This window comes from Nicotiana tabacum, chromosome 16, assembly GCF_000715075.1.
Source record: "Nicotiana tabacum cultivar K326 chromosome 16, ASM71507v2, whole genome shotgun sequence".
NCBI lineage: Eukaryota > Viridiplantae > Streptophyta > Magnoliopsida > Solanales > Solanaceae > Nicotiana > Nicotiana tabacum.
Window position 1 is genome coordinate 131,560,035 of NC_134095.1, and position 72,089 is coordinate 131,632,123.

Consider the following 72,089-nt stretch of genomic DNA (forward strand, 5'->3'; position numbering starts at 1 on the left):
CATCGGCCACCACATTGGCCTTTCCCAGATGGTACAATATAGTGATATCATAATCCTTAAGCAACTCCAACCATCTCCACTGCCTCAAATTAAGATCCTTTTGCTTGAATAAATGCTGAAGACTACGATGATCTGCGAACACCTCACAAGATACGCTATACAAGTAATGCCTCCAAATCTTCAATGCGTGAACTATGGGAGCCAAATCCAAATCATGAACAGGGTAGTTCTTCTCATGAGGCTTCAACTGACGAGAAACATAAGCAATAACTCTACCCGCCTGCATCAACACACAACCAATCCCAACTTCGAAGCATCACAATACACGATATATGAACCTGAAGTTGATGGCAAAACCAACACTGGAGCTATGGTCAAAACTGTCTTGAGCTTCTAATAGCTCTCCTCACACTCATTCGATCATACAAATGAAGCACCCTTCTGAGTCAACTTGGTCAAGGGCGATGCGATAGATGAGAATCCCTGAACAAACCAGCGATAATATCCTGCCAAACCAAGAAAGCTACGAATCTCTATAGCTGAGGATGGTCTGGGCCAACTCTGAACCGCCTCTATCTTCTTCGGATCAACCTGAATACCCTCATTAGACACTACGTGCCCTAAGAAAGCCATAGAACCAAGCCAAAACTCACACTTGGAGAATTTTGCATAAAACCCTCAATATCTGCAATACAACTCTCAACTACTTCGCGTGCTCCTCCTGACTACATGAATACACCAGAATATTATCAATGAAGACTATGACGAATGAATCGAGATAAGGCCGGAATACGCTGTTCATCAAATGCATGAACGTTGTTGGGGAATTGGTCAGCCCAAAAGACATCACCAAGAACTCATAGTGATCGTATCGGGTCCTGAAAGTCGTCTTAAGAATATATGAATCCCTGATCTTCAACTGGTGTTAACCCGAACGAAGATCAATCTTGGAGAACACTCTCACTCCCTGAAGTTGATCAAATAATCCTCAATGCGATACAAAGGATACTTGTTCTTTATTGTTACCTTGTTCAATTACATATAATCAATGCACATTCTTATTGTGCCATCTTTCTTCTTCACAAACAGAACCGGTGCACTCCAAGGTAATACACTAGGCCGAATGAACCTTTTATCGAGGAGTTCCTGAAGTTGTTCTTTTAATTCCTTCAACTCCGCTAGTGCCATACGATACGACAGAATAGAAATGGGCTGAGTGCCCGGCACCAGGTCAATACCAAAATCAATATCCCTGACTGGTGGCATGCCGGGCAGGTCTGCAAGAAACACATCGGGAAAATCCCTCACAACTGGAACAAAATAAATACTAGGAGCCTCAGCTCCGACATCCCTCACAAACACTAGATATGAAAGGCAACCCTTCCCAACCATATGCTGGGCCTTCAAGAAAGAGATCACTCTACTAGGAACATAATCAGTCACACCTCACCACTCGATCCGTGGCACCCCCGGCATAGCCAATATGACTGTCTTAGCATGATAGTCCAGAATATCACGACACGGAGATAACCAATCCATGCCCAAAATGACATCAAAATCCACCATGCTCAATAGCAATAGATCCACTCGGGTCTCCAGACCCCCAATAGTCACCACACACGACTGGTACACATGGTCTACAACAACAGTATCGCCCATCGGGGTAGATACATGAACAGGTAAAGCAAGAAACTCATGGGCGTACCCAAATAATAAGCAAAGTATGATGACATATAAGAAAAGGTGGAACCGGGATCAAATAATACAGAAGCATCTCTGTGGCAAACTGAAACAATACCTGTAATGACAGCATCTAAAGCAATAGCATCGGGTCTGCCTCGGAGTGCATAGAAATGGGCCTGATCGCCCCCTGATCGACCTCCCCCTCTAGGGCGACCCCTGGCTGACAGACCTTTACCCCTAGCTGGCTGAGCGGGTGGTGGTGAAGAAATTGGCGCTGAAGCCGAAGACTGACCCCTCTGCTGGGACGAACTAGCAATACGACGAAGACACTGCCTCCACATGTGGCCCATCTCGCCACACTCATAACAACTTCCAAATGCCGAAGAAGGGGACTGAAGGGAACCCCTCACACCGGAGTGACTAGCTGATGTACTCGGCATAGAAGAACCCTGAACCGATGGGGCACGAGATGAACTCTGAGCTGGAAGGGCGCTGAGTGATGACTGTCCCTGCTGAGATCCATGATAGCCATTGTGAGCACGTGATTTTTGCCTTACGAAAAACTACTCCAAAATAAATCAAAAAATAAAATAAAATAAATTTCTTTTACTGTGTAATTTTTGAATTTGCGTGGTGTTAAATACTTGTGTTATGTCCGTAAGTGTTTACATTATCATAATAAAATGAAAAAATAAAATAAAATACATATTGCATGCATATAGGATTTAATTATGCATTTAAGAGATAATTTAAATAAAATCACAAAAATATGCAATAGTTCTATTTTTAAATATTCTACTGTGTGATTGATGCCTTGTCTATGCGTTAAATAATTGTTACAGAATAATTAATATATTTAGTGAATTTTAAAATTTGTTTTATAATTAAAATTAGAATTTAAATTAGAAATAAATAAAAAAAATAAAAATAAAAAATGTATGCAAAATCGGACCTGGATTAAAATCCAGGCCCAAATGAATTAATTCCCCACAGCCTAATCCTTCAGCCCAGGTCCGGTCCAAACCAGACGAACCAAAACGACAGCGTTTGGTCGTGGCTTCTCAGAAACCGTTGGATCAAATCCAACCCAACGGTCAAGATCCCCTGCCCTTACCCGCAACCCGTAACCCGACCCATTGACCCGATTCAGTCCGACCACAACTTTAAACCAAACGACGTCGTTTGGTTTAATGAATTAATCCTGGCCCTTCATCTTACTTGATCGGACGGACGATATCAATCCACCTCACCCCTATATAAGTCCCAAGGCCTTACCCCGGCCCCTAACTGAACACCCCCCCTCCTACACTGTTCATCATCGTCCCCCAAACCCCCACTCCTAACCCTAGCCGCCCTAGGATTCCACCGCCTGAAACCCGGCGGCATCAACGCCGCCGGTCACCAAAATAACACCCTAGAACCCCCTGAACCTCCTCTATCCAAATATGTTATCTGTTGGGCTCGAATCTTCCTGAAGGTTCTCGAATCTTCATTTGAAGATTCGAGCCGAGTTTAGATCCAAACCAAACAACCCCTAGTTAACACCATAGTACCCCCTAGCATGCCTTGTTATGGATCTGAAGTTAGTTTGGCTCGAATCAGTTCTGAACTTCTCGAATCTTCTTTTGAAGATTCGGATCAAACAAGAACAAACTCAGATCCGTTTCAAAGTGACACCAAATAACCCCTAGGCTTCCCTCACCCTTGTGTCGTACTTGGTTTCCCTCGAATCTAACCAGAAATGATTAGGTCCCAAATCGAACCTTCAGGAAACCTAGAAATACCAAACTTCTGGATTTTTGTCCAAATTGATTAAAAGATTGAGGTTTAATCGACCTTAGTCGAAGTATTTTTAGTGGAAAATACTTCGACTAAGGTCTGTTTGATTTCAAACAAAGTCCGAATCCAAGTTGAGTCCAAGTCGGAATACATTTGAAAGGTCAGAGGTATTTTTTCTATGTCTCATATGTATTCTACGTGTATTGTATGTTTGTTTTCATTAGTCTGTTTAATTTTTCATGATTTTTTTAGTCAATTTTGTTATATTATCCCCTACCCGTCTATTTGATTCCTAAAGTGAAATGTTCTGTTGGTTATGTTTGTTTACAATGTGTGTAATCGACTCGATTAAGTTCGTCGATTAGTTACATTATGAATCCCCGTTTATGATAATACATTGTAATAAGCTGCTCACCTGTTTTGATTGACTATTATCATGTTGTTGTAATCAGTTAGTTAGTCCTTGCTAATTAGTTGGTTCTTGTTTAATAAGTCAGAAAGTTTATCAAACATTTGAGTATTAATTTCTGGGCAGTTGGTTTCAGGCAGTGTCAGTATACTGACCATGCCCCTGCATTCATACATGTTTCAAATTCAGTTTGAATTGTTCTGTTGAATTCTGATATTAGGTAAAATCAATTTCACAATTGTTGGGTAGATACAACTGTGTTAGGAACTTAAGAGAATTGGTATTAGCTGTTTTAAATCAGATTGATAATTAGGTTTGAACAGATTTTAAATCTGTTTCATAATAGATTTTGATCTTGTATTAATGAGCAGTAATAACAGTAGGATTTCAGGGCATTTCTGGGAATGAAACAGTAAAAAACAGTGTTAGTGATAGTGTGCTGATAATGGAGTATTAATGGCTATTAGTTAATGATACTAATGGGGAACAAGGGATAATGGGCTGCTGAAAAACAGGATAAATAGCACTTAGTTTTAAAATATTCAAAAGTAGTTTTAATGGAAAAACTTTCTGAATTTTAAAGGAGAAGAGGGTCCATCCAACACTAATTTGTATAAGACCAGCCCTGTATAAATACAGGGAGCTGGACAGACTTTAGAAGGCAGATTTTAAAGGAGTTTTTCAGACACAGAGAAAATATACAGAGGGAAAAGAAAAATTTTGATAGAGGAAAATCAAGCAGAAACAGAAATCTGAAAAAGGAAGATAGAAAGAAAGAAAAAACAGATTTTAAGATCAGATTTTGAAGAAGGAATTTGGAGAGAAAGAGAAATCAATTTTCAGATAGAGATGTTAGGACTGAATATCAGTTTTCAGTGATAGTTTTTTTTTAAAAAAGAGAGAAAAAAGAAACAGAAGAGAAACAAAAGAGAACAGTCACACACACACACCCACAGATACAGCAGCAGAAACAAAAAGTCAGGAAAATGGGAATTTGAAACTGAAAAGAAAACTGAAATCTGATATTATTTTTCAGTAAATCTGTTCGGGTTTGTTCAATATCATTGTTCAGTTAAAAAATTCTGAAATTTCCTAAAGAGTGTTGTCACTGTGCATCTGGGTTCTTTGGGTCTTATTATTGTTTAAATCTGTGGGAATACTGGTATTTTGCTGAACTTGTTACTGCTGCTACTGCTGAAATTTACTCCTCCTACCTTCATTTTCAGGTACATGTCTTTTAAATTTTATGTTGGAAAGAGATTCAACATGACAAATAAATAGAGTTTGAATTGTAATACTGTCTTCTACTCATTAGAGTTCTTTAGTTGAAAATTTCAGCTTTAGTTTCATGTTGGTTAACCAGTAGTGAGTTCGACTCGATGGCTACAAGTTAATTGTCTTATTTTGAAATTCATATAAAACTTTGTAATAATGTTATCCATGTCAAATTTCATTAGTTTAGTTATCTATGAGTTGTGTAAATAGGAAGCATAGCAGAAAGTTGGCTTTTATTTACACTTTATGGTATTGTTGGATAGGTATAACATAATATGGCATTATCAAAGAAAATATGCTATTAGTTTATTTTGTTAGTTAATTAGTTGTTGTTTAAAGCTAGATGATGATTGGTTGCAATTTGCTATCTTTTGGCATAACATTGGTTGTGTTCATAATTTATAGTTGAAAGATGCGTTAGTATAATCCGTATGTTCAAAATGTCAAATATGGCAAGTAATATTGTATGCAATATCATTTTATTAAGTCAACAAGACTTGTTCTCTTTCTTAATAATAAAGGGCTTAGGAACTTATACAATGTGAAAATTAATAGTTAGTAATAATTCACATAGATTGAGAATCAAATTGGTTTGATTATATCTATATCTATCCTAACTCAATCATAGGCATAATTAATTAAATTAATTTCGTCTATTAAGATTAAAACGAGTATATGAGAATAAGTTGAGATGTATATGCACAAATTGCAACACTTTAAATCAATGGTAATTAGAAATAGAATTTGCATTAAGTAAATAATGAAAATTCTTGGAAAATATTTCCTTCCTTTATGAATCATTCATTTTCAGTTTCATATGCAATTTATTCTTTGGCATATATATATATATATATATATATATATATGTGTCATATTTGTTTTAAAGATAGTATTAATCATATTTTTATTCTGTCCTTTGAATCTGAATAATTGGAATGAATATAATTTATATTCAGAAATTATAATCAATGGGCAACATTCAATAAATTGTGAATTCTTTTTTTTTTAAGAATTAAGAGGTATTTTAAATGAAGATTTCTCATAATATAATAAACAATTGGTGGAAAAATCCCTGATATCATTATAAATATTTTGCGCAATTAGGGATACGTTCGCGTACCCTGATTATATTTTTAAAAGCAAAAAATTCGGATTATGCGTACGCGCAATTTCGAGCGAATATTTAATAAAGGGATTTTTCCAAAGGCGTTAAATCAATTTCATAAAAAACCCGAGATGTACGGTTCATTATTCAAGAAAAACAAATATTCTTGATTCGACACAATTTCGAAAAATAATTGTTTAATAAATATATTACCAAAAGTATTCGTGTACACGTACGCGTGACACAATTCCGCATTTTTTTTAAAAAAAAAATTTTAAACACGAATATACGTACGCGTAATTCGATTCAAAGAAGGGTCCTCAATCACAGTAAGTATAAGCGGTAGCAAAAATCATGTAACATCAATATATTTAATAAAATCAAGATAATTAAGCCAGTAATAAAAACAGTTAAGCGACCGTGCTAGAACCACGGAATTCGGGAGTGCCTAACACCTTCTTCCGGATTAACAGAATTCCTTACTCAGGATTTCTGGTTCGCAGAATAATAAACAGAGTCATATTCTCCTCGATCTAGGGATTGAAATTGGTGACTTGGGACGCCTTGAAATTCCCAGGTGGCGACTCTTAAATAATTAAATAAATCCCGTTTCGACTGTCCTTCAATTGGAGAAAACTCCCCACGCGCCCCGCGGGTGCGGTGAAAAGGAGGTGCGACAGCTCTGGCGACTCTGCTGGGGAGAAAAGTGTTGTTGTAACCCAGAACCATTGGTTCAGGGTTTAATGAATTCGAGCTTAAATATCTGTGTTAATTGGCTTTATTTACTATATGATTTTCAACTGTTTATATGCTAATATGCTAAATGTTTTTTTTACCGCTTTAATATTATTTGAATTGTGAATATATACAATTGCTACGAAACCTCATTCTTCCTGAGTCTTCTGAATTTATGGTGTACACGTGCGCGTGACCCACCTTTCTGTTAAAGTCATACCAAATAAGACGGAGTTGGGACAAGTAACTAGGCCGGGCAGACTTTCGTGCTCCCGGTACGTTGCCCCCGCTTCGGCTCAAACTGTCTGTTTGGGTAATCCAGGTTTAGAACAATCAACCTAAGGTTTTACACTTAGAATAACTCAGCCATATACCGGATCCCTAGTAGGAACGTCTATTTGCATCATACACATTTGGCCTTGGAGACTCAACACAAGGGTTGGGTCTATCTAAGACAGGTGAACCCAAAAATTAAAAGACCATCATGATGCATCCTACTTGTTACTTGTGCATTCATTTGCCTCGAACATGCTTGTTGACCAGCTTAAATAAAATCATGGTAAGAAGAAAGGAATAAAATGGGTTGTTTTAAAAATTTCGAAAAAAAATATAGTTTTAAATTTTGAAATAAAGATATTTAATAAAAAAAAATTCGAAAATGATTTTTAGTATAAATTTCCCAAAATGAATTTTGACTTTATTAAAATTAAATTTCAGATATAAAATGAGCACCACACAAAGCCCCTCATCCACAAGTACAGAGGAATTTCTATGTCAGCTTCAAATGTGGTGGTATGATTTAGGCGAAGACGGTCAAAAGTGGGTCGTCAAACATTTGGGAAATCTCACGGACATTATGAAAGTTGAACCTCGTGATGATCTGATTACGGCGTTGGTAACTTTCTGGGATCCTGTTCACAATGTTTTTCGTTTCTCTGACTTTGAGCTTACTCCTACATTAGAGGAGATAGCTGGCTATGTTGGTTTTGACGGAAGTTTAAGAAATCAAAGCTTGATATTCACAAAGGCTCCTTCAGTACATCGATTCTTCGGTCTTCTGAACATCAGCAGTCAAATCAGGAAAAGCAATGTCATCAATGGATGTTGTTCCTTCAACTTTTTGTATTCCAGGTTTGGAAAGTCAGATGGGTTCGAAATTCATGAGAAAGGCCTTACTAATAAACAAAACAAAGACACTTGGCAGATGCACCGTCAATTTGCTTTCATGGTGGCTTTTCTAGGAGTCATGGTCTTCCCAAATAAAGAGCGAACAATTGATATTCGCACCGCAAAAGTTGTGCAAATCCTCACCACTAAAGAAAATCACACCCTTGTCCCCATCATTCTATCAGATATTTATCGAGCTTTGACTTTATGCAAATCAGGAGCAAAAGTCTTCGAAGGATGCAAAATTTTGTTGCAAATGTGGGTGATTGAACATCTCCAACAACAGCCCAAGATCATACAGTATGGGTCAAACAATGATAATTGCATCGAAAGCTATAAGGAAAGAACAAAAAATTATCAGGTTCTAGAAGGGATAGAAGCATGGGTATCTCATCTAAAGGCTTTAACGGCAAATCAAATTGAATGGACCCTGGGATGGCTCCCGATGAGGGAAGCAATACATATGTCAACCTCAAATAGTTATCTACTACTATTGGGATTGAGAAGCATTCAGCCGTATGCACCACTAAGAGTCCTAAGGCAACTAGGGAGATATCAAATAGTTCCTGATGATGAAGATTTGAGTATGCAAGTAATCGAATTACACCCAGAAGCCACTATTCCCGAAGCTCTACTTCAGCAGATGTGGAATGGGTGCCGATACTTGAAAAGCGATACTCAAGTCCTAGACGCTACAAAGGGTGAGATAAATCCTGGATATGCAAGGTGGTTCGAAAAACGGTCTCGCGTGGATGATGTACCAGAACCTGAGCTAAAAAGGCCAACAAAAAGACCCCATGTTCAAAACTTCAATGATAAAATCCAAGAGCGGTTGATCTGGGGAGAAAAAGAAAAAGGGTACAAAGCAACTATCCATGCCCTAAAAGAAAATCTAAGAAGCCTCAGTTTGGAGAAAGATTTGCAAGCACAAGAAGCCGAAGGCGAGAAAAAGAGTCTAGCTTGTGAGAATGAAAATCTTCATGCTCGATTCCAAAAAATGAAAAGAATTTCTGAAACGCCAAAGAGGAGCTGGAAGGATCAAAAAACCATCGCCAATCTCTTTGAAAGAATGCAAGATTATGATTCCATTCTTGCGGAAAACGAAAGGGCATTGAGCAAAGCAAAAGAAAGGATCCAACAATTAAACGAAGAAGCCAGATCTAACAAGGAACGCCAAGATAGGCAATCCGAAAAAGACAAGGCACAATTCAAGAAGGAAAAAGACTATTGGATGCGATCAGAAGACCAGCTTCGTGCACAATTAGAAGAGGCAAGAAGATGCAACAGAGAACATCAACAAGCAGACCTCGACAGGGAAAGATCGCAAGCAAGATTAGAGCAGGCCAAACTCCGAGCTCTGTTAGAATCAGCTCTGGATCGTGAAAACCGTGTCAGAGATATAGCCACCACTCGTCAGCAGCAATTGCAAGACCAAGACCAACGTCTCCAAGGTTTCAGGGCACAAATCCACGACCTGGCAGTCTTCACATCTCAAAGTTATGTAAACTGCCAAGGAATGGATTATGAAAGGTTTACAGAGCATGCACCCACTTTTGCTCGTCATCTAGCAATGGAGTTGGAAAGGATGTATCGAACGCTGGGAGGCCATCCGGGTCAAGCCCCACATTGAGCAAATAACCCAATATTTGACAACAAAAATGGAAAGTGGGGCACGTTGTGAGATGTTAAGAATTGTATCTTTTATTTTGATTTAAGTGTGTGTGTTTTCAAGCCATTTTCTTAAAGTTTTCAAATGTAATTCCGTCTTTATGTAATGAATAAAAGTGATTGTCTTTGGTCCGAACTACGGAAGGTCTGATTCATGTAAGAGCATGATACGTAGGCAATCTCTCAGATTCGACCACCACGATAAAAGATATATATAATAAATAAAAATGAATAACAATAAAAATTTCAAGAAAGCTGGGACGACACAAGCAGCCGAGCAAATGCATAATAGAAAGGGATTATTTGTCTAGGAGCATTGCATCTCAACGTGTGATTATATATGTGTTAAACTCTCAAAACTAACAAATTTGTTCATTTTCAGAATTCAAGCAGTTAGTTTCTCTAAAGAGTATACTGGCATATTATCACTATCACACAAGATCAAAAGGACCAATACCCGAAAGTATGTCTATCCCAGATGTTAACACAGGCATGGAGATAGAAGAGATGGATGTCGGGAAAATGAAAGAAGAGATGTTTAAGCTCAAGCAGCAAATGGCTGAGATGTACCAAGCTTGGTCTACAGGACAGTTACCCCCATCTTACCCAAATAACCCTGCTCCATCAATGACCCAAACTCAGGATAATATCACCACTGAATTATCCCCAAGTTTCCCCATTTATCAGCACTACCGAGGCACCACCTCTCAGACACCACAGTCTCCACCTCCAAAACCAGTTTCGTACTTTCCTCCACCTATGACTCCTGTTTTCGTAGCACCTCCCCCCTGCTACATTTCACAAATCTCCTAGTGAGCCTACATTCCAGGCCCAAGACAACCAATATTACCCCCCGGAGCCCACCTTCAAAGCCTCCGAAATCAATTCAACTGCCCTCGGTTTGATCTCCCAACCGAAATTGACAAGCCAGCCAAAAATGCTGAACAAGAAGAGATGTTCAGGAAAGTCAAAAGTCTAGAACAATCGTTCCGAGACATGCGGGGATTAGGTGGGCAAGTCAGTGTAGCATACAAAGATTTATGCTTATTCCCTAATGTACAATTGCCAGTTGGCTTCAAGATGCCCAAATTTGACCTATACAGCGGGCACGGCGACCCAGTAGCCCACTTAAGGGGTTTCTGTAGCAAGATGCGAGGAGCTGGAGGAAAGGATGAATTATTGATGGCTTACTTCAGTCAAAGTCTAAGCGGATCAGCTTTGGAGTGGTATACACGCCAGGACCATGGAAGATGGTACACCTGGGATGACCTGGCACAGACATTCGCATACCATTTCTAATACAATCTGGAAATCATCCCAGATCGATTATCTTTGACCAAATTTGAGAAGAAACACAATGAAAGTTTCAGAGAGTATGGTTTTCGGTGGAGAGAACATGCAGCAAGAGTGGATCCTCCTATGAAGGAGAGCGAAATGGTAGACTACTTCCTCCAAGCCTTGGAACCAACTTATTATGCCCACTTGGTTTCAGCGGTTGGAAAATCATTCAACGAGGTAGTGAAGATGGGAGGTATGGTGGAAGAAGGCCTCAAGACAAATAAAATCATGAGCTATTCAACAATTAAGGCAACTACTCAAGCTATTCAAGGCGGGGTAGGAGGAATCGGAAGAAAGAAGAGGGAGGAAGCAGCCGTAGTTGATTCAGGAATTTGGCCGGGACCCAGAGGTTCACCGCTTTACTATAATAAACAACAACCTCGCCAATCAGCTTACCACCATGATTCATCCCAACAACTATCACCCTTTAGAGCCTCATTTTGCCATTAACCATGCTCAAGCATACAATCAGCCACCTGTTCACACCAATTGGCGTGCTCCTGTCACACCAAATACTTACCCACGAGCCTATCCCGGACCAGGTTTCAGACCTAGGCTAGCATTCAGGGGAGAAAGGGAACAGAAAAAGAAAACTTACACTCCATTGGGAGAGTCTTACACTAGTTTGTTCCACAGGCTGAGACAGCTAGACATGCTGAGACCAATACAATCCAAACTACACAATCCTCCTCCAAAGAATCTAGATTACACCATTAGCTGTGCATATTGCTCTGGTGCACCAGGCCATGATACGGAGAAATGTTGGCATTTGAAAAATGCAATACAAGAGCTGATTGATACTAATAAAATCGAGGTTCAAACCCCCGAAGCTCCAAATATCAATAGAAATCCAATGCCAGCCCATCAAGAGGCTAACATGATAGAAATCATACAAGCTGATGGAGAGACAAAGAAGCCGTCACAAACTGTCATGATGATCAAGACTCATGAAACCAAGCCAGATAAACAGTTAATGGAGGAGAAGCCGGTGTCTAAACAGAACAAAAATGGTGATGAACCGTCTATGATAATCGAGGAGGGATCATCGAGCAAAGTTGCCGCAAAACAAGAAAGGCCGAAAGTGATAGTACCAGGGGTTGCTAACAAACCCATTATATTTGTGGAAGGAGCCCGTACAGATCAGGTTATTATTGCACCTGTAATCCAGCTGCCGATCATCAACAACAAAGCCATCCCATGGAACTATGAACGGGTGACTGTAATGTACAAGGGCAAAGAAATCAAGGAAGAAGTGTGTGAGGTGCAAGGCTTGACACGTTCGGGAAGATGTTTTACTCCCGAAGAGTTGAGAAAAACTAAAAACAATCCAATGCCAACAAAGAGAGCTGTGACGGAAGAAGAGGCGGAGGAGTTTTTAAGAAAAATGAAACTCCATGATTATTCTGTTGTGGATCAATTAAAGAAGACCCCCGCTCAAATTTCATTGTTGTCATTACTGATACATTCAGAGGAGCACCGTCTGGCTTTGATGAAAATCCTGAATGAGGCTCATGTTCCTGAAAAGATCTCTGTAAATCATTTGGGAAAAATAGCCAACAGAATCTTTGAGACAAACAGAGTTACATTTGCTGATGATGAATTACCTGTGGAAGGTACCGAGCACAACAGAGCTCTTTACCTCACCGTGAAATGTGAAAACTCCGTAGTAACCCGGGTATTGGTTGACAATGGGTCAAGCGCAAACATATGCCCTCTCTCCACTTTAAACAAATTAAAAATTAAAGAGGAAAGGATCCAGAAGAATAGTATCTGCGTACGAGGGTTTGACGGTGGAAGCAGAGATTCATTTGGCGACATAGTGTTAGAACTAACTATAGGGCCAGTTGAATTCACAATGGAATTCCAAGTGTTGGACATATCTGTTTCTTACAACTTGTTATTGGGTCGACCATGGATCCATGCTGCTAAAGCAGTCCCGTCAACACTACATCAGGCTGTCAAGTTTGAATGGGATCATCAAGAAGTAGTCGTGTATGGATAAGAAAGTTTACATGCTCACAGCAGTACCATTGTACCGGTCGAGGGAACAGAAAATGACCAGGGACCATGGGTATACCAAGTAACCGACACAGTGTCAATAGAGAAAATTCCAGAGGGGAAATATCTTCCAAATCCAAAGATATCCTCTGCATCAGTCATGGTAGCTTATGAAATGTTAAAGAATGGCTTTATACCCGGCAAAGGTTTGGGTTTATCTTTGCAAGGAATTTTACAACCAGTATCTCTCCCTGAGAACTAGGGAACATTCGGTTTAGGGTTCATACCTACCGCCAATGACGTGATAAGGGCCAGGAAGTTGAAACACCAAGCATGGGTTCTTCCAAAACCAATACCACATATGTCAAAGTTTTTTGTCAAGACCGGCACTAAAAACCGCCCGATAACAACAATTCCTAAATCCCGGGTCAATCCTGAGAAGGAATTAATTGAAAGGTTCGAGAAATTGTTTAGTGATGTGAATATGTTGGAAAGCGGAGAAGGGTGTAGCAACGCAGAAGTTCAATTCGTTGGGCCAGAAACAAAGCTCAATAATTGGAAAGCCACTCCTCTCCCAATTCGAAAGGAGTCTTGGTAGTTTATTTTGATTTTCTTTCAGTTTGTTTGGGTTATTTCAAGGTTGTAATCCCAAAGTTTATCCTACAGTTGGTTTGAAGTGTGCAAAACCTTGTTATCTTTCATTATCCAATAAAAAGCAGTTTCCTTTTTAATCATTCCTAATAGCTTTCTTTTCTTTTTCTTTTTTTCTGTACAGTTCCTTTTACACTGGCTCTAGTGATACGGCATGCATGAGGAATCTTCAGCCCAGTCTTAAAAATCAATCTAGTTCCGAAATGTTAATTCAAGAAATATATTGTGATTATGAATCAGAATACGATGAAGATGAGGTTTTTGAAGAGATTAGTAAAGAGTTAATTCACTTTGAGGAAAAAATCAAACCTAACTTGAGTGATACCGAGGACGTCAATATAGGGGACACGAGCAATGTCCGGGAAACTAAAATAAGTGTCCATCTCGAACCAAAGATCCGAGAGGAGTTAATTAAAGCACTCATAGAATTCAAAGATGTTTTTGCATGGTCGTATGATGACATACCGGGCTTGAGCACTGATTTAGTGGTCCACAAATTGCCCACCGATCCAACGGTGCCTCCTGTCAAGCAGAGGTTGAGAAAATTCAAGCCTGATATGAATATGAGAATTAAGGAAGAAATCACCAAACAATTGGAAGCAAAGGTCATTCGAGTCACTCGATATCCTGTTTGGTTGGCTAATGTCGTTCCTGTGCCAAAGAAAGATGGCAAAATTAGAGTATGCGTCGACTATCACAATCTCAACAAAGCAAGTCCAAAGGATAATTTCCCATTACCCAATATCCATATTTTGATCGACAATTGTGCCAAGCATGATATAGGGTCTTTCGTGGATTGTTATGCCGGGTATCATCAAATTCTAATGGATGAAGAAGATGCAGAAAAGACGGCATTCATCACACCATGGGGAACTTATTGCTACCGGGTAATGCCATTCGGTCTGAAGAACGCCGGAGCAACCTATATGAGAGCAATGACCACAGTGTTTCATGATATGATACACAAGGAAATTGAGGTATACGTGGATGATGTGATCATAAAATCAAAGCATCAGGCCAACCACGTTGGGGATTTGAGGAAGTTCTTCTTAAGACTTCGCAGGTACAACCTCAAGCTTAACCCTGCCAAGTGCGCATTTGGAGTTCCGTCCGGAAAGTTGCTGGGATTCATAGTCAGTCGACGAGGCATCGAACTAGACCCATCAAAAATTAAAGCCATCCAAGAACTGCCACCTCCAAAAAACAAAACTGAAGTAATGAGTTTGTTGGGGAGGTTAAATTATATCAGCAGGTTTATTGCTCAGCTCACAACAACCTGTGAGCCAATTTTCAAATTGTTAAAAAAGGATGCTGCAGTCAAATGGACCGATGAGTGTCAAAAAGCGTTCGATAAAATAAAAGGGTACTTGTCGAACCCACCCGTGTTGGTCCCGCCAGAGCCAGGAAGACCTTTGATTCTTTACTTAACGGTTTTGGAAAATTCATTTGGTTGCGTATTGGGGCAACATGACCTCACTGGCAGAAAAGAACAGGCCATCTACTACCTTAGCAAGAAGTTCACAGCTTATGAGGTTAAGTATACTCATCTGGAAAAGACATGTTGCGCCCTAACATGGGTAGCTCAAAAATTGAAACACTATTTGTCATCCTACACTACTTACCTCATTTCTCGGTTGGATCCATTGAAATACATTTTTCAAAAGCCTATGCCAACGAGAAGACTTGCAAAGTGGCAGATATTGCTCACGGAATTCGACATCATCTATGTGACTCGAACTGCAATGAAGGCTCAAGCACTGGCCGATCATTTAGCCGAAAACCCGGTCGATGAGGAATATGAGCCGTTGAAGACTTATTTTCCTGATGAAGAAACAATGCATATCGACGAGGCGGAACAAATTGAAAAACCTGGCTGGAAACTTTTCTTTGATGGAGCCGCTAACATGAAAGGAGTCGGAATAGGAGCTGTAATCATTTCTGAAACAGGGAATCACTATCCTGTTACGGCTCAATTGCGATTTTATTGCACCAATAATATGGCTGAATATGAAGCTTGCATTTTGGGGTTAAGGCTAGCTGCAGACATGGGTATCCAAGAAATCTTAGTCATGGGAGATTCGGATCTTTTGGTACATCAAATTCAAGGAGAATGGGAAACCCGAGACTTGAAGCTCATACCATACCGACAATGTCTACATGATCTTTGTCAGCGGTTTCAATCAGTGGAATTCCAACATATTCCAAGAATCCATAATGAGGTGGCCGATGCATTGGCTACCCTGGCATCAATGTTGCACCATCCAGACAAAGCTTATGTAGATCCAATACATATTCAAGTCCACGATCAGCACGCTTATTGCAATATGGTTGAAGAAGAATTTGATGGTGAACCATGGTTCCACGACATCAAGGAGTATATCAGGATGGGGATATATCCCGCACAAGCCACAGGAGATCAAAAGAGGACCATTAGGCGATTAGCAAATGGATTCTTCTTAAGCGGAGGAGTTTTGTATAAAAGAACACCAGATCTTGGATTATTAAGATGCATAGATGCCAGACAAGCTACAGCTGTCATGTCTGAAGTACATTCAGGAGTCTGTGGACCTCACATGAGTGGATATGTATTGGCAAAAAAAATCCTCCGAGCCGGTTACTATTGGCTTACCATGGAGCGAGATTGTATCAGTTTTGTGCGCAAGTGTCATCAATGCCAAATACACGGAGATTTGATTCATTCTCCACCATCCGAGTTGCACACAATGTCGGCAGCATGGCCCTTCGTTGCCTGGGGCATGGATGTAATTGGACCAATTAAGCCGGCAGCATCCAATGGGCACAGGTTCATTCTGGTAGCTATTGATTATTTTACCAAATGGGTTGAGGCCAAGACATTCAAATCAGTGACCAAGAAAGCTGTGGTCGATTTTGTCCACTCAAATATCATATGTCGATTCGGAATCCCGAAGGTGATTATCACAGATAACGGTGCTAATCTTAACAGCAATTTAATGAAGGAAGTGTGTCAACAGTTTAAGATCACACATCACAACTCTACCCCATATCGGCCCAAGGCAAATGGAGCAGTAGAAGCAGCCAACAAAAACATAAAGAAGATACTTCGGAAAATGATAGAAGGATCAAAACAATGGCATGAAAAATTACCATTTGCATTATTGGGATACCGCACTACTGTTCGCACTTCAGTAGGAGCAACTCCCTATTTGTTGGTATATGGCACTGAAGCAGTAATTCCTGCAGAAGTTGAGATTCCTTCCCTTCGGATCATCGCCGAAGCAAAGATTGATGATGATGAATGGGTCAAAACCCGTCTGGAACAGTTAAACTTGATTGATGAAAAACAATTGACCGCAGTATGCCATGGTCAATTATATCAAAGAAGAATAGAAAGAGCATACAACAAAAAGGTGCGTCCTCGGAAGTTTGAAGTAGGTCAGCATGTGCTGAGACGTATTCTTCCACATCATGTTGAAGCAAAGGGCAAATTTGCCCCGAATTGGTAAGGACCATTCATTGTGACCAGAGTATTATCGAATGGTGCACTATGCTTAACAGACATTGAAGGCAAATGCATAGATATGGCGATCAATTCTGACGCGGTAAAGAGATATTATGCATAACTTTTTGAGTGTTTGTATTTAGCATTATTTCGAAGATTGGAATGACAAAGGCAATTTATTCTGCTCTCCAAACACTATACCATTTGCTTCCCCTTTGAGTCATACTTGTTTCTTTCCTACCCTCTCTTGGAATCAATTAAAAAAAATCACTATTATTTGGTGAACTACGTTTGACCTGATTCCTCAAAGAAGGATACGTAGGCGCTTCCCGGCTCGGTCATAGGGTGCACAATATACCTAAAATGTGCACAAAAAAGAAATATCAAGCGACCCCAATCAAGGAACTGGGGCAAGAATTGTATTGGAAATAAGAAAAAGATTCCAAGAGTAGTAATTTTAAACACATACCAAAACTGTTTAGCTTTTAATACCTTTTCCATTTCTAACCCCATACCAGAAAGACCTTTCGAACAATCTTAGAAAAATGCTGAGTCAAGCAAATGAAGATGGTTCATAATACTCTGGTACAAACAAGAAAAGAAAGTAAAAATGAGAGAGTCTTATAGGTGAAAACCCACACGGGCACCATAAGGCGACGGAAGTTGAGAGAAAAGTAAAAGGAGAGAGTCTTATTGGTGAAAACCTTCATAGGCACCCTAAGGCGAAAAGGAAGTGAGAAATGAACAAATGAGGAAAGTTTATCGGTAAAAACTCTTTGAGACGTTGCAAGTCCAAAAGGTCTGTGAAATGAAAAATGAAGTTGGGTTATGGAAATTTTGGCAAAAACAAAAATGAGACAATTGAAAGGAGATTGATCAAAAGACTGGGTTGATTAATCCAAAATGCATACCCTGATCATTGGTGCCAGTAATTCCAATCAGATAAGTCCTTTATTCCTTTTCCAACAGTCATCCAAACTTGGATTTTTCTTTTCATTCTATGATTGTCGAAATCAGCGTATTTCGTTACTAATAATCTTACTTTCTAAAAAAGATTTGAGATAAGTTTTATTCCAAACAAATAAGAAGGAATGTCAAGGTATACTACCAAGATTCAAGGTTACAAAATACAGCCACGAAAGGTAGGAGATAAAAGATATGGGTATAAGAAAGGTGAAATCAAAAGTGGATCAGCAAAGTCAGAAGGGACATATGATTATAGTTAAAAGGGTTCGAAGGAAAACATACAGAGGAGAATCCTATAGTCAAGAATCAATTACAAGGACAAAACAGTCAGTCTTTTCAACCATTCCAGAGCAACAAAGAGAAATAAAGAGAAGCATCACCATCGGCAAGAACACCCCAGTCAACCACCCTGCTTTAAACTAACGAAGTTTTCTTTGATTTAAAACAGGGGAAAATACAATATTTGTGTCAGGAAATACCTGGTAAAGTTAAAAAGAAGTCAGGCGTCCACCTGGAGAATGAGGATGAAGAATTAAAGAAGTCAGGCGTCCACCTGGAGAATGAGGATGAGAATTAAAGAAGTCAGGTGTCCACCTGGAGAATGAGGATGAAGAATTAAAGAAGTCAGGCGTCCACCTGGAGAATGAGGATGAGATAAAGAAGTCAGGCGTCCACCTGGAGAATGAGGATGAGAAAAGAAGAAGTCAGGCGTCCACCTGGAGAATGAGGATGAAGAATTAAAGAAGTCAGGCGTCCACCTGGAGAATGAGGATGAAGAATTAAAGAAGTCAGGCGTCCACCTGGAGAATGAGGATGAAGAATTAAAGAAGTCAGGCGTCCACCTGGAGAATGAGGATAAGAATTAAAGAAGTCAGGCGTCCACCTGGAGAATGAGGATAAGAATTAAAGAAGTCAGGCGTCCACCTGGAGAATGAGGATGAAGAATTAAAGAAGTCAGGCGTCCACCTGGAGAATGAGGATGAAGAAAGAAAAGAAACAGCCAAGGCACCCACCTAGGGAATGAGGGAATACAATTAAAGTGTTGAAATCAAAAGCCCGCTCATATGATAAAGGAGCACACTTAGAACCCATAAAGCAGAGGAGTCCAACAAAATCCCCAGCAAGAAACAACAAGAGTCCCAAAAGAAAATACGAGACACAATGAAAGAAGTCAGGCGTCCAACTGGAGAATGAGGATGAGAATTAAAGAAGTCAGGCATCCACCTGGAGAATGAGGATGAAGAATCAAAGAAGTCAGGCGTCCACCTGGAGAATGAGGATGAAGAATTAAAGAAGTCAGGCGTCCACCTGGAGAATGAGGATGAAGAATTAAAGAAGTCAGGCGTCCACCTGGAGAATGAGGATAAGAATTAAAGAAGTCAGGCGTCCACCTGGAGAATGAGGATAAGAATTAAAGAAGTCAGGCGTCCACCTGGAGAATGAGGATAAGAATTAAAGAAGTCAGGCGTCCACCTGGAGAATGAGGGTGAAGAATTGAAGAAGTCAGGCGTCCACCTAGAGAATGAGGATGAGAAAAGAAGAAAGTCAGGCGTCCACCTGGAGAATGAGGATGAAGAATCAAAGAAGTCAGGCGTCCACCTGGAGAATGAGGATGAAGAATTAAAGAAGTCAGGCGTCCACCTGGAGAATGAGGATGAGAATTAAAGAAGTCAGGCATCCACCTGGAGAATGAGAATGAAGAAAAGAAGAAGTCAGGCGTCCACTTGGAGAATGAGGATGAAGAATTAAAGAAGTCAGGCGTCCACCTGGAGAATGAGGATGAAGAATTAAAGAAGTCAGGCGTCCACCTGGAGAATGAGGATAAGAATTAAAGAAGTCAGGCGTCCACTTGGAGAATGAGGATAAGAATTAAAGAAGTCAGGCGTCCACCTGGAGAATGAGGATGAAGAATTAAAGAAGTCAGGCGTCCACCTGGAGAATGAGGATGAGAAAAGGAGAAGTCAGGCGTCCACCTGGAGAATGAGGATGAAGAATTAAAGAAGTCAGGCGTCCACCTGGAGAATGAGGATGAGAATTAAAGAAGTCAGGCGTCCACCTGGAGAATGAGGATGAAGAAAAAGAAGAAGTCAGGCGTCCACCTGGAGAATGAGGATGAAGAAAAAGAAGAAGTCAGGCGTCCACCTGGAGAATGAGGATAAAGAATTGAAGAAGTCAGGCGTCCACCTGGAGAATGAGGATGAAGAATTGAAGAAGTCAGGCGTCCACCTGGAGAATGAGGATAAGAATTAAAGAAGTCAGGCGTCCACCTGGAGAATGAGGATAAGAATTAAAGAAGTCAGGCATCCACCTGGAGAATGAGGATGAAGAATTAAAGAAGTCAGGCGTCCACCTGGAGAATGAGGATGAAAATTAAAGAAGTCAGGCGTCCACCTAGAGAATGAGGATGAAGAATTAAAGAAGTCAGGCGTCCACCTGGAGAATGAGGATGAGAATTAAAGAAGTCAGGCGTCCACCTGGAGAATGAGGATGAAGAAAAAGAAGAAGTCAGGCGTCCACCTGGAGAATGAGGATGAAGAATTGAAGAAGTCAGGCGTCCACCTGGAGAATGAGGATGAAGAATTAAAGAAGTCAGGCGTCCACTTGGAGAATGAGGATGAGAATTAAAGAAGTCAGGCGTCCACCTGGAGAATGAGGATGAAGAAAAAGAAGAAGTCAGGCGTTCACCTGGAGAATGAGGATGAGAAAAGAAGAAGTCAGGCGTCCACCTGGAGAATGAGGATGAAGAATTAAAGAAATCAGGCGTCCACCTGGAGAATGAGGATAAGAATTAAAGAAGTCAGGCGTCCACCTGGATAATGAGGATGAGAAAAGAAGAAGTCAGGCCTCCACCTGGAGAATGAGGATAAGAATTAAAGAAATCAGGCGTCCACCTGGAGAATGAGGATGAAGAAAGAAAAGAAGCAGTCAAGGCACCCACCTGAAGAACGAGGGAATGAAATTGAAGTATTGAAATCAAAAGCCCGCTCATATGAAAAAGGAGCACACTTAGAATCAATAAAGCAGAGGAGTCCAACAAAATCCCCAGCAAGAAACAACAAGAGTTCCAAAAGGAATACGGAATAAGCCAAATGCCCAAGAGTCACCAATATATCAAGACAACAAGAAACGCAAGGGCATGATCTAGATAAGATTTTTATAATTCATGTACCATAGTCTAGTTTAGCTTTTTGTATTTCCTTTAAAGTAAGGTGTAATAAGGAGGTCAGCAAGCAGTAAAAACAACACAAAGCAGCAGTAACATCACAGTCCCACGGTAGTCCCAGCTACCCAAAATTCCCGAACTACATTGACCTAATTCCTTTATAGCCAAGGATATGTAGGAAACCTTTGAAGCAGAGGTTCGGTCAAATCTTTCTAAAAATGCTTCCCACGGAGTATTCGAACGGGCAAAAATCGCTCGTATCCGCTCACTTTATCTTTGCACGAAAACTCTTCGAGTTTCCGCACAAAGAGGGGCAGCTGTGAGCACGTGATTTTTGCCTTACGAAAAACTACTCCAAAATAAATCAAAAAATAAAATAAATTTCTTTTACTGTGTAATTTTTGAATTTGCGTGGTGTTAAATACTTGTGTTATGTCCGTAAGTGTTTACATTGTCATAATAAAATGAAAAAATAAAATAAAATACATATTGCATGCATATAGGATTTAATTATGCATTTAAGAGATAATTTAAATAAAATCACAAAAATATGCAATAGTTCTATTTTTAAATATTCTACTGTGTGATTGATGCCTTGTCTATGCGTTAAATAATTGTTACAGAATAATTAATATATTTAGTGAATTTTAAAATTTGTTTTATAATTAAAATTAGAATTTAAATTAGAAATAAATAAAAAAAATAAAAATAAAAAATGTATGCAAAATCGGACCTGGATTAAAATCCAGGCCCAAATGAATTAATTCCCCACAGCCCAATCCTTCAGCCCAGGTCCGGTCCAAACCAGACGAACCAAAACGACAGCGTTTGGTCGTGGCTTCTCAGAAACCGTTGGATCAAATCCAACCCAACGGTCAAGATCCCCTGCCCTTACCCGCAACCCGTAACCCGACCCATTGACCCGATTCAGTCCGACCACAACTTTAAACCAAACGACGTCGTTTGGTTTAATGAATTAATCCTGGCCCTTCATCTTACTTGATCGGACGGACGATATCAATCCACCCCACCCCTATATAAGTCCCAAGCCCTTACCCCGGCCCCTAACTGAACACCCCCCCCTCCTACACTGTTCATCATCGTCCCCCAAACCCCCACTCCTAACCCTAGCCGCCCTAGGATTCCACCGCCTGAAACCCGACGGCATCAACGCCGCCGGTCACCAAAATAACACCCTAGAACCCCCTGAACCTCGTCTATCCAAATATGTTATCCGTTGGGCTCGAATCTTCCTGAAGGTTCTCGAATCTTCATTTGAAGATTCGAGCTGAGTTTAGATCTAAACCAAACAACCCCTAGTTAACACCATAGTACCCCCTAGCATGCCTTGTTATGGATCTGAAGTTAGTTTGGCTCGAATCAGTTCTGAACATCTCGAATCTTCTTTTGAAGATTCGGATCAAACAAGAACAAACTCAGATCCGTTTCAAAGTGACACCAAATAACCCCTAGGCTTCCCTCACCCTTGTGTCGTACTTGGTTTCCCTCGAATCTAACCAGAAATGATTAGGTCCCAAATCGAACCTTCAGGAAACCTAGAAATACCAAACTTCTGGATTTTTATCCAAATTGATTAAAAGATTGAGGTTTAATCGACCTTAGTCGAAGTATTTTCAGTGGAAAATACTTCGACTAAGGTCTGTTTGATTTCAAACAAAGTCCGAATCCAAGTTGAGTCCAAGTCGGAATACATTTGAAAGGTCAGAGGTATTTTTTCTATGTCTCATATGTATTCTACGTGTATTGTATGTTTGTTTTCATTAGTCTGTTTAATTTTTCATGATTTTTTTTAGTCAATTTTGTTATATTATCCCCTACCTGTCTATTTGATTCCTAAAGTGAAATGTTCTGTTGGTTATGTTTGTTTACAATGTATGTAATCGACTCGATTAAGTTCGTCGATTAGTTACATTATGAATCCCCGTTTATGATAATACATTGTAATAAGCTGCTCACCTGTTTTGATTGACTATTATCATGTTGTTGTAATCAGTTAGTTAGTCCTTGCTAATTAGTTGGTTCTTGTTTAATAAGTCAGAAAGTTTATCAAACATTTGAGTATTAATTTCTGGGCAGTTGGTTTCAGGCAGTGTCAGTATACTGACCGTGCCCCTGCATTCATACATGTTTCAAATTCAGTTTGAATTGTTCTGTTGAATTCTGATATTAGGTAAAATCAATTTCACAATTGTTGGGTAGATACAACTATGTTAGGAACTTAAGAGAATTGATATTAGCTGTTTTAAATCAGATTGATAATTAGGTTTGAACAGATTTTAAATCTGTTTCATAATAGATTTTGATCTTGTATTAATGAGCAGTAATAACAGTAGGATTTCAGGGCATTTCTGGGAATGAAACAGTAAAAAACAGTATTAGTGATAGTGTGCTGATAATGGAGTATTAATGGCCATTAGTTAATGATACTAATGGGGAACAAGGGATAATGGGCTGCTGAAAAACAGGATAAATAGCACTTAGTTTTAAAATATTCAAAAGTAGTTTTAATGGAAAAACTTTCTGATTTTTAAAGGAGAAGAGGGTCCATCCAACACTAATTTGTATAAGACCATCCCTGTATAAATACAGGGAGCTGGACAGACTTTAGAAGGCAGATTTTAAAGGAGCTTTTCAGACACAGAGAAAATATACAGAGGGAAAAGAAAAATTTTGATAGAGGAAAATCAAGCAGAAACAGAAATCTGAAAAGGGAAGATAGAAAGAAAGAAAAAACAGATTTTAAGATCAGATTTTGAAGAAAGAATTTGGAGAGAAAGAGAAATCAATTTTCAGATAGAGATGTTAGGACTGAATATCAGTTTTCAGTGATAGTTTTTTTTTTAAAAAAGAGAGAAAAAAGAAACAGAAGAGAAACAAAAGAGAACAGTCACACACACACACCCACAGATATAGCAGCAGAAACAAAAAGTCAGGAAAATGGGAATTTGAAACTGAAAAGAAAACTGAAATCTGATATTATTTTTCAGTAAATCTGTTCGGGTTTGTTCAATATCATTGTTCAGTTAAAAAATTCTGAAATTTCCTAAAGAGTTCTGAAATTTCAGTTAAATCCCGTTTCGACTGTCCTTCAATTGGAGAAAACTCCCCACGCGCCCCGCGGGTGCGGTGAAAAGGAGGTGCGACAACCATGACCCGAAGATGCCCCCGATAACCTGGGCAAGCTGACTGAGCAGGCCTGAATGAACGGCCTCTACTGTGCTGGAACTGGCCCCTCGAAGGAGCACCACTGTAGCTGCCAGATCCTCGAGGCCTCTTGGTCTTCCTCTCCTCTCGCTCCTGACGGCGAACAGTCTCAATCTCATGGGTGATATCAACAACCTCCTCAAAGGTAGAACCAGTCACCCTCTCCCCAGTCATAAGAATACGGAGGTGATAAGTAAGACCATCAACAAATCTCTTGATCCTCTCTCGATTTGTCGGAACCATCCAGATGGCATGACGAGCCAACTAAAAAAACCTCAACTCATACTGTGACACAGTCATATCCCCCTGTAGAAACCACTCAAACTGTCTATGCAGCTCATCTCTGCGGGACTGCGGCACATACTTCTCCAGGAAGAGAACGGAGAACTGCTGCCAAGTAAGGGGCGTTGCACCAATAGGCCTACGCCTTTCAAAATCCTCCGACCAAGTAAAAACAGCTCCTGAAAACTGATATGTGGTAAAAGCGACTTCGCTGGTCTCCAGAATACCAGCAGTGCGAAGCATCCTCTGACACTTATCCAAAAAGCCCTAGCCATCCTCGCCCTCTGCGCCACTAAAGGTCGGAGGCTATAATCTACCAAACCTCTCCAATCTACGCTGCTCATTCTCGGGCATGACTGGAACCACATAGTCCTGAGCAGCTGCAATCGGCTGGGCTGGATGCGCCCCCGGCGTCTGAAGTCCCTGCACGACTTGCTCAGGTGTGCGAACGGTAGGAGTCTGATTGCCTCCCCCGGCTTGTGAAGTAGCTGCGACTGTAGTGGCTGAAACCGCCTGAGCCAGGCCAGTGCAAACTAATAAAATCTGTGCCAAGGCCTCCTGAAAACCCGAAATCATGATGGGCATAGTTGGTGCCTGAACTGGTGCTGCTGGAGCATCCATAGCCGGAGCCTGATCCTGAGCTGGGGCAGCTGGTGGATCAACAGGTGCTGCCCTCGCTGATCTGCCTCTACCACGACCACAACTGCGTCCTCGGCCTCTGGTGGTCTCAGCTGGTGGCACTGGTGGTCGTCCACCCCGCCCGGTAGCACGTGTCCTCACCATCTGTGAGAGAATGGAATAACAAAAGTTTAGTACTCGGATCAACAAGTTCGCACGATAAGAATTTCAAGAATATGAAGTTTTTCCTAAAGGTTCTGCAGCCTCTCGAGGATAAATACAAACGTCTCTGTACCGATCCGTGAGACTCTACTAAACCTGCTTATGACTCGTGAGACCTATGTAACCTAGGCTCTGATACCAACTTGTCATGACCCTAAACTCGAACCCGATCGTGATAGCACCTCCGTGAAGACAAGGCCAACCAATTAAACCCAATTCACTTTTTAAAACAGTTAATCAACATAAAAATAGTCTAAATATGATTTAAACAATACTGAATAGCGGAAATATCGATAATAATGCGGAAAGTCCAACCCGACACAGTCCTAACCGGGGTGTCACAAGTCACGAGCATCTCTAAACCATAATACTAGTCTGCTAAAGTCATAAACTACTACAAGTGTTTGAAAGGAAACAGAAATGATAGAGAAGTAGAGACATGGGGTTGCGGCCGTCAACAGCTACCTCATAGTCTCCGAAATCCGCCTGGAACTAGAGGAATCAACACTCAGGAGTAGTACCAGCTACGCCTGAATCTGCACACAGGGTGCAGGGAGTAAAGTGAGTACTCCAACTCAGTGAGTAACAAATGTAAATAACGACTGAAAGTAAGAAAATACGTAAAACACAAGGCATTCTATACTGAAGCAGTAAAAATCACTTAAAAACAATAAAATAGTGAAGAGTCAAGTAAATCCCTTTTCAACAAGTAAAACAAGTAATTGACAGGTAAGTAAACAAATAGAATTTCGGCCCTCAGGCACAATATCAACAAATCTGCCCCTCGGGCAATATCTCAGAACAGTACCAACCCCTCGGGCTCAATCTCAGAAGAATATCAACCCTTCGGGCTCGATCTCACATCACAATGGGTACCCACGATCACTGGGCATGTACAGACTCCGGGAGAGGCCCCTTACGGCCCAAGCACAATATCAAGCCATCTCGTGGCATGAAATCTAGGCCCTCGGCCTCATATCAATCAAGCCACCTCGTGGCGTATATATGCATCTCAGGACCTCGGCCTTATATTAGTATCAGTGTATCCTCACAACTAGGCCATCGGCCTTACTCAGTCCGAAAATCATTACAAGCCCCTCGGGCAATAGTAAAACAGTATCTCTCAGCCCAAAACATCATTTAAGTCTCAAAATTGAGTAAAAAATGGCTGAGTAGTAAAATGGTGGAAAAATAACGGGACTGAGTTCAAGAAATAAGTCAAAACAGTGAGGAAATGGTAATAAAAATCCCCGAAGGGTTCAAATCGTTGGCACGAAGCCCAAATATGGCAATCAACCCAAATCATGATGATAGCAAATAAGTTTCAGTCAAATACGCGGTAAAATCATCAGTTAGGACGGACCAGGTCACAATCCCCAATAGTGCACGACCCCACACTCGTCATCAACCGTGTGTCTTACCTCAATATAGTACTACGATGTGCAATCTCGGGTTTCAAACCCTCAGAGCATCATTTACAATCATTACTCACCTCGAACCGGCTAAATCTCTAGCTCGCGACGCCTTTGCCCCTCGAATCGGCCTCCACGCGCGTCAAATCTATCCAAAATCAGAACGAATACATCACAATATGCTAAGGGAACAAAGCCCAAGCGAAAACAATCGAAAAATACCAAAAATCCCGAAATTGGCCAAAACCCGAGCCCCGGGCCCACTTCTCAAAATTCAGAAATTTTCACAACAACGGGTTCCATATCTCCCCACGAGTTCATACATATCAACAACATCAAAATCGGAGTCCAAATGACCCCTCAAATCCTCCATTAAAGACCTCCTAAACTCAAGCCCTAATCCTCCATTTTTAGCCATTTAATCCCATTAATTATAGCCTTAATTCATGAAATTCTACCATAGAAATGTGTTTTAGGTCCAAAATTCTTACCTTAACGAAGTTCCCTTGAAATCCCTCTTTCAAATCGTTCAAAAGCTCTCAAGCCGAAGTCAAAAATGGTGAAATAACCCAATTTCGTGAAATGATCTAACTTATATGTTCTGCGCAGGTATACCCCCATCTGCGGTCCAAAATCCGCTTCTGCGGTACCGCATTTGTGGTTAACACTCCGCTTCTGCGGAAATCACTAAAGTCGGCCACTACCGCATCTGCGATCCTTCTTCCGCATTTGTGGTTCCGCAGATGCGGCCCCCACAATTGCATTTGCGGTTTCGTGACAATCCCCTCCAAAACCGCTTTTGCGGCTTCTCCCTCGTATCTGCGGCGCCGCACCTGCGGCCCCCAAACCGCAGGTGCGAAAACACCAGAAGCAGCAAATTTTCTGCAATCTCCCAAGTTTCAAATCTTCCCGTTAACCATCTGAAATCACCCCGAGACCCTCCGGGACCTCAACCAAAAGCACACACATAACCCAATACCTTATTCAAACTTGTCGCAATCATCAAAACACCTCAAACAACATCAAATCTACCAAATCACATCGGATTCAAGCCTAAGTTTTAAAAATCTTCCGAAATATACTTTTGATCAAAAATTCAAACAAACCACGTCCGAATGACCTGAAATTTTACACACACATCCCAAATGACACGAGGAAGCTACTACAACTCTCAGAATTTCATTCCGACACCTATATCAAAATCTCGCCTAACAACCGGAAATCGCCAAAATATCAACTTCGCCAATTCAAGCCTAATTTTACTTCGAACCTCCAAAACCCATTCCGATCTAGCTCCTAAGCCATAAATCACCTCCCAAAGCTAACCGAACCATCGGAACTCGCATCCGAGCCCTCTAACACATAAGTCAACCTCCGGTTGACTTTTCCAATTCAAACTCCCTTAAAAGAGACTAAGTGTCTCAAACCTCACCAACTCATTTCGGACTCGATCCGACCAACCCGATACCACAAAAATACGGATAACGAAACATAAAGAAGCTGAAATGGAAAAAACGGAGCGGTAACTCATGAGACGACCGGCCGGGTCGTCACAGTAGTATTGTGTCGCGCTATATGTATTCACTTTTTCTGAAACGAAACAACTTTTTTGCAGTCGGTCAGCTTTTCAGACCGACAAGACAACACATAAAATGTAGTATTGTACCGTGCTATACATATTCACTTTTTCTGAAACGAAATAGCTTTTCTGCAGTCGGTCAGCTTTTCAGACTGACAAGACAACACACAATTTATGTTTTTAAGTTGATTTGAGACAAATTGTGTTATTTTTAAAATTATTAGACGCGCTATACATATTCACTTTTTCTGAAACGAAACAACTTTTTCGCAGTCGGTCAGCTTTTCAGACCAATAAGACAACACACAATTTATGCTTTTAAGTTGATTTGAGACAATTTGTGTTATTTTAAAATTATTAGACGTATTATGCTTAATGTTTTAGTTTGTTAGATTAATTTGAAGTATTATGTTGAAGGCATTGAACTTTAATTTGAAGTATTAAATGTAAACTTTAATTTGCAACTTTGATACCGAGTTCATCTTAATATATATATATATATATATATATATATATATATATATATATATATATATATATATATATATATATATCAAAATTCGAATATAGCTTCTATACTATACACTTAGTAGTTAGTATATACAATCTTATATAAGCTATATAATTTACAAGAAATTGCCTTAGATAAAAAAAAGTTTTAAAAAAATAGTCAAGGCCCGTTTAGGCCTGTTTGGGCCCAGGCCCGACCCACATAGCCCGAGACCATTACTACACGATCCCGATCTGGTTACATGCAAAAGCCCATGAAGCCCGGGTCCGTTTAAGCCCGGACCACGAAGATCGGGTCCATTTGAGCCCGGATCGTTTGAGCCCGACCCGCAAAGCCCGTTTGGGACCGGACCCGGACCGAATGCCAGCCTTAATTTAGTATATGAACTGAGTGTAAGTTTTTTTCTTTTCTTTCAATCCTTGTGTCATGGAATAAAAGAAGTTCGTCAAACAAATAATTAGTGAATAAACTCGAACTCAAGAGAGTTAGGTTATTCCGTGCTTATATTTTTTAAATTTTGGTGTATTAATAGCAATTTCTCTTCGTGGTCTGCTCCGAGATAATTTTCTCGTGCTTGAAAGTTGGATCGTGAGTGGACAAAAGGGAATTACAAGAAGGAACCAATGCACTTATTATTATTTTTTTTAAAAGTCTTAGAAAGGACAAAAATAAAATTATAAAATCTATTTCCATGAAAAAATTGAACCACCGTATCTAAGTACAAAATTATTTCCGTTATATGAATGCCCATCTCCCCACCAAAATGGTTATATGATCGTTAGCTCTATAATTGGAAACATTTTTTTTTTGTTTGAAAGCCGCAAAAATTGAGGGGGGGAAAAATTGTTTTCAATCAAACGCCATTAGAAAATTTATTTTGTTCAGATTTTTCAGAAAATTGAAAAACTACTTAAGGTAGAGAAAAACTTTTCCATATTGGTGCTTAGTAGGAAAAAAAATTCTGAAAAATCAACAAGTTTTTTTTTTTTTTTTTTAATTCTGAGATAGTTCAACAACTATTCTTGTTTGCACTGAATCAGCACTTTATTATTGCTGTTTTGTTTGATTTAATTTAGTAAGTTTCTTTATCGTATAAAAGACAATGCGTATAACGATTCATTCACTTTGGTAGTTCTTTACCCATTCAATTGTAAAGTTGTTTACCCTAAAAATTGGATAACAATTAAACTTATAATGTGATTTTAAGGATACATGATTTCGGCTAATACCAATTGATAAATACAAAGATTAATAATAAAAATTGACAATAAAATAAAGCAAACTAGTGTTTGAACATAATTCAGCTCTCGAGCTTGAATACCCTCGAGCTTTGTTCGAGAACGATTAAAATGTGACAAGCTGATGAATAAGAGAATGTAAGTTAAAGTGAGAATATAAGATGGGAAGTATTGTATGCTTTGATATGCGTGAATGTGAGGTGTCTACAAAGTGGTTAAAACCCTCTTTATATAGTAGAGTAATTCTAACGGTTTCTGACACCAAATATTCTCCCTCCTCTTACTCGCCCGATTTGAGATATAGCACGCGATTGGAAGGTTCTGGAGAACGATTGTTGGATGAGTGTGAGGCGTTGGATTGATTTCACTCAATCTGAGCCTCACATTTATCAAGGGCTCGTTGTCAAAAGGGACCAGATCCAATTTTGTAAGGGGAGGAGGATTCAGAGGGATTTTTAGAGAGGATTTTGGAAAAGAATTTGAGAGATTTTTCTTCTTCAGCTTTTATTGTTCTTTTATTTCTGATACTGGAACAACAAAAAAAATCATTGAGTGTTCGGCTATTTCATTTCATGTCAATTATTGTTTAAAGTTTTTTTTTTTCGAAATCTCTAGAGTCCGTCTTCTTCATTTTGATTCTGGATTTTGGTTTAAAAATGGAAGTCATTTGAGAAGTTCAAGGTTGTTGCTGCTCGAGGGTTGATTTTCAGCTGCTATTTGCTTCCTTTTGGTCGATTTCAGTGTTGTATTAATTCAGTCTCTTATTTCCAGGTTCATTTCTTTCTTCCCTTTGGTTCTCGTTGTGAATCGATCTCTGAATGAACTATAAAACGTGTTGAAGTTTAAAGTAATAGTTGACATTTGTCATTTTTGCTGCTCTGTTCTTCTTGTTTTCAGCTTCTTCCATGATTTCACATGTGTGCTATTGAATGTCCATATAATCCTCTAGTCTTGGAATTCATCTAAACATGTAGCTGTGTGTGCTCATTTGCCCTTCTATCACTATTGGATCATGGTTTGTTTGGGAAAAATGTTTGAAATCTGGTTGCTAATTAGTCGAAGTTTAACTTTGTTCGGTTTTATTGTATCATGAGTTGTCAAGTTGGTGTGTTCTCGCTAGTTGAATCAGGTGAATGAATCATGTATTGATCTGAAATTTCATGCTTGCTCATGTACTAGTCACAAATCAGTCGAGTTACGCGTAGTTTTCATTCATGCCTTTACGTTAGGAATGCATGACTATCTGGACACTAAAATTCCAATCAGTTGAACTAGCTATCTATGTGCTCACAGTTCTAGTGGTCTGCTTCACTTTTGGCCAAGATTGGCACCATTGCAGCTGTTACTTTACTGGAATTAGGACTAAATATGCATGTCTTGCTGTTTGCTGAAGTCAATTTGCTAGTTTTGTTCATGCCTATTGCTAAAAATGTATAGACCATTTGTTCGCTTTCTTGCTTTTTTCAAACATGAGTCAGTTGTGTCAGGCTATTTGAAGCGCTAGTTTCTGTTAGAGTATCTGCATTTGGCAGCTGTGATGGTGATAATCCTGCTTCTTAGATTTTGGGTTCAAAACAGAGGTTAAGTTGTCATGCGAAATATGTATGTACAGAACTGCATCCATTTTTCTTTTTCACTTGAATAACACTCTTGCGCTTGGATTTTGAAATAACTGAATCATCGTCCCTTAAGTTTCATAGCTTTCTTTTGCATATTCACCAATACTCGGACATGAACTGGGCTTTGAACGATTCCTGGATTGCCGCTAGCTTAAGTCCTTGATTTATAATTAAGTTTTGTTCATAGTTGCCCCATCGATTTGAGTTTCACTTCTAGAGTTAACAGTTCTTAAGAGGTTAAATATCTTGTAGTCTTCTCTTTTCAGTTTCTCCTTGTCCCATCGGCAGTAGTACTTTGATATGAGTGCCTATTTTACTCAGTTAACTTTATTTGGCAATGAAGCAGTAGTATATCAATGAACATTTCCCCAGCCCTCTTTGGCAATTAATTTCTCAGTTTGCTTAACAAGGGGAGTGGTCGCATTTGGATGTTCTGGGGGCTAAAGACAACTTGGTCGATCTGGGGATGAATATTTATGCTAATTTTTAAGTCTTGTTAAGTCAATGGAAATCCAAGTCGTGCTTTAGTTATAGTTGTTGGTTTAAAATCCATTTTTAGGGTATCAAATTAAGAATGAGTCAAACTGTTGCAATTGGTTTTTCATGTTTCAAATAGCTTTGTGCAGGCTCATTTCTCTGCCGCTGCGTTTAATTTTTTGAGGTTATGTGGAGTAAATCAAATTTGCCAGAATTTCTTATATTGTTGCATTCACCGGAAGTTCTTTCTATTTAAACAAATCTGGTGCCTTGGAGTGTTTTATTAGCCAGGTTCTTTCATAGTAGTTGCTTGATTTTGTATTCAATTTGTACTCCATGACAATGAAACACTATTGAATGTATGAAGAAAGAAAGTCAGAAGAGTTTGGCATTAAAAGTTTGTCCAGTATAGTGAGACAGGGGTCAGTTTATTTTCTGTTCGTTCATCAAATTGTTTTCTTTGCTAATGATGTCCCTATCAGTTTAAGTTCAAATCATATCTTATTATTTTACGTATTGATGAGTATTCAGGAATTGTGCTTGGATGATTAGATTTGAGTTGGGCGCCCTAAGCTAAAAAGGGTTGATGACGTGAGTTTTTTTAGTTGATTTATTTGACCTCGCGGAGTTTCAACTGAGTTTAGATTAGTAATTAGTCTTTGAATATTTTAACTTGCTCTAGGCGCGTCATAATAAAACATCACAACTACGGGTACGGTTCCCGTGACGTAGTCGTGACATTTATTTTCTAAAAATCCGGGGGTACATTCATGTGACCCGGCCACAATTTAATCTTGTCAATAAAGTAAACATGTTATGGATCGTGGGTACGATTCCCGTGACATGATTCGCAATGTGTAATCAAATAATTAATTGTATAATAATTAGATTATTAAAAGCGGTTTTAAAAGGAATAAAATGCACATAGGTTTCAAAGATGTTTTAAAATCAAATAAATAGGCCAATAATAACAGTTGAGCAACCGTGCTAAAATCACGGAACCCGGGAATGCTTAACACCTTCTCTCGGGTTAACAGAATTCCTTACCCAAATTTCTGTGTTCGCAGACTTAAAACAGAGACAATCTTCTTCGATTTGGGATTTGAAACCGGTGACTTGGGACACCATAAATTATCCCAAGTGGCGACTCTGAATAAATAAATAAATCACGTTTTGATTGTCACTTAAATTGGAAAAAACTTCCTTATACCCCTTCCGGGGTGGTAAAAAGGAGGTGTGACAGGTACAATTCTAATTACGGAAGTAAATCCCATGATTAGCCTGAACAATCGCCCTTGATCAAATTTGTTCCGGGATTTCCGCCGTGATCTTCGACCGATTACGAATATCTCGTCTTTCCGTTATTGCGCCTTGCTCGAAGTCTGTCATATTTGGTCTTGATCGTTGCTGGCCTCGATCTCGACAGGCACTTCGATTCGCGAACTCGATACCTTGTCTTCGTGCTCTAGTCTGATCCATTACGAAGCTGACCCTCGATGCAATTCCCATATACAAAAGTGCTTGCAATATATTATCAAAGCTTCCACTGCATAAACAAGAAAGTAGGATAATGTTCCCAATAATGAATGGTCTACGTAAATGATTCAATTAGCCACCCATACCAAACCAAATAACCAAATCCACTAATGCTTTCAAAGTTGAGCCTGAGTTTTCTGCACTAACAGGTTAAAAAATTACCTACAACAGATAATTATACACCTAATTTGAACATATGAAATAAGAGTAAATAATTCGCTATAATAGGTAAAAAATATACTTAGGGGTCGTTTGGCTGGAAATAAGTTATCCCGGGATTAATTATTCTGGTATTATTTATCCTGGAATTAGTTATCCCACCCTTCCATAAGGATTAAAAAACACCACAATTCCGGGATAACTAATCCCGGAATTAGTTATACCGCGATTTTGTCCCCATAAAAAATGGGATAAATTCATCTCAAATTTAATTCCGGGATTAATTATCCCTTATCCCTCGTACCAAACGAGCCCTTATAGTGTTAAAAGAGCTTTACACTACCAATATATATATAAATTAAGTTCTTGATAAAATATACTAATTACTCCTCTTGTGGGATTACATTGGGTATGTTATGTTGTTGATAAAATATACTAATCATACACTTTGCAGAGACCTTTTAACCAGCAAATATACTAATCATTTAAAAGAAATGATGCTTCCAGTTTCAAGTTCATGCATTCAAATCTGAAGTAAAATTCTTTCCTTTTCAACACTTTTTCATTACATTATAATCCTTTAAATAACTGCATTGGTTCTATCATGGAAAAACATATATTCATAATTTTCCAGCATTCCTGTTTAGCAAACAGCTCATCACTCAGGAAAGTATCCAAGGTATTACATTTTACAACATGTGACTCTAAGAGATATAAATTCAAATGCAAGAAATAACAGATCAATCTGGACATACATCATTAGTTACTAGTAGCTACTCAGCAAAAAAGACGTAAAGTGCAGATTTCAGGCAACTTAGCAGAAACATTTTACTTGTAGTTCAGGTTTTCAAGATCAAGCTAACATAAAAAAAAAAAAAGAGTAAACAGCAGCAGAAGTTTGAAATCTGCCATAGAATATTACTACAATTTCTTACGATTGAAGAGGGAGCTTGCACTTTCAGAAGATCAAGCGCAGATAGGAAAATTTTGCTCTTGGATTATCAGACAGAAGAAAGTAAAGAACTACTTCATGAGGAATACAAACAATTGAATTTACGGAGAACAGGAACAAGGTAGTGAATAATTCACTTGAAAATATTAAAAATTCAGCTCACATTGTGAACAATTGTCTTTGATCTGAGAACATACCTACTATGTTAAACGTATTCCGATGAACATAAATAGAGAAGATTATAAACAAATCGAATCATTTTAACAGAATTAGCATCACCGGAGCAACAAAACTTTCTCCTTTCTACACCGTTTCTGTTACCCGAGGAAATTCAATGATTTCATCAAAATTTCCAAACTCAGGCGAACCATTACACATCATCTTTTGTCAGAGAAAAAAACAAGCTTCCAACTTCCCATCTGCAAAAACAAACATCAAAATCATGATTAGCTTCCAAACTAGCGTTGAGATAAATCATGATATCCAAATCTGAAACATGACTAGTCTTCAAAGTACAAAATGATGAATGTTTACCTTTTCAATGTACTGATCTTTAGGAACTTTGAATAAGTCAGGTGTAATTTCCGTCAACCACAACCCTGGAAATAACGTCTGCACTGAAACATCAATTCACATTACACTATCAAAATGATCATCAACAACAACTACTGCTATGTGCAAATTACAATCTTTTATATGTATTCCATATATTTAGTCCGATCATCATAAATCAAAAGCTTCAATTTATAGAGGAAATTTTTTTACTTACATCCAAATTCTTTTGAACAAATTTAGCTCGTTTCTTGGGTCTACGAGGTGGCCTATGTCCAACCATCGCCATGAAATCCTCCTCGATTTCTCCTCGCGAAAGGGGAACCAAAAACTTTACTCTCTGTCTATTCTCGCCGGCGGTAGAAGCTCCGGCGGCCGCTCCACCGGCAAATCACTTCGAAGTGTCGGAGATTTGTTTTCCGTCCTTAACAACGACAGAGCATTAGTTCTATTAGCATCAATCTTCAACCCTCCTTTCGATCCACCACCACCACTTCCGCCGGCACCGGCAACGAATCTGTTAGGCTCCTTACAAGCCGCACGCCGAGTCCTCAAGTTCCACAGCCTGGACAATTCACAGGCATATGATACAGCCGCCGTCGCAGTTTTCGCCAGCGGCGGAGACAGTTCCTTCTCCGGTTGCTCCTCCAAACCTTCTCTAAAAGTCGCATCTTTTATCTTATCAGCTTTCGTTTGGAGATCAAACATGAGTTTCTCTCTCACAGCTCCGATTCCCTCACCGGCATCCTCTTTTTCCGGTGGCCTGATTTTCCGATCATTTGACTGGCGCCATCCGATCGACACAGACCCATATGACCTGCGATGAAAGAGGACCATAACTTGTTTAAAGCCAGATCAAAAAATGTCAAAAAAATTTGGTCCATATCTCGATTTGTGGGTTTCATCCTTGCGCAGCAGGGGCTATATTAATCTTCTCCGAGCATTCCAATTTTGCTTTCATTTTCAAGCACTATATTTCCTTTTCTTTTTTTTCCTTTTTTCAATTATACAGCATACTCCTCCATTGTCCCTTCCAGATATAGATAGTTACTTCACCGTAGGTGTAACTTAATCGTTAACATTTTGCTTTTTATAAGATTTTGTTCCTCATCTATATTTTACACAATCACCTTTAATGAAATATAGGGTGTCAAGAACAATTATAACTCAACCAAGAATAATACAAAGAGCATGATTACAAGCCTTTTTGACTACTACCAAAAGAAAAAATATTTTCTTTGCTTTTCTTAGATCTCTGCAAAAAATTTCACCTAGGATTTCCATTCCTAGTTTTATTTGCTCGAAATCTCTTGAAGCTGATGTCAAGATTCTAAATTTAGAGGGATTAAAACGAGCTTGAACTAAGAACAGAAGGACAGTGGGATGTAGTTGAGTTAGAGAACAAAAGAGTATAAATTGATGCACAATAACTATTTATTGTATTCATCCAACAAATGCGTCCAATAAATGTACAAAAGAATGCCATCCTATATTTCCGCAGACATAACTATGTTTGTATATACACAAACAGTCATCCACTATTTCTCAACCTCACTATCATCACGCAAAATCACTTATAATGTATATCAGTAGCAGCTAATTGTACTAGTTACTACATTAACTTTCAACAATGGCTGTAAATATACTCAGTTTGGGTTTTCTTTTCTCGCACAATTTGTAGAACAAAATGACGATCAATTTCTGTATGATTTATTCGTTCATGGAAGCCAAGAGCAGCAGCTATCTAAATAATTGTTTTACTGTCACGAAAACATGAAAATAGCTACTTCACTCTCACATAAAGCATGCAATAGCAAGGATATCTCAGCTTATAACTCTCTAATCGGACCAATTATTTAGATGGTTAGTTCAACAACTAAACCACCCAAAGGAAATGTTAATGGATATTTGATAAAGCAAGAAACTTTTATAACAATTTACATAACCAAAGAGGGATAATGAAACAAAACAAAACAAAAATAATGAAACAAAACAAAAATAAGGAGGACGAAACAGACCTGAGATTGAATGTTCGAACAAAACCCTAACAAATTGAGGAGAGGAAAAGGAAAAAAAAATTTGGACCATTTCTCGATTTGTGCGTGTCATCCTTGCGCAGGGGCCATGCTAATCTTCTCTGTATCGTTCCAATTTTATCGGATGTCCCCGAAGGGACGAACTCCATTGTAGTTTTATGTTCTGGTCGGTATGGGACTAGCTGGTTGGGGGGCTTTTCGTCGGAATGGAATCAGAAAGCCTATTCCTTTTCTCGTTTAGTTAGTGTCTTAAAGCCCATTAGAAGATGGGGTGGAAAACATTAAGCCCGTTGAGAACTGCATATTTTTAGGGCTTTTTTCAGGGAGAAATTTAAAAATAGCTCGATTTACAAGTGATTATTCAAAAATAGTTATAGTTTTAAAAATAATTAAAATTTAGTCACTTTTTATATAAAGATAAATTTGAACGAAAACGCTATTCAAAATCTAGAAAAACACTTCAGTATATTTTCCAGTATAATATATTAGAGTTCCAGTATAATATACCGGTCCAACATAATATGCTGGAGATTTATACTAGAACTTTTCGCGTGTTGGAGTTCCAGCATAATATGCTGAAAGTTCATACACAGATGCACCGATCTCCCGTATATTATGCTAGAACTTTCTGTGTTGCAGTAAAATAGGGGCTATTTTTCAATGACTTTACAAACGATGGCTATTTTTTAATGACCAGTCCGAAAACTGGCTAGCCCGTGCTATTTTTTTTACCCTTTTTCACTGTTATCCCGCGTCTGAAACTATTTACATTCGAAATTTTAATAAGGTGTGACAACGTACCTACATAATTAGCAGGAAAAAACCCTAGTTATAGATATTGACACCATATGGCCAATAAGTGTATATCACAATAATAATATGTATATTAAAATTTATTTTTCCTTATTTGTATGCCAATTTCTCCTCCTTTATGGTCTTCAAAAAGTAGCAACCTACTAACACTGAGATACATAATGATATTGCGCTTTCGCCTTCCTTCCGCTGGCAGAAACATGTAAATCCAGTCTAGTCGTAGTATTTGTTTGACTCAAAAGATATTGAAATCTTTTTTAATAAATCAATCAAAGAAAATGAAGGGGTAAATCTTAGTTAGACATAATATATTCCAGATCAATGAGCTAATTGAACAAATAGTACATGAGATGAAATAGAAGTAACCAATCTTATTGGAACTTTCGTTGTGACTCTCATTAATCAAAGGGAGAGGTTCTTTTACATCTCTTCTTCGAGATTGCTAAATTGTTCTTTTTCTTTAAGAAGACTGCAGAAGAGGGAGGCGAGGAGAGAGGGAGAAGCCCCCTCAACCGAAGGTTTTCCCTTCCTATATATAGTCATGAGACCTTTGCTATTTACTTGGTCTGACTCTCTCTTGCACTAGCTTTCTTGGTCGTTCCCTGGACGTTGTTTCTTCCGACTCGATGGATGTCGTGAGTGCTTGGACGTAGAATAGACTATGTCGCCTTTCAATACCCTGTCGCTTGGACGGGATGTTGGTCAGCTTGACCGCAGTGGTTAGATTTTGACCAATACAATTAGTCCCTCCGTTTGTCGGGGTCGTCCCCTGCCGGGCCAGGCAGACAGATCATGAGCGCTACAAATTCGAGAAAAATCTGACTTCTCGTTTCTTAGTTATGCTTCTTAGGTTTCAAGTGAGATGACGACGTTCTTTCAATATCCTTGGACCATTGCGGCTGTTTCGGAACCGAAACGTCGTTTGGTGTTAAAGCGTTGTTTCATGGTTGCCACCATTATGACACACGTTCCTGGGGAACCGAAACATTTCGTGCCCTATCAGATGCGATTGGTGACTCTTGGGTTTCGCGCTCGGGGGGATTTATGTCGCTTATAAATAGAAGAAACACATCATTCGATTGACACACTTCTCTGCCTTGTACTTCAAAGAATTTTGTGGATATACTTTCTTCCTGATACTCTGAATTTTCATTCGCCCCTATTTTGACTGAAAACTTTCATCCTTCCTTTCCATTGTCTTTTTGCCACACCATCTTAACAAAATGGCTGGTGATTCTTCTCGCACTGATTTCCCTGTCACATTTCGGTGCCAGAAAATGTTGCTTTGGCCACCGGAGGAGTAGAAGTGGTGGAAGATGAAGAGGTTCCATCAGTAGTCGAGAGCTTGCCTCGTCCTAGGAGAGAATGGAGCGATTTCTGCGGTCGCGCCGGGATGGAGCAGGAACCTGTCCCTTCTGTTATGAAAGAAGAAGACATTGTAGAGTTGAAAGCTAGGTGGGGAATCCCCAATTATGTTGACATGCGATCGGCAATAGGGAATGACATAGTTCATTTTGACCGTCCTATGTACTGCATGGTCTACGCCTACCCCATTCTTATCGAATACACATTTCCTCTCCCTCTCCTGGTGGTAGATTTCTATCATTATTACGAGGTACGCCCCGCCCAACTTTCATTGTATCTGTACAAGTTGTTCCTTATATTGCTCAAGTTTGCGAAACTCGCTGGTCGTGAGATCACTTTGGATCGCATGCTCAATATCTTCGCCCCTCAACTCATTCGCGGCACAATGCTTCATATGCGTTCTCGGGGGTCGAAGAGTCTGGTGGTGAAAATGGAAGACAGGGCTAACCGTCGTTTCTACGAGAATTACTTCTATGTGCGGACCGAGCACAATGTGGCGGATCTAACGGGGTTCCCTGAGAAGTGGAACTTCACGCGTAAGTTTCTTAAGTTTTCAATTGGCTAGATATCCGATTGCTTTTTGTTACAGTACTAAAACCTGTTATTTCTCTGCAGCCGAGAAATTGCCTCTTCCCTTAGTCGATGGTATCCGTGAGTGGGTGAGCGCCATCCTTCCTCATACAGCGGGGGTTCGTACATGGTCGGCCTTTTATGACAAATTTGGACGCAGGCCCCTTACAGGTGAGATGTCGTTTTTGTTTGCTATTTTTTCTCTCTTTTTACTTAGTTTCTTAAGTGTTGTTTTTCGATGACAGGGAGAGCGCGGAGAGCGAGGGCTCCCCCATTAGCTTTTTGTCAGCCGACATCGTCTGCTCGCCCGGTGACAGCACCTACCGCTCGGTCTTCATCGAGGGCTACTTCAGTTGAGTCTGCGGTCGTAGTTATTCCTGCGGAGGCCACTTCTCAGACTGAGGTCCCGACTCGTATTGCTCGTCTAACAGGAGAATCTCCCCGTGCTGAGGAAGAGGAAGGGCCGTCCAAAAAGCGGCGAATAGAGTTTTAAGCAACCCCTCCAACTGTAATACACCTGGACGACTCTCCCTTGACAGGATTTGGGGCAGGAATTGATACCATTCTGCCCGTAGAGATGGAGCTAGCCATCGTATTTGCTCCGCCGATAGAGATTCTTGCCACTATCGTTGATCAACAGCCTGCCATAGTGGGGGGGCCAGATTTCTAAGGCTGCTGTTATGGTTTCGGACGTGCCTTCATTATCCGTACCTGGTCGTGCTTCCTCCTCAGCTGCTGACAGAGGAAAAGGCATTGTGGTCGACCACTATGAATCCGAGTCAAACCTCGATCCTGATGATGTTAGGATGTTTGAGGAGGGTATTACCCACTCGGTGGTTTGTGCGGGAGGCCCGACACGTGTTTTTGAGATCTCTTCGGATGTTAACTTCCTAGGGGACATGGAGGATTTGGTACCGCAGTTTGAAATTTTGTTCTCCGCTGTTGAGAACGAGGCTCTCCGGAGCGTTCCTGATATCGATTTGATGAATGAGGTGGCCGCTATGGGCTTGAGAGTACGTTACACTTTTTCTTTTATACTTCTCTCATTTTTCCTATTGATATGTCTTTAACCCATCTTCTCATTTTCAGACGTACATGGTGTAGGTGGAGAGTATGTGTAGGGCCGACATTTGAGCCACGATTTTCTTAAAGATGCTGGAGAAGTATCGACGCTATTGCGACAAGTGCCGTGAGATGCACGGGCGGCTAAGGGAGAATCCCGGTGCTCAATCCCTTGGCTAGGAATTGGAGAAGAGAGATTAGCAGTTGATGGAGGCCGTTCGTAGAAACGGTGTACTCGAGGAGCAACTTCGCGCATAGGACGAAGAGCTTGAGTTGGGCAAAGGGGTAGCTGCAGAGTGTGACTATTTGCTGTGGAGACTAAGGACAATACAGGCCGAAATGGATCAGAACCTTATCAAGGTCAAGGCGATGAGTGCGGAGTGGATGGGAAAGTTGACCGAGTTGGAGAGAAAGGTTGTCGGGTTGGAGAGTATTGAGAGCGCTTGGTCTGCGGCTTCAGCAAGGGCGGCGGCCCTGGAGAACACTATCCGTGTCCTCCAGTCCGAGCAGGAGTCAGAGAGAGCGACGACCACGCTGATGGAGGCGAGGCTTGAGGAACGCATTGGTGAGATCGACTGGGAAGCTTCGACCTTAGGAGAACGGGTCGCCGCATTGGAGGCTGAAAATGGGTGATTGTTGGCTCAAATTGAGTCTTCCTCCACCGCTGCCCCCACCACTTGCACGAGCTTTGGGTTCATGCCAAGGCCTAGCGGTATATATACAAGTGTTTGTGGGAGGCGGGCAATGTTACTGAGGCCTCTTATGAAGGAGCACGGGCAAAAGCGCAGGAGACCCGCATCAGTTGTGGTTATGACTCTGCGACTCCGGAGGCCGATGAGGGCGCGGATGATGAGGGAGGACTTCCTGGAAATGGTGGTGATGATGACGGCGGTGATGATGCCGAGTGAAAAAATGATGTCTTTGTCTGTTTTCTACTTTTTATCATTGTTATTTTTTTTGTAGTCGGTTGTCGTTATTTCTTTCTCCTTCCCGCTTCTTTTCTTCTCTCTTTTTTTATATTGCTGGCTTGGGTTGTATGTAATCCGCGACTGTTTGCGCAGTGACTTTGTATAAAGAAGAATTTTTTGTTATTATTTGCCTTGTATTTTATCTTTGTTTTTGCTTTCCGCGAATTTGGTGCGGGGTAGACTCTCGTATATCGAGTCCCAGTGTTTCTTTCCCTTTTTATTTCCTGACGGCTCTCGGCCTTAGGAGTATTTCGAATTTTCTCTTTGGTGATGGCTCGTGGTCTTGAGGGTGCGATTTCGAACTTTTGTCGAAATATCGACCCATTGTTGTTCGATCGAGGTCGAACTATTCTTTTTGGCGAAGGCCCTTGGCTTTAAAGGGTGTTATTTCGAACTTATCGAAATAGTAACACATCGATGTTCGTTCGAGGTCGAACTATTCTTTTTGGCGAAGGCCCTTGGCCTTAAAGGGTGTTATTTCGAACTTATCGAAATAGTAACCCGTCGTCGTTCGATCGAGATCGAACTCCTCTTTTTGGCGAAGGCCCTTGGCCTTAAAGGGTGTTATTTTGAACTAATCGAAATAGTAACTCATCGTCGTTCAATCGAGGTCGAACTCTTCTTTTCGGCCAAGGCCCTTGGCCTTAAAGGGTGTTATTTCGAACTTATCGAAATAGTAACCCGTTGTCGTTCGATCGAGGTCGAACTCTTTTTTTCGGCGAAGGTCCGTGGCCTTAAAGGGTGTCATTTCGAACTTATCGAAATAGTAACCCGTTGTCGTTCAATCGAGGTTGAACTCTTCTTTTCGGAGAAGGTCCTTGGCCTTAAAGGGTGTTATTTCGAACTTGTCGAAATAGTAACCCGTCGTCGTTCGATCGAGGTCGAACTCTTCTTTTCGGTGAAGGTCCTTGGCCTTAAAGGGTGTTATTTTGAACTTATCAAAATAGTAACCCGTCATCGTTCGATCGAGGTCGAACTCTTCTTTTTGGTGAAGGCCATTGGCCCTAAAGGGTTTTATTTCAAACTTATCAAAATAGTAACCTATTGTCGTTCGATCGAGGTCGAACTCTTCTTTTCGGCGAAGGTCCTTGGCATTAAAGGGTGTTATTTCGAACTTATCGAAATAGTAACCCGTTGTCGTTCGATCGAAGTCGAACTCTTCTTTTTGGCGAAGGCCCTTGGCCTTAAAGGGTGTTATTTTGAACTTATCGAAATAGTAACCCGTTGTCGTTCGATCGAGATCGAACTCTTCTTTTTGGCGAAGGCCCTTGGCTTTAAAGGGTGTTATTTCGAACTTATCGAAATAGTAACCTGTCGCTGTTCGATCGAGGTCGAACTCTTCTTTTCGGCGAAGGCCCTTGACCTTAAAGGGTGTTATTTCGAACTTATCAAAATAGTAACCCGTCATCGTTCGATCGAGGTCAAACTCTTCTTTTTGGCGAAGGCCTTTGGCCTTAAAGGGTATTGTTTCGAACTTACCAAAATAGTAACCCATCGTCGTTCGATCAAGGTCGAACTCTTCTTTTTGGCGAAGGCCTTTGGCCTTAAAGGGTGTTATTTTGAACTTATCGAAATAGTAACCCGTCGTCGTTCGATCGAGGTCGAACTCTTCTTTTTAGTGAAGGCCCTTGTCCTTAAAGGGTATTGTTTCGAATTTACCAAAATAGTAAGCCGTCGTCGTTCGATCGAGGTTGAACTCTTCTTTTTGGCGAAGGTCCTTGGCCTTAAAGGGTGTTATTTCTAACTTATCGAAATAGTAACCCGTCGTCGTTCGATCGAGGTTGAAACCTTCTCTTTTTGGTGAAGGCCCTTGGCCTTAAAGGGTGTTATTTCGAACTTATCGAAATAGTAACCCGTCGTCGTTCGATCGAGGTCGAACTCTTCTTTTTGGCGAAGGCCCTTGGCCTTAAAGGGTGTTATTTCGAACTTATCGAAATAGTAACCCGTCGTCATTCGATCGAGGTCGAACTCTTCTTTTTAGCGAAGGCCCTTGGCCTTAAAGGGTGTTATTTCAAACTTATCAAAATAGTAACCCGTCATCGTTCGATCGAGGTCGAACTCTTCTTTTTGGCGAAGGCCCTTGTCCTTAAAGGGTGTTATTTCGAACTTATCAAAATAGTAACCCTCGTAGTTCGATCGAGGTCGAACTTTTCTTTTTGGCGAAGGTCCTTGTCCCTAAAGGGTGTTATTTCGAACTTATCAAAATAGTAACCCATTGTCGTTAGATCGAGGTCGAACTCTTATTTTTGGCGAAGGCCTTTGGCCTTAAAGGGTGTTATTTCGAACTTATCGAAATAGTAACACGTCGTCAGTCCTAGTTGTGGAGAATCATGCATCCTCTGGGGGAGTCCCATTTCGTTTGATATTGTTTGCATCGGAGAGTGTAATGTTGGAGAGCACAGACTGTTATTGTTTCGCTTATGTTCGTTCTGCCCTCATATTGTAGTTTCCCTGTCTGATTCCTGCCTTCCGGCCTGGAGGTGTCATCGGCGGGCGATGTTTCGGTTGTCTTGTAGTAGTTTCCCATTCTCTGATTGAGATGTTTCTTTGCTCGCTTGCCCGCACGGCATTTCTGTTCCTGCTTGAGCAAAGAGCAGAAGGTGTGTTAAAATGATACTTTTCTTACCCCCCATCCGATGGATCGGTGAATGAGAGTAGGTTTGTAACGTTGTTCGTTTTGTTTGGCATTTCGACGATTGATGGGGCGATGATTCCGGAATTTAGTGACTGCATTCAGCTCTCTTTCCCCTCCTATGCTGCGCTTTTGCCCTACGTGGGTTGGGCTTTGCCTTAGAGTTCTTTTCGGCGGGCAATCGTGTTTCTTGTTTTTGATCTGGAAGAGACTAGGAAATTTCACTAAGAAATCCCCACAGACAGTGCCAAATTGTTTGACTCAAAAGATATTGGAATCTTTTTGAATAAATCAATCAAGAATGAAGGGGTAAATCTTAGTTAGACATAATATATTCCAGATCAATGAGCTAATTGAACAAATAGTACATGAGATGAAATAGAAGTTACCAATCTTATTGGAACTTTCGTTGTGACTCCCATTAATCAATGGGAGAGGTTCTTTTACATCTCTTCTTCGAGATTGCTAAATTGTTCTTTTTCTTTAAGAAGATTGCAGAAGAGGGAGGTGATGAGAGAGGGAGAATCCCCTTCAACCGAAGGTTTTCCCTTCCTATATATAGTCATGGGACCTTTGCTATTTACTTGGTCTGACTCTTTCTCGCACTATCTTTCTTGATCGTTCCCTGAACGTTGTTTCTTCCGACTCAACGGATGTCGTGAGTGCTTGGACGTAGAATAGGCTATGTCAACTTTCAATACCCTGTCGCTTGGACTGGATGTTGGTCAGCTTGACCGCACTAGTCAGATTTTGACCAATACAGTATTGAGTAACATTAAAAAAAATTGACTTGAAATAATAAGTTCATGATTTGAAACAACCACATAATTTTCTGTGTAATTTTTTAATTGTCATTATGACAGAAGAATTATTTGTGCTTAATTTTACGTGATCAATTGTCAACTGACTCTTGAAAAAGAAAACCATACTAGCCATTCAAGTTCAAAACTTTAAAAATAATTCCCAAGCACTGTAGTCTAACAATTACAAAGAAAAGTATTTTACATGGGGGATGAATTCATCAGTTTGTGGCCTTGGGTTTTTGAGTCTTGACAGATTCTCGTTTGTGTGGAGTCTTGCCCGAACAAGAAGGATAAAAGTGAATAAAGACAGAAGAGATATTGAGTATGGAGGCAGTGAGGGCTATCGAGTGGAAGTTTTCGGTAGTTTTGTGGTGGAATTGGGAGGAGAAAGGGGGAGGGAGACCACAGAGAGAGGTAGAGAGGGGTTACAAAAAGAGAATAAATAGGGAAGTAGAGTTTGTTGATTTGGCTATATTATGCTAATTTTTTGGGTTGTCTTTGCCAAATATAATCTAAGGCCTAAAATATACCTATAGACATGTGATTTTTGACTCTCCCCAAGATTTTATATATATTAGTATTTAAATACTTAGTTTAGGTCTAATATAGTTATTTCAACTAATTTTGACTATTTTGCTTTATTTCGTCACAAAATGAAAATTACAAAAAAATATTTTTATTTTATGTACCTTTCATAAAATTAAAAAAAATACAAAAATAGTACATTGTTTTATCTGTCATAGCTGCGGGTATGGTTCCCGTGACGCAGTTGTGATGCTTAATTTCTAAGATCTGGGGGTACATTTATGTGACCCGGCCACAATTGAATCTTGTCAATAAAATAAACACGTTGTGGATTGTGGGTACGGTTCCCGTGATAAGATTCGCGATGTGTGATTAAATAATTATTTGTATAACAATTGGATCATTAAAAGAGGTTTAAAAAGAATAAAAATGCACATAGATTTCAAAGTTATTTTAAAATCAGATAAATAGGCCAATAATAACAATTGAGCGACCGTGCTAAAACCACTGAACCCGGAAATGCCTAACACCTTCTCCCGGGTTAACAGAATTCCTTACCTGGATTTCTGTGATTCGCGGACTGTAAAACAGAGTCAAACTTTCTCGATTCGGGATTTAAAACCGGTGACTTGCGATACCATAAATTATCCCAAGTGGCGACTCTGATTTCTAAATATAATATTTCTATTTTGATTGTCACTTAAATTGGAAAAAACTCTCTTATACCCTTTTGGGGTAGAAAAAGGAGGTGTGACAGCTCTGGCGACTCTGCTGGGGACAAGAACCCAGAATCTCTGGTTCAGGGTTCAAGAATTTGAGCTTAGAATAATTGTTATATTTGGCTTTTATTTATTATCTGATTTTATCACATGTTTGGGCCTAATGTATTAAATGCTGTTTTTACCGCTTTGATATTATCTGAACTGTATATAAACTGCTACGAAACCCTTCTCTTCTCATCTTCGGGGAAGTGTACATTGGCGTGACTTCTTTTCTGTTAGTGTCTTACATTAAATCAGAAAGAGGCTCGGACAAGTGACAAAGTCGGATGGCCTTTTGGTTCCCGGTACGTAGCCCCCCCCCCCCGGCTCGAGTTGTCCGCTTGGGTAAGCCATGTCTAGAATAATATACCTAGGTTTTGAACCTAGAATAACTCAGCCTTATGTCCGGATCCCTAGTGGGAACGCTTGTTTGCATCACGTGCATTTGACTTTGGGGAGTCAACACAGGGGTTGGGTTCGTCTAGGACAGGTATACCCAAAAAAAATAAAAGACCATCTTGATGCATCTTATGTGCTATATGTTACATTCTTCAAGGGCAAAATGGGTCATTTGGCAGACCAGTGCGGGTTAAGGAAAAATGAGAAAGAAAAGAGTATGAAGTGTAAAATAAAGCAAGTAGGGCCCAATTATAATTTTCTTTCACGCTTTTTCAAGAAAAGACTAAGAAAAATAAAAATGAAAAAATCCAAAAAAGATTTTGTACTTTCCCATTATTTTTTTTAAAAAGAGGAAAAATAAAATCCAAAAAAAGTTTACATGTTTCATCATTTTTCAAAACAAAAGACAAAAAAAATATATTTTCTCTAAGTTAATTGATTTTCTTAATTCTCGCCCGTATCCAATCTGCCCGAACTACGCGAACCTGATTCTCGTCTCTCGGGGCAGGATACGTAGGTAATTTACATAGGGTCCGGTCTTCCTAGTGAGTCTTAGGTTCTTGGCTTCGCGGGGTCTTAGCCAAATCTTGCATTTCTAGCCACTTTTAGCCACATAGGATAATTTTAGAAAAATAGTCACAATCATGTCTTGCATGTGTCCAACAGGAAGGGTTATTGCCTCACATAGTGTTCAAGGCCTTTAACTTTATTTGGTCTTAATTTTCTCGTACAGGTGTGGGTCTACTTACCGGAGTTTGAGCATGACAGACGCCCCAGGACTGTCTAGTCAGGATCGCTCATTCAGGAATTGCTTAAGGAGATTTTTTTTATGTTTTTAGTTTGTTTTCTTTTTATGTCGTCTTTTACCTTCTAGTTTTGTACAATAATGTGGAGTCTTTTGTTATTATACTTCCTATTTTGTATTTGAAAAAGTGTGTTATAAATTAAAAATCCAAAAAAAAAGAAGAGATTTTGTGTTTTATATTTCCATTAGAAGCTTTCTTTAGAATACTAATTCTAGAAAAAAAAGATTCTTTTGAGGTGGTTGTCCTTAGGAAATTAATATCTAGAACTCTAAAATAAAAATAAAAATTACTTTAATATTTCCTTTTAGTACATTAAGACTAAAAATTCAAAAAAAAAAAGAATTTTCTTTTAGTACACCTTTAAAAGTTTTCTTTAAGATATTAATTCCAAAAATCCAAAAAGATTTTCTTTTGAGGTTCTTCTTTGGAAATTAATGAAAAATGAATTAAAAAAAATATTCTTTTTATTTTCACTCGAACTTTAGGATATTGTACATAGAAGGAAAAAAATACTTTATATGTTGTTTATCTTTAGAATTTCTTTCTTAGATAATCAAAAACTGAAATCCAAAAATATTTTTTTTATCTTGTTCATTTCTCGTTTTGAATTTTTTTTCCAGGGATATCGAATGAAAAATTCAAAATATTTTTCTTTGGTTTATTCTTTAGATTTTCTTCCTAAAAAAAGATAATCAAAAAATATTTTTTTCTTCTAGGGGTTTTTCCTTAATAATTTCTCGTAGAGTATTTGTTTAAAAAAACGATATATGCTCGTTTAAGCTTGAGTTTAGAATAGGTTATAGAACATTAAGTCTATAAAATTCAAAAAAAAAAAGATTTACTTCTTTTATTTCGTTTTTTATAAGAGTAGTCATTAAGGTAATAAACAAAAAAAAGAAAAAAAAAGAAAAAGAAAAAGAAAATGAGAACGTTAGTCTATTTACTTTATTCCCGATCTTCCCGAACTACGCAAAGATCTGATTCATGCGGCGTCATAATACGTAGGCAACCTACATAGGGTCGATCGAATAATTTTTTTTTTAAAAAAAAAAAAAAAAAAAGAAGAAAAAAGAGAAAAAAGAGAGGTAAAATTATGGGATGTGAGAAATGAGAGAAAAGAAAAGAGTGATAATTAAAAGGAAAAAGGGAAGAAAAATGATCAAGCCAAGAAGTGCTAGAAAAGCAAAGAAAAGAGAAGGTTGAATTGAACAAATTGGGATGATGCCAAGTGACCTTGTGATCCTCGAAGTCATTCTTGAACCATTACTTGTTGCTAGGTGCATTGCACGCAATGTGATATTTTTAGCTGTTAAATGCCCTAACGCTAACGTGATGACCTTATTTTGTTCCTTTTGTTATAAAGCAGAAGAGTGGTTGATTTGTGGTTCTTAAAGTGGTAACTTTTCTCTACAACATAAAATTGAAAGGTAATGGCAGATGACAACAGAATTGAGTTGGTTGATACGGGTGCCCAAAAACAATTGGTTAAATAGGACAATGTGTTGGTTGAAGAGGTGAGGGATGTTAAGACAACATATGACGGACATGTATCGGGCTTGGATGACTGGGAAGGCACCACCCCCTCCACCACCTACCTTCTTAGATGCTACACTTACCCAAACTCCGGTCATTGTGCCAGATGATTCCCCATACTCTTCAGATTCTCTCGCTTATCACAGCTTTCCCAACCACCATAGTAGCTCTATCACTCGTCCTCCAACTACCTTTCCCAAAAATTGCTCTCTTGTCCTATCCACTATCTCCACGATCACAACTTCTTAACAACCTCTCCTCAGGTCCAACAGTGAACACCAATTCAACCCCATTGATGCCCAATACTACCCCTCAGAGGTTTCCCACAAGGTCCCTGACTCATACAATCATAGCTTTCGGAATGAGCCTCATGTTGAAAATGAGAAGTTCACAGGAAAAGAAGGGCGAGATAAGATATCTAGGAAGCTGAAAGGTATAGAACAGTCCTTAAGGAGCACGCAAGGAATGGGAAATCAGACTAACATGTCTTACAATGACTTGTGTATGTTCCCTGATGTCCATCTACCCGCGGGGTTTTAAATGCTAAAGTTTAACTGGTATGATGGGCGTAGAGATCCAGTAGCCCATCTGAGGGGTTACTGCAGTGAAATAAGAAGTGTTGGTGGGAAAGATGATTTGTTGATGGCGTATTTCAGTGAGAGCTTGACTGGGGAAGCCTTGGAATGGTATATTCGTCAAGATTTCAATAAGTGGCATGCATGGGATAACATAGCTCAAGATTTTGTTCGACACTTTCAATACAATCTAGACATTATCCCAGACCGCTCCTCCCTGTCTAAGATAGAAAAGAAACCCGAGGAAAGTTTTAGGGAGTTTGGGCTCAGATGGAGGGAATAAGCTGCTCGGGTCAGCCCCCCGGTTGGTGAAGAAGAAATGGTTGAGCTTTTCCTACAAGCCCAGGGGCCTACCTACTTCAGTCATTTGATCCCGGCCTTAGGTAAACCTTTCAATGATGTAGTAAAAATGGGGGAGATGGTAGAGAAAGGAATCAAGTCAGGCAAAATTATGAGTTATTCTGCATTGAAAGATACTACAGAAGACATTCAGAACATCTCAGTAAGTCTGGGTGGAAGAAAGAGAAATAGAAAAGATGTTGTTGAGCTCCGTCAACGATGGGATCCAGCGGGCATTCCTGCTCAACGCTTTCAGCCTCAATATCGACCCCATGGATATCCCTGTGCTCCATATAATCCTCCTCAATGCTACTTATCTCCACAAAATCCCCAAAGTCATACCTCATCTTCTCAGTACTCCATCCATAATGCACCACCATATGCTCCACATCTACAGGACCCACAATGGCCTGCACCATTTTCGCAAATATTCTACCCGCCTCCTCAATTATATCAACCATCTACCCGCAAAAGGTTCCAACCGAGGCCAGAGTACAATATGAAAAGGCAACAGGAAAAATAAAAGACTTTCACTCTTATTAGAGAATCATATGCCAGTTTATTCCAAAAGTTGAGACAATTGGACATGTTGAAGCTGATTCAGATAAAAATGTTGAACCCTCGTCCAAAGAATTTTGATTATTCTCAAAGGTGCGCATATTGCTATAATGCCCCAGGTCACAGCACAGAAAAGTGTTGGCATCTGAAAAGAGCAATTTAGAAGCTTATTGATGCAGGTGACATTGTCGTGCAAAATCCAGATGCAGTAGACACTAGCAAAGTCCATCGTCTTTTCATAATGAGACGCATATGGTGGGTATGATTTGTGTTGAAAAAGAATATAAGAATTCTTCTGAGATCCTCGAAGGGCCACTTGCCGCAAAGATTTCAACACTATCACCCTCGGTTCCAGAAGTTGATCTTAAGAACGAGCCGACAAAAGGGACCCAAAAGTAATTTGCTAAGGTCAATGTGATGGAGACTTGTGAAGGTTCTAGTATTATTGATGCAGAACTCAGTGGCTAAGATGTTGAGCTTGGTGATTGGAAATATGCTCTTTTCTTGGATACCCAAGAAGGAGTCTTGATGGTTCATTTTGTTGTCATTTCTGTTGTCCGGATTATTTCAGGGTTGAAATCCGGATATTGTCTTATGACTCAAACCCTTCTATCCTTTTATTTTGCCTAGTTCTTCTGGTCGTAGTAACTCATTTAGTGTTATCTAGGTTTGTTCCAGGGTTGTACCCCAGTTTATTATGCTTGTTTTGTTTTTCAAACCCTTTCACCATCTGTCTAATGTAATTTTCTGTTTTCTGTTATTTCTAGTCATTTTTGTTTAGTTCTCGTCTCCTTTTATAGTTCTTTTCATGCTGGTTCTAGTGACATGACATGCACACATAATTATAGGCCTGGTCTTAAAAGTTAGTTTAGTCATGAAGCAATAAAGCAATTTTGAAGATGATAGGGACACTTGAGGGAAATAAGTACAGATTTGGACATTTTGAGATCATTTGAAGCCCGAACCATGTGAAACTGGGGCAGATAATTTGAAAAGTTAATAGGATGACAAGAATTCGTTAAAGGAGAGTGCATCACAGAAAATTTGAAGCAAGCAATTTTGAGTTCAAGTACACCTCAATTTACAAGATAAAGTCAAGGGAGTTTGCTCCAAACAGATGAAGGGTATCTATCGTCAAGAAGAAATCACCCAATAAGAGTTTTGTGCTTGACAAAGCACGCACTAAAAAAAAGTGGAAAGTGATAATAAGGGATTGTGATGCATTTTACACTTCTTCTTGCTTGAGTTTTGATAGAATTGTGTACAAAATAGTCTCAAAGGCTCACAAGTTGTGTTTGATTGCAAGTTTGATCAACTAGGTGACAAGGTATCAAAAACTAGCACAAAAAGGAGTGAAACTTGCACAAGTACCAAGACAAGACCAAGCTCAGTCAAACAGGGCCAGTGCGGCCGCACACCATTCTGTGCGGTCTGCAAAGATGAAGTTCAGAGACTATACTTTTCAGGCCACCAGGCAATGCGGCCGCAAAGGGTTTTGTGCGGTCCGCATTGGGTTCATTGCGACCACACTCGATTTCGTGCGGTCCGCATTGCCCAAGATTAGAGAGTTGCTAGTTTAGATGTTGAAGCCCAATGCAGTCCGCGGTCTATTTTGTGCGGACCGCAATAGGATCCACCGCGACCGCACTCGACTTTGTGCGGTCCACAGAGCCCGAGTTCAGAGAGTAGATGATTGAAGCCCAGAGCCTTAGTGCGGCCGCACTGCATTTTGTGCGGTCCGCACTAGCCCTGCAAGGGTATTTTGTCCAGAATTTTCAGCTTATTATAAATAGCTTTTTTTCCCATTTTAGGTCATCAGATAGTTTTGTACATAGAGCTGCGCTCGTGACTTCATCTCTTTTACCATTTTGAGTAATTTTAGCTGAGTTTAATCATTGAATCTTCAAGTTTTATCTAGTAATTAATTATTATGGGCTTTTCTTCATCTATTTCTTTGTTTTCTTCTATAATTATGAGTAGCTAGACCCATAAGCTAGGGTTGTGGCTCAACTCTAGTGTGGGTAATTGATGGATCTTGTGTTTTGATACTTGATTGTCTATGGGTATTTGATATTTGGACTAATTCCATGTATAATTGTTGAATTAGTGGTTGCAAACACTAGTTTATGTTTAGTTGATTTTGGCCCTTCTTGAGAAAGAGAGCCTAAGTCTCTGATATTGGTCCAACAAGGAATTGGGGCGTACTCAAGAGATTGATATCCCCAATTAAAGGGTTAAACCTAGAGATAGTAATACCCGACTTGAACCTAAATTGCTTGCACAAATTTGCATACCCAATTGGTTTTGAGAAAGCCAATTAGGGCAAAATCACTTGAACCACTGAGAGGTGTAGAGTGAGTAGAATCGTGAAATGGTTATATCATACTTCCCAAATATGACAATATAACCTTAGACTCAAGAATCTGTCAATTAGCCACCTAGGAGAAAGTCACTACCCTAGTGCCTTTTATCTCATTGAACAACTTACAATAGTTTAATCTTAGCTTTGCTTGGTCTAATATAGCATTGTAGTATTATAACATTAGAATTAAATTCAAAATCAAAAATGTTTAGAAGTGCAATTAGGAACAAATACACAACTCCATTTTAGATAGAAACTCAACTCCAATATCTAGATCCCTGTGGAAATTGATCCCGACCTTAATCGGGTAAAATCTGCTTCGACCGCTCTCGCTACTCTATAGTAGTGCAGGGTTGGCTTCGATTAGAAAGCATATCAGTGATATCAATGCCGAAGCTGTAAAAGAAATATTGTATGTGCTCTTCCTTTTTCATTTCAAGTTGCATGTGTTGTACTTGGCATTTTCAGGGATTGGGAGGGCCTCTTTCAGCTACCCAAATACTTATACCATTCGATACCCTTTTGAGCCTGTATTGATTTCTTTGACCTCCTCTCTTTTGGAATCAAGTTAGAGTCATACGAAAAAAAAAGTTCATGTCCCCGTAGGTTTATTTTAGAAAGTTCATTCCAAAAGAAAAATTCAAAAAAAAAAAGAAATAAAGAAAAAAAAGGAAAAAGAAAAAGAGAAAAAAAAAGGAAAAAGAAAAAAAGAAAAGGAAAGTATCTTTGTGAACTACATTTGACCTGATTCTTGTCACCACAAGATACGTAGGCAGCCTTACGGTTCGGTCATACCAAATAAAATATTTCATAATCCCACGAAGTTTAGAGTGGGGCAATCTTTCTTAGAAATTCCATCTCAAAAAGGAAAGAAAAAAAAATCAAATTCCTTGTTTTAGAAATTGGGTCAAAGTTTTTATAATGGATTCCAAGAGTTGTAAATAAATTAACCATGTTATCTTAGTTATTTTGAACCTTTATGATATTCTTTCTTTCTAACCCTGTCCAAAATCCACATTACAGTCCAAAAAAAAAATCTCCCAGATAATCTTTGAGAGTGGCGAGTTAGACATGCCAAGAGCATATGATTTTTTTACCATGGTTAATGCCTTATCATCTGCATAATCAAAGGAAATAAGAAGAAAGGAACAAAATGAGAGAGTCTTATTGGTGAAAACCTTCACAGGCATCATAAGGCGACGGTAAGTTGAGAGAAAGAACAAGATGAGAGAGGCTTGATGGTAAAAACCCTTCGGGCACTACAAGTCGAATAAGGATCGTGAATCAGATAGGATAATCTGATTTTGTTCTTGAAGCCTGGTTTCACGGCGAAGAGGTATAACAAGAGTTGAACATTAGACTTGCGTGACAAATTATGCCACTTAATCCAAAGATGCATGTCATGGTCATTAGAGTTGGTATCCACATCTGATAAGTTTCTACTTTGTAGTTTTCTTGTTAGGAATCATCTCTTTCCATTGTCCTTTACTCTGTTCCTTTTGTCTTGTTTACTTCCTCTTCCTGAGTTTGTTTGGTCAGAACAAGTGAGAAATGACTTCAAAATTTGCCACCAGCTTTCCAATTGCACAAAACGGAATCTGGCTAGCACATCAAAGTGGCATAAGTCAGGAAAGAACAGCATGCACACTGAGTTGGTAACAATCAATGTGATTTGGGATTCATGTGAAATACAAAGGTGCGGTATACGTCAATTCATGAACAATGCAACAGATAGAGGGTGTTGGGTTTTGAACGGATCAAAAGTATTTTCTGTGATAAGGTTGATAGAGAAAGTGGTTAACCAATAACAAGCAAGGTCTTCCAAAAGGAAATCAAAGTTATCATGGCAAGTGAAGGGGCAATAGACCTCAAGGCCAAGGCCAGTGGTTTAAGTCAGGAAAAAACAGTATGTGCACTGAGTGGGTGACAATTGATGTGCTTTGGGATTCATGTGAAACACAAAGGTTCGGTATATGTCAATGCATGAGCACAACACAACAGATAAATGGTATTGGGTTTGAACGGATTAGAGGTATTTTTCGTGATAAGGGTGATAGAGAAAGTGGTCAGTCAATGAACAACCAAGGTCTTTAGAGTTGAAACTAAAGTTATCATAGGAAGTGAAGGAGCAATCGCCCTCAAAGTCAAGGACACAAACTAACCACCATGTTTAAACTCACAAGTTTTCTTTGTTTGAAACAGGGACGAAGACTATGTCCAAATCAAAGCATGGAAGCTCGAATTTTTCAAGTGTCGTGCCCAAATTTTATCAGCACAAAAGCGGTTTGAGAAGGGTAAAGAAAATTTGTTCGATCTGCAGGAACCCTCCATGAGGAAAGCATGGTTTAGGGGCAAGGAATTTTGTTCGTTCTGCAGAGATCATCCAGGAAGAGAGCGTGGCTCAAGTAAGTTCATTTTCGGCTCTTCAGGACCCTCCTGGATAATAGGATTTAGTTTAAAAAATTTTAACGCCCTCATGAATAATGGGATTTAGCTTTTAAATTCTTAGAGCTCTTTTAAGTAACATGATTCGATTAACACTCACAGATGCGCCCAGATACCAAACTGGGGCAGAAAAGTTTCTTTTATTTTGTTTGTTTTATTGTAATGGCAGGCGCCTACCTGGAGAACAAGAGAATACAATTCAAGTTTTGGCAATCAGGCGCCCACCTGTAGAACAAGAGAATACAATTCACGTTTTGGCAATCAGGTGCCCACCTGGAAAACAAGGGAATATAGTTCAGGTTTTTGGCAGTCAGGCGCCCACTTGGAGAACAAGGGAATACAGTTCAAGTTTTGGCAATCAGGTGCCCACCTGGAGAACAAGGGAATACAGTTTAAGTTTTGGCAATCAGGCGCCCACATGGAGAACAAGGGAATACAATTCAAGTTTTGGCAATCAGGCGCCCACCTGGAGAACAAGAAAATATAGTTCAAGTTTTTGGCAGTCAGGCGCCCACCCGGAGAACAAGGGAATACAGTTTAAGTTTTGGCAGTCAGGCGCCTACCTGGAGAACAAGGGAATACAGTTCGAGTTTTGTAATGTCAGGCGCCCACTTGGAGAACAAGGGAATACAGTTCAAGTTTTGGAGGCGCCCACCTGGAGAACAAGGGAATACAGTTCAAGTTTTGGTAATCAGGCGCCCACCTGGAGAACAAGGGAATGCAGTTCAAGTTTTGGAAATCAGGCGCCCACCTGGAGAACAAGGGAATGCAGTTCGAGTTTTTGGTAATCAGGCGCCCACCTGGAGAACAAGGGAATACAGTTCGAGTTTTGGCAATCAGGCGCCTACTTGGAGAACAAGGGAAGTCATTTCAGAATTTAATTCAAGTTAGAAGTAGTAGAAGCTCGCGGCAAGAATGCGAGTCAACAATCCAAGATGATCAATAGAAGTTAGTCACAATCCAGAATAAAAAAAAAAAGAAAAGAAAAGCAAGAAGTGAATCCAAATGCAGAAGTAGATGAAAGATGTGAGCTGCTCAAGACATGGCTGAGGTCACAAGCACTGCATGTCCGATCTTGATCCGATAAAGCTGAAGAAGAATGAACTAGCACCTACAGCTAGCAAGCGTCAAGGTTCAAATCTAAAGTCTGCATGAAGAACCATTCAAGACTCAAGATCAAGCTTCAGAAGACTTATAGATAGGAATCTTCTAACTCGTAGTTGACAGGCTTAGTTAGTCTTTTTCATTTTGATTTTTGATATAATAACAGGAACCGCGGACCGGAACCTCGACGACACCTCAATCGACTCTCCACCTCGGTACTTCATCACTCTTTCTAATTCTAAACTACACGTGGCTTGATTCCTTTATAGCCAAGGATATGTAGGCAGCTTAGATACCAGAGCTCGGTCACATTCTCCTTCCTCTTAGTTTTTGGTCTCCTAAATAAAGGTCGGGTCAAAAAACCTATCTAGTTGCTCTTTGTCTGAAAATACTTCGTTTTTCCAGTCAAAGAGGGGCAGCTGTAGACATGTGATTTTTGACCCTCCCCAAGATTTTACACATTTTAGCATTTAAATACTTAGTTTAGGTCTAATATAGTTATTTCAACTAATATTGACTCTTTTGCTTTATTTCGTCACAAAATGAAATTACAAAAAAATATTTTTATTTTATGTACCTTTCATAAAATTAAAAAAAAATACAAAAATAAAACCTTATTTTATCTTTTTATAATCTTGAAAATACAAAAAAATAGTTTCACTTTTAATATCTAGTTTTATTTTAGTAGTGTGTTCTAATTAATTAAGAGTAGGTTTTATATTTCCATATTAAGAGGGGTTGCTCTGATGGTAAGCAACCTCCACTTCCAACCAAGAGGTTGTGAGTTCGAGTCTCCCCAAGAGCAAGGTGGGAAGTTCTTGGAGGGAAGGATGTCGGGGGTCTATTTGGAAACAGCCTCTCTACCTCAGGGTAGGGGTAAAGTCTGCGTACACACTACCCTCCCCAGACCCCACTAAGTGGGATTATACTGGGTTGTTGTTGTTGTCTTTTTAGCCCAAAATTAAGACCCAAGAAAATATGGACCCAACCCAATTTCAATGTTAAACCCCCAAAACCCATTAGACCCATGAGATGTTTCTTTTTAAACCCTAAAAATCCCTAAGCATAAAAGGACCCCTAGACCTAAGACTAAAGGAGCTGAAAATACACCCTAGACCTAATTCCTAGACTAGATCCGCCGTTTTCACAAGGACCCCCCCCCCCCCCCCAAACTTCGTCTTCTTCATGTCAGACCTGAAGCAGCGCCATTTAACACCAAAAAACGACCCCCCTCTGCTTCTTCTTCAGGTTTTGAACACATAGACCCAAAATCAATGTTTTCTTCTTAACAGAGACCACACGAAATAGAGAAGCAACGAGAGCTTCTCTTCAGCTTTGACACCCAAAACAAAACAAAAAACCTCGAAATCCCTAAGAGATTCAGCGACAGAGCACACGCACACAACCTAACGCCTTATTTCCCGTCCGTTGAACTCGCCGGAAAACGAATTTCAGCCAAAGCAGAGCAACAACCAAACGACAATCAGCCACCCATTTTCAAAAAAAAAACAGACCAATTAGATCTGAAAACCAAGAAAATGTTTCTAAAAATCTGGATTTCTAGGAAGTTTTGAGGTCAGAATTTGCTGCTTGATTGTTGAGGTTTTCCGAACCCGTGCAATTTCAGTCGAGGTTTTTCAGTCCGGGTTTCCACTCTACGGCTGTTGCAATTGGAAAATTTGTCCCTTTTGAGATTAATCGCACATGAAATGTTCCTGTTTTGATTCCAGTTTTTCGGAAAAAAGGGAATAAGACAACACAATTCTAGTTCCTTCCTTCAATCATGGATTCCAAATATAGAGGTGGATTGAGTTGAGGTATCGTCCGAGTTCGGTTCATTTGAACTTTGATTGCAGTTTGTCTGTAATTGCTTTCGAGCAGAATTAGTTGAAAGGCTTCATCAAGGTCCATCCCTTCTATCTCGTTGCCTAAAAATGAGTTAATGATTGTTTGGTTGTCCGTTTCTTTATCCTCTATGTTATTCAATGTCAAAGTGAATTTAAATTTGGGGTTGCTATATGATTCTTGTTTCTTTTGTGTGCATTATTCTGTACTGTTGGACAGTGAAACGTTGGGTAGAGAATGAAGCATAATAGTTTGGTTTAGTCTGATTTTACACTTAAGAAGTATGAATAAGGTTTGGGTTTAAATTCCTTTAAGCATAATTCGGTTTACATCAATTTAATTTTAAGGTGATTTCTTTGTTTAATCAAGTTGATTTAGTCGTTAGGAGTATGCTTAGGCCATCAATATTCATGAATCTCGTAGTTTGCTTTAGGCATGTAATTAAATCATCACAACTACGGGTATGGTTCCCATGGCGTGGTTGTGACACTTAACTTCAAATTAGTTTTTAAATATGAATATTCGCAGTTCTTTTAATTGAGTGCATTTCCTTTAAAAGAAATTGAGGCGCGCCATTCATACATTTGAATTACATAATCTATGGCCCTCGTATTGATCATCTTAACTAATGTAGAAAAAAAATGTCCTGAACTCTCGTAGTTTGCTTTAGGCGCGTTAATTAAATAAACTGTCATAGTTGCGGGTACGGTTCCCGTGACGCAGTTGTGGTGCTTAATTTCTAAGATCTAGGGGTACATTTATGTGACCCGAATCTTGTCAATAAAATAAACACGTTGTGGATTGTGGGTACGGTTCTCGTGACCTGATTCGCGATGTGTAATTAAATAATTATTTGTATAACAAATTGGTCATTAAAAGTGGTTTAAAAGGAATAAAAATGCACATAGGTTTCAAAGATGTTTTAAAATCAGATAAATAGGCCAATAATAACAGTTGAGCGACCGTGTTAAAACCACAGAACCCGGAAATGCCTAACACCTTCTCCGGGGTTAATAAAATTCCTTACCCAAATTTCTGTGTTTCGCAGACTGTAAAACAAAGTCAAACTTTCTCGATTCGGGATTTAAAACTGGTGATTTGGGACACCATAAATTATCCCAAGTGGTGACTCTGATTTTTAAATATAATAATCTTGTTTCGATTGTCACTTAAATTGAAAAAAACTCTCTTATACCCTTCCGGGGTAGAAAAAGGAGGTGTGACAGTACCAATTACTATTATATGTTGTCATCTGGTGCCAATTTCTCTTTACATTCTATAGCCGAAAAATGTTATAAAATTTATATAATTTTTATATTATATATATATATATATATCGGCTATTATTTTTAAAGCGGATATACAGTGTCATTTTTTCTATTTTTAGGGGATATTTACACAAATAGCCAATTAAATTTACTATTTAATTTTTTTAAATGGTATACATAGATTATACATAAGATATATATATTAGCTGGCTATTATTAATTTAAAAAATTAGTAAACTACTATTTAGGTTAATTCTTCTTTTTTTTTTTCTCTCCGAAACTACACTTGTAACTTTACCAAACCAATTCATCCAATTCCAATTTGCATCCATTTTCAAGCACCATTATTCCCTTTATATATATAATTTTGTAACAGACTTATCCTTTCCCAAAGCATAGACCATAGTTTAATAATTCAAGAACCTTGTTAAACTATCATCGTTTAATAAAGCAAAATTATGAAGCTTTCAAATAACTTCCTTATTTCACAGACCTTGTTCGGTTTTCTTTTAATCTTTTTTTTTTTTTTTTTTTGGAACGCTTCAAGTGTGTTGAAAGAAATCTCTCTAAACTTTAAAAATAAAAAGGCTTAAAAGAAACAGTCCAAGCATTCAGAACGTGTCTTATGCAAGAATGCTGCTTATTATTAAAAATAAAACAAAAAACTAAGAAAAATAAAAGTCAGGATCACTCATCTTTGGATGGACATATTTTTTTTTTTTTTAGTCCACACAAATCAATTTTCTGCTTTGATGATTTCAAACCTGATAAAAGTTCACCCATTTCATGTTCTACGAGTTATTTGTCACATATGTTTCAATGGAAATTCATGTCAAAAAACTTTTAGTTGTATACATCAAACCAATAACCACATGTGTAAATATTTATATAAACTTTTTACTTAATTATGATTAATTATTATGGTCTCATTTTAATTTATCACTTGGCTATATAGTAAATTAGTAAATTAAGGGTCATTTGGTTTAAAGGTTAGTTATATTGGATTAGTTATTCTGGTATTATTTCTTATTGACTGTTTGGTATGTTATATTAATTTTGGGATTGTCAATTTTACTGCTTTATCATGTGATAACTTATCCTGGGATTACTATTCTACCTGCTGGCAAGTATAAATTATCTCGATATTTTTAATCCTGGATAACTTATCCCAGAATTAATAACCAGGCAAGGAATAAGGTGGTACTAAATTTTTGCCCTAAGGAACAAGGAATAAGGCCGAAGCCAAAGCATTACTCTCTTTCGATGATGACGATTCCGGGAGCGTAAGTGGATCCGAGAGCGGGGGGGGGGGGGGGGGGGGTTCCGATGGCGAAGGTGTAGCTCCCGAGGAAAATTAAGCACTTAGGATTTTTTTTCTTTTTGAATTTTTTGTGTAGGACCCTGACCGATCCATATAAATATTTTCATATATATAAAAGATCTCTTTTCCCTTTGATTTTTCTTTATTTCAATTTTTGCCTTGGAAAATTCATTTTCGTTCATGCCTTGTTCATGAGTACAAGACTTAGCAATTTGGTTCAAGTCGGACTAATGTAGTTTTCATAATCGAGTGAGTATTTGTTCGAACTAGAAATAAGATGACCCTTAGGTTTTGGTTGAGTGAGGTTGGCTTTTCGAACTCAAAAATAAAATGGCCCTTAGGCTCTTGAATTAGGCTGATATGGCCTTAAAAGAATGGCTTTTTACCCTTTTCGGCTTATAAAGTTAATCATGTAAAAATTTGTTATGCCTTAGCACGAGATAAATTTGTACCCATTAGGGTTTTCGAGGGTTAGTGTTATCGAAAACCTTTGTTTCGTTACGCCTTAGCGTGAAATAATCTCATTCGATAGTTTGAACAATTCGGTACTCCTTAGGGTTTTCGAGGGTTGATGTGATTGAAACCCTTTATAAATTTGCTGAGGGTAGCCTTTTAAACCGGTTTTATGAAAATATTTGAAGGCCTATTTTATTACGGAATTCGGACATCTCCGAACCGTGTTAGTTTGGCCGTAGCCTTTAATTTGAGGTTTGCCTCTTGGGCTTGTTTATCAATTACATTTCGGACTTGTTCGAAATGTTAGTCCCGGAGTGGGGTGGCCGTGGCCTATAAAAACGAGGGTTGCCTTTTTAAGGTCTTATGATCTCGAGATTTTAGTAGTTCGGACGGCGATCCACGAGTATGGGGTAAGTTATTCGAACTTCAGTTGTGATCGGGCCTTAAGCATGTTTCCATGACAGGCCAAAAGTAAGAAATTGTAAAGTGAAATTTTCTCTAAGGCATGAAATATTTGGCAAGGAAAAATACTTTTCTCAATATATTATACATGCGTACATGTTTGTCTTTAAGGCTCAAGTAATCTACATGGGCACGATTCGTTTGACCATTTGGCCCTTACAAAGTTTTACCTATCGAGACCCTGTTGGCATGAAGTACCTTCCTTATAACAAAGCTAACATCCGAGGGTGATGACCTCCAGTATTCAAGGTTGATTGTAAAGAAGCCTCAGATACTGTTGAATTGACTCAAGGTAGCACAAAAAATGGTTGCTTCAATAAAAACCTCACCAGAAAATCCCACTTGTGACAAAAATAGGTCCAAGGGAAAAAGAGTGCAACACGTGCTTTAAAACCTAGGGACTTTGTGTTGGAGAGTTCCTCGATGTCTTCGATCGAACACCTGCAATTGGTTAGTATAAAATACAAATGGAAATAGAGAAGGTTGTACCTTAACAGTAATATCATTTGAGGAGTGATATGTTCCAATTGTTTGGTAATTGCTCGCCGTCCATCGTACCAAGTTTGTAAGATCCCTTTCTGACGATTTCGAGGACCTGATATGGTACCTCCCAGTTTGGGCCAAGTTTTCCTTCGTTTGGGTCTCGAGTATTGAGGGTGACCTTTCTCAGAACTAAAATAGTGTCGAAGATTGGCTTTTCGATTGTAGTAATCTTTCGATCCGCTGTTTCTGTGCGGCTATTCGAATGAGGGTGGCTTCACGTCTTTCATCTAGAAATTCTAGGCTCGTATTCATAGCCTCGTGATTTGACTCCTCTGTTGCATACCGAACCCTGAAGCTAGGTTCTCCGACTTCAACCGAGATCAGAGCTTCGACACCGTAGACTAAAGAGAATGGTGTTGCCCCGTACTGGATTTCGACGTTGTTCGATATGCCCAAAGGACCTCGGATAATACTTCTCTCCATTTTCCTTTGGCTTCGTTCAGTCTTTTCTTCAAATTTTGGATGACGGTCTTGTTTGTCGGTTCGGCCTGTCCATTCCCTCTGGGATGACACGGTGTTGATAGGATCCATTTTATTTTATGGTCTTTGAAAAACTTTATTACTTTGCTGCCGACGAATTGCTTTCCGTTGTCGCATACGATCTCATCAGGCGTTCCGAACCGGCATATAATATGGTCCCAAATGAAGTCTATGACTTCTTTTTCTCTGACTTTCTCGAAGGCATATGCTTCAGCCTACTTAGAAAAATATTCAGTCATAAATAAAATAAATTTAACTTTACCTGGGGCCGATGGTAGAGGACCGACGATATCCATCCCCTATTACATGAACGACCATGGGGATAGGACTGAGTGGAGTTGCTCTCCGGACTGGTGGATCATTGGCGTATACCTTTGACATTTGTCGCATTTTTGAACAAATTGTTTAGTGTCTTTTTCCATATCGGCCCAATAGTATCCTGCTCTGATGACTTTGTGAACCAATGACTCGGCTTGGAATGGTTTTCGCAAGTGCCCTCGTGAATTTCTCGTAGAACGTAGTCGGTGTCTTCTGGTCCCAAACATTTTGCTAGCGGTCCATCGAACATTCTCCTATACAATGTTCCATCTTCAGCCAAAGTGAACCGCGTGGACTTAGCGCGTAGAGTCCTTGATTCTTTAGGATCTGATGGAAACTTCCCGTTTTTTAGGTATTTGATGTACTTATTCCTCAAATCCCAGGTTAGACTCGGCGTGTCCTTCTTTGATCTCCGACCTCAAAAGTTGTACGACAGTCCCCGAGCTAAGTTCATCATCTTCGATCGATGACCCCAAATTTGCAAGGGCATCAGCCTCGCAATTTTGTTCTCGAGGTACGTGTTGTAGGGTCCATTCTTTAAATCGAATATAGAGACACCTGCAATTTATCCAAGTATCTCTGCATTCGATCTTCTCGGACCTCGAAAGTTCTGTTGACTAGATTTACCACAAGTTGGGAGTCGCACTTGGCCTCGATGGCCTCCGCTCCCAAGCTCTTAGCTAACTCGAGACCTGCAATCATGGCCTCATATTCGGCTTATAGTTAGTTAATTTAGAAGTTTTGATAGATTGTCTAATCGTATTACCTGTGGGTGGCTTTGCCTAGCCGGGACTCCTTCACATTCGAAGCGCCATCCGTGAAGAGGGTCCACACCCCCGACGATGTACCTGATTTTAATAATAGTTCCTTTTCGACCTCGAGTACGAGGACTGGCATGAAATCGGCCACAAAGTCTGCCAAAATTTGAGACTTGATGGTCATTCAGGGTTGATACTCGATATTGTACCCGCTGATCTTGATGGCCCATTTGGCCAATTGACCCGAGAGTTTGGGCTAGTGCAAGATGTTGCGAAGGCGGTAGGTGGTTTCAACACAAACTGGGTGACATTAAAAATATGGTTTTAATTTCCTAAGAGGCACTTATTAAAGAAGGAGCTAATTTTTCTAAGTGTGGGTACCGGGTTTCGGCTTCACCTAAGGTCCTACTAACATAATATATAGGAAATTGCGTACCTTGCTCTTCTCGAACCAATACTCCACTTATAAGTAAAGTTGCTCGTCCGCCTTTGGGGTGTGAAGCAATGGTGGACTCGACAGGTATCGTTTGAGTTCCTCTAAGGCTTGTTGACATTTCGAGATCCATGCAAAATTGCTATTTTTCTTAAGTAGTGAGAATAACCGATGGCTCCTATCTGAGGACCTCAAAATAAATCGACCCAAGGCGGTTGTGCGTCATGTTAACCTTTGTACGACCTTGACATTGGCAACAACTGTGATGTCTTCGATTGTCTTGATTTTATGGGGGTATTTCGATCTCCCGATTTGATACCATAAAGCTGAGGAACTTACACGAGCCGACCTTGATTGCACATTTCTCTGGATTAAGCTTCATGTTATACTTTCTCAGGATGTCGAAGGTTTCCTGCAAATGTTTCAAACAGTCCTCTGCTCGCATGGGCTTAACTAGAATATCATCAATATAAACCTCATTGATTTACCTATTTGTTCTTCAAACATTCGATTTACTAGGCGTTGATAAGTAGCACCAACATTTTTAGTCCAAAAAATTTACATTATAGCAATAGGTGTCGTACTTAGTGATGAACGAAGTCTTTTTCTGATCCTCCGAGTTCATCTGCATTTGATTGTACCCGGAGTAGGCATAGAGAAAACCAAGGATCTCGTGGCCGGTCGTGGCATCGATCATGCGATCAATATTCAGCAAAGGAAAGGAATCTTTAGGACATGCCCTGTTTAAATCCTTATAGTCTGTGCACATTCTAAGTTTGTTTCCCTTTTTAGGGACTACAACTACGTTTGCTAACCATTCGGGATATTTTACCTCCCGAATGGATCCTATATTGAGAAGTTTTGTTACCTCATCCTTAATGAATGTGTGTGTTACCTCGGACTGAGGTCTCCTTTTTTATTTCACCGGGCGGAACTTCGAGTCCAAACTCAGTCGATGCGTAGTGATCTCCGGTGGGATCCTTGTCAAATCTAAGTGGGACCGGGCAAAACAATCCATGTTATTTAAAAGGAATTAAATGAGTTTTTTCCTGAGCTCGGGAGTTAAACCCGTGCCCAGGTATACCTTTCGATCGGGCAGATGCTCGATCAGTACGACTTGTTCCAGGTCTTCGACCATTGACTTTGTTGCATCAAAATCATAGGAGATCATGAAGGTTCGAGGTATCATATAATCATCATCCTCGAAGGTTTCCTGTTCCTCCGATCGGGTCGAGGCCGGCGACTGTGGTTGCTATTTGACTTCTTGTTTTCCCTTCGACTCTGATCCATTTATTGATGACAACGCTGATATCAATATTACCTCATCGATTGCAAATATTTCCTTGGCGGTGGGATGTTCACCGTACACTGTTTTGATTCTTTCTGATGTTGGGAATTTCAAGACTTGGTGAAGCGTAGAGGGCACTGCTATCATATTATGAATCCAAGGCCTTCGGAGCAGCGTGTTGTACCTCATATCGCCTTCAATCACATGGAACTTTGTTTCCTGGATAGTCCTGTTCACTTTTACTGGTAGAATGATTTCCCGTTTGGTGGTTTCACTCACCATGTAGAAGCCGTTAAGTACCCGAGTTGTGGGCACGATCTGATCTTGGAGGCCGAGTTACTCTACGACCCTTGCTCGGATAATATTTGTCGAGCTATCTGGATCAATCAACACACGTTTAACTTGAATTTTATTTATAAGGATAGATATTACCAGTATGTCGTTGTGAGGCTGTTCGATCCCTTCTACATCCTCGTCGTTGAAAGATAAGGTTTCTTCTGGTAAGTAGTCCCGAGTTCGCTTTTCCCTCGTGATTGTCACTTTGGTGCATTTGAATATCGATCCTTGAGGGATATCGACCCCACTAACGATCATATGAATTACGTGTTTTGGCTCTTCCTGCTCGTTCTGCCTGTTCGAATCTCTGTTTTTGAAGTGATTCTTGGCCCAATCACTTAGGAATTCTCGAAAGTGACCCACGTTAAATAGACGAGCTACCTCTTCTCTCAACTATCTGCAGTCTTTGGTCTTATGACCATGGATACTATGATATTTTCACATTTTATTAGGGTTCTTTTTAGCTGGATCGGTCTGTAAGGGTTTGGGCCATCTAGTATCCCGGATTCTACCCATGGCCGATATGATGTTTGAGACATCGACGTTGAAGTTGTATTCTGACAATCAGGGTGCCTCCATTGGTCTCGAATGCTTGTCAAATGCGGTCTTGCTAAGTCCTCGAGAATTTTAGCCTCAATCTACTCTTTTATCATTTCAAGGTATATTCTGCCTCGAGGTGTCTATTTCTCCGATCTCCGTTGTATGGCTGGTATCTATCTCTATTCGACCATGGCTCCCGATCGACGTCTCTTTTAACTGTGTCGGCGGGCCTGTGGGATAAATAGAACTAATTGGAGTTCCCAGTTGATCATCTTCGACCCTAATCTTTGACTGATACCGATTATGTACATCGGCCCAAGTGACAGTCAGATATTCGATCAAATTTTGCTTCAACTGCTGTGAAGCTATGGAGCTTCACGTGTTAAGACCTTGTGTAAAATCTTGAACAGCCCAGTCGTCGGTGACTGGAGGAAAATCCATTCTCTCCGTTATCGAGATGTGAATTTCCCGAGCATCTCGTCATCCTTTTGCCCTACCTTGAAGAGGTCTGATTTCCTTGTTGCAACTTTAATGGCTCCGACTTGGGCTTTCACAAAAGAATCCGCAAGTATAGCAAACGAATCAATAGAGTTGGGTGTTACGTTATGATACCATATCATGGCACCCTTTGATAGAGTTTCTCCAAATTTCTTTAATATAACAGATTCAATCTCATCATCTTCTAAGTCATTCCCCTTTATTGTGCATGTGTAAGAAGTGTCGTGCTCATTAGGATCGGTGGTCCCATTGTATTTGGGGATTTCCAGCATACAAAAATTCTTAGGAATGGGCTTCGGATCCGCACTTGGAGGGAAAGGATTTTGCACGAACTTCTTCTAATTCAAACCCTTTAGAATCAGGGGTGCCCCCGGTATTTGGTCAACCCGTGAGTTGTACGTTTCTACCTTTTTGTCATTAGCCTAGATTTTCTTTTCACCTGATTTGATCCGCTTTGTGAGCTCCTCGAGCATCTTCATAATGGCGAGGTTAGTCCCATATTCATTGGCGTTCGAGTTCTCTGCTACGGGTTCGATTCTATGAACAACTTCCTGTGATGTTTCGAGCTCTATTTTGCTTGTTGCTCGATTATGATTTTGGAGTTGCGCTATCGCAGCTTGTTGAGTTTGCAACATTTCGAATATCATTTGAAGGCTAATTCCGCCTTCTTCTCCACTCTGTGCGTTCTAATCAGCTGCTCGAGCACCTCTGCGGACGTTGTTTTCGTCGTCGACGCCCAAATTCTCATTAATGGCAATATGAGAGCTGACATCGACTGGGTCTACGGCCGGTGGTCCATCGGGGTTGACTGGAGGTACTCTGTTTTCCGGGCGACTATGTTTTCGTTTTCGCCATGGAGACCAAGGTCGTTGTCTGTGTGAGAGGGTGCGGCTTGAGAGTTTGACATGTTAATTCCTGAAATCAAAGACACTTACGAGAACAAGCGTAAAGCAGTGTGTGTTATGGGAATTAATACCAGGCAATCACTATTATCCTTAGCCCCATGGTGGGCGCCAAACTGTTTACCCTAAAAATTGGATAACAATTAAACTTATAATGTGGTTTTAAGGATACGTGATCTCACATAATATCAATTTATGAATACGAAAATTAGTAGCAAAAATTAACAATAAAGTTAAGCAAACTAGTGTTTGAATAGAGTTCAGCCCTCGAGTTGAATACCCTCGAACTGTTCGACGCAAGAATAGTTAAAAATATAGCAATATGATGAACAAGAATATAAGCCAGAAAGTATTGTATTTCTTTGATATGCGTGAATGTAAGGTGTCTACAAAACGATCAGAACCCTCTTTATATAGCAGATGAATCCTATCTATGGTACAATTCTAATTAAAGAAGTAAATCCCATGATTAGCCTAAACAACCGCCCTTGATTTGATGTTCCGGGATTTCGCCGTGATCTTCGACTGGTGACGGATATCTCGCTTTTCTGTTATCGTACTTTACTTGAAGTCTGACATATTTGATCTCGATCGTTGCTGGCTCCGATCTTGATAGGCACCTCGATCATCGAACTCGATACCTTGTCTTTGTGCTCTGGTCTGATCCACTACGAGGCTGGCCTTTGATGCAATTCTCCGGCCTCGATCAAATAGTAAAATCGGGTAGGCCCGGTTTAACCGTGTACATCCATGACATGTGTGTGTGTGTGTATATATAAACTGTTTACTTAATTATGATTAATTATTATATAGTCTCATTTTAGTTTATCACTTGGCTATATAGTAAATGTAGTAAAATAAGGGATCGTTTGGTTTGAGAATTAGTTTATATTGGGATTAATTATGCTGGGATTAGTTATGCTGGGATTAGTTATACCTAGATTAGTTATACCTAGATTAGTTATCCCGGTATTTTTTTTTATTGACTTCTTGGTATCTTGTATTAATCTTGGGATTGTTAATTTTGCTGCTTTATCATGTGATAACTTAACCTGGAATTCTTATTTTACCCTCTGGCAAGTATAAGTTATCTTGGTATTATTTTTAATCTTGGAATAATTTATCCCAGAATAGTAACCAAACAAGGCATAAGACGGTACTAAATTTTTGTCATAGGATTATTTTTGCTCATTCATTACACCAAACGACCCCTAACCCCTAATAGTATGATTTAGTATATAAAGTGAGTGTAAGCTTTTTTTTTTTTGCTTGATTCCATGTTTCATGGAATAAAAGAAGTTCGTCAAACAAATAAGTTAAAATATAAACCTCACAAAGTTCATATTCTGATTTGAATAAAATAATCAGTAATTAGTGAATAAACTCGAACTCAAGAGAGTTAGGTTATTCCGTGCTTATATTTTTTAAATTTTGGTGTATTAATAGCAATTTCTCTTCGTGGTCTGCTCCGAGATAATTTTTTCGTGCTTGAAAGTTGGATCGTGAGTGGACAAAAGGGAATTACAAGAAGGAACCAATGCACTTATTATTATTTTTTTAAAAAGTCTTAGAAAGGACAAAAATAAAATTATAAAATCTATTTCCATGAAAAAATTGAACCACCGTATCTAAGTACAAAATTATTTCCGTTGTATGAATGACCATCAATGTGTTTTCAATCAAACGCCATAAGAAAATTTATTTTGTTCAGATTTTTCAGAAAATTGAAAAACTATTTAAGGTACAGAAAAACTTTTCCATATTGGTGCTTAGTAGGAAAAAAAATTCTGAAAAATCAAAAAGGTTTTCTTTTTATTTTTAATTCTGAGATAGTTCAACAACTATTCTTGTTTGTACTCAATCAGCACTTTATTATTGCTGTTTTGTTTGATTTAATTTAGTAAGTTTCTTTATCGTATAAAAGACAATGCGTATAACGATTCATTTCACTTTGGTAGTTCTTTACCCATTTAATTTTAAAGTGCCTATCATATATTATCAGCTTCCATTGCATAAACAAGAAAGTAGGATAATGTTGTCAATAATGAATGGTCTACGTAAATGATTCAATTAGCCACCCATACCAAACCAAATAACCAAATCCACTAATGCTTTCAAAGTTGAACCTGAGTTTTGTGCACTAACAGGTTAAAAATGACCTATAATAACAGATAATTATAAACTCAACTTGAACATATGGAATAAAGTAAATAATTCCCAATACAATAACAACAACAAGTAAAATTCCACTAGTGGGGTCTGGGGAGGATAGTGTGTACGCAAACCTTACCTCTACCTCGGGTAGAGTAAAGATGTTGTTTCTGAAAGACCCTCAGCTTAAGAAGACAAAAAGAGACAATATCAATACCACCAACCGATATCATAGGAAAAATAACAACATCATGAAAACCAGAAAATAGATGCAAAGCAAAAGTGACGGCCAGTAAATAGACCTGGCACTATGAAAAGCAAAAATAATTCCCTATAATAGGTAAAATAAATATACTTATAGTGTTAAAAAAAAAAACTTTACACTACCAATGTATATAAATTAAGTTCTCATAAAATATAGTACTAAAGACACACTTTACAGAGACCTCTTAACCAGCAAATATACTAATCATTTTAAAGAAATGATGCTTCCAGTTTCAAGTTCACTGGCTTTACAAAAATCATGCATTCAAATCTGAAGTAGATTTTTTCCTTTTCAACACTTTTTTCCTAATCTACATAACATAATAATCCTTAAAAAAAACTGCATTGGTGCTATCATGGGAAAACATATATTAATAAATTTCCAGCATTCCTGTTTAGCATTTCCTTCCTAAGGTTGATGACAATTTGAAACTAACTCACAATCAGCTGGACAGAGAATCACAGCTCCCAAACCTTTGCAAATATTTTGAGTAAGATACTCTTATATTACTAGCAAACAGTACATCACTCTGGAAAGTATCATGGTATTACATTTTACAACATGTGACTCAAGAGATATCAACTCAAATGCAAGAAATGACAGATCAAACTGGACATACATCATTAGTTGCAGTAACTACTCAGCTAAAAAGAGCAGATTTCAGATGCATTTTCTGATGACAATGCAGCCAATTAAGGCAAACAATGGCAGCAACATTTACTTGCCCTTTAACAAGTCAGGATCAAGCTAGCATGAAAAACAGAGTAAA

General features: G+C 39.4%; 1 protein-coding gene, 2 long non-coding RNA genes and 2 other non-coding genes across 6 annotated transcripts in view; 1 reads left to right on the forward strand and 4 right to left on the reverse strand.

Annotated features, from left to right (window-relative positions):
- The first annotated feature begins 30,689 nt into the window (after positions 1-30,689).
- Positions 30,690-33,068, forward strand: LOC107829723 (uncharacterized). Its single transcript, XR_001658001.2, has 2 exons — positions 30,690-31,276; positions 32,751-33,068. It is a non-coding gene; the product is annotated as an uncharacterized LOC107829723 (long non-coding RNA).
- A 503-nt stretch (positions 33,069-33,571) lies between these two features.
- LOC142170769 (uncharacterized) lies at positions 33,572-38,078 on the reverse strand. 2 transcript variants are annotated; one of them, XR_012700293.1, is made up of 5 exons: positions 37,819-38,078; positions 36,018-36,617; positions 35,783-35,865; positions 35,446-35,667; positions 33,572-34,147 (listed from the first exon to the last, which is right to left on the reverse strand). It is a non-coding gene; the product is annotated as an uncharacterized LOC142170769 (long non-coding RNA). The 2 variants fall into 2 exon arrangements; XR_012700292.1 differs by lacking the exon at positions 33,572-34,147 and having other exon boundaries at positions 35,330-35,667; positions 37,819-38,076.
- LOC142171318 (U6 spliceosomal RNA) lies at positions 36,670-36,776 on the reverse strand. The gene has a single exon (XR_012700890.1). It is a non-coding gene; the product is annotated as a U6 spliceosomal RNA (small nuclear RNA).
- LOC142171306 (U6 spliceosomal RNA) lies at positions 37,874-37,976 on the reverse strand. Its single transcript, XR_012700880.1, has one exon. It is a non-coding gene; the product is annotated as a U6 spliceosomal RNA (small nuclear RNA).
- Positions 38,079-70,997: 32,919 nt separating the features above from the next.
- Positions 70,998-72,089, reverse strand: part of LOC107820480 (uncharacterized) — a 3,016-nt gene continuing 1,924 nt past the window's right edge. The window contains exon 4 of the transcript XR_001655924.2: positions 70,998-71,240. The gene's annotated coding sequence lies outside the window, so the exon portion shown is untranslated. The remainder of the gene's footprint in view (positions 71,241-72,089) is intronic.